The sequence below is a fragment of the Temnothorax curvispinosus genome, unplaced genomic scaffold (assembly GCF_003070985.1).
Source record: "Temnothorax curvispinosus isolate PA1 unplaced genomic scaffold, ASM307098v1 QBEX01011515.1, whole genome shotgun sequence".
Taxonomy (NCBI): domain Eukaryota; kingdom Metazoa; phylum Arthropoda; class Insecta; order Hymenoptera; family Formicidae; genus Temnothorax; species Temnothorax curvispinosus.
The window spans coordinates 725388-797476 of NW_020221295.1; the positions used below are offsets into that span (position 1 = coordinate 725388).

A 72089-nucleotide genomic window follows, 5' to 3' on the forward strand; every position below is an offset into this window, starting at 1 on the left:
TCGTATAACGACGCGAGAGAAACGCACGAGTTCCACTTGCGATAGCGATTTCATTATCATCGGGATCGTGTGTCCGGCGTTGTCGAATCGCGCGGCATAAATGTTAAGCCATTTTAATGCGTCGATGCGTTTAACACGTTCCATGGATTATGCGCGAAATTTGCCACTCCGTTTAACAGTCAGGACCGGATAGGATGTATAATGGATGCGAGGATGCGGACAAAATACTCATGATGGTCCGTTGTAATGTCATAATAATCTGTTAATATATTTTCGCGCGAACGTATGTACAGGCGCAAATAATAATAATAATAATATTAATATTAATAATATTAATAATAATAATGCTTCATTTCTTCTTCATATATTTATATATGTATAATTCCGTATCGATAGTCTTTACGTAAGTCTTTACCTATAATATATGTATATATATATACTATATATATATGTATATTGTATGTATAGTGTACGTACTGTCGTAATATGTTCATATTTATAAGACGGATTATACAAGAATTTCGCTAATCGAGTCTATCTACAAAGAGGAGGGCGAAAGCGTGAGGTTCCTATCGTCTCGCGCTTAAGATCGATTGGCCATACCCGGCCTCGAAGTTCTCTCCTACACTTTTTTCATTCCCAGAATGACGCAGGCCTTCCCCAAAGAGCCAGGCGATTAATGAAATATACAATGTCGCTAGTTTCTACTTAACCTAACGGGGAGGGAATTGGCGGGGGGAGTGTAAATTTGACTCGTTCGGGTATCGCACTCTTTCCTACAGAATAAGTCGTGTTTCTCTCGTTCAGATCCGAGCTGTTTTTGTAGTTTTATCTAGAGTATGAAGCTTTCTTACTCTCCGCATACGAAGGATTACACTGGTAATAGTACAATAGAACACATGTACAATCATACTAATAACATGGACAATCGACATATAAACAATTATGCTACGAATGTAACCGAGGTCCCAAAATTATATTACTAACTCACAAAATAAAAGTCATGAAGAAGAGACAATAGACATATATTTTGGTCTCTTCTGTGGATCAAATAAATAAAAAGAAAAAAATGTGAATCTCATAAGAATTTAGGATTTATGAGTGAGTCAGAGTAATTTTGAAATAACATGCAAAAAGAAATGAAATGATGAAATGTAAATAAAATTCATAAATCAACATGGAAATTATAATTTAACAGAAGAAAGGAGCGTGTGATCATATTCAACTTTGCTTTGAAAAATCTGGAGTTTGCTAAGATATCTGGCGATGTAGTTTTATTAACGACAAAGTAGAGAGCTATTAAGAAAGAAATGAAAATAGGTTTTATTGGTGACCTCAGTAATATGATCATCAACACAATTGTGCGTTTATGTTCGCTTGAAAAAAAAGAGAGAAAGACAAAATGAAGAAAAAGAGCTGCTCTTGAATACTAAAGAATATTTCGTTGCGGCTACGACATTTTCCGATTTCTCAAATATTGATATCGTAACGCAGTGGTTTCCGTGGCTAGATATTGAGGATTCGTGTTATCTGCGGCATCGACCATCAAGTTTCACAATGAAACCACTGCCGTAGCGAGTCCAACTTTGAGTTCTCTCGCATTCTCGTTATGTCATCTTGTATAGGCTGGTTTTGTTACTGTAACGTCCGACGCCGGCAAAATACAGGATTTTTACGTAAAAAAATAAAAAAAGGAATCCAACCAATATACATAGAAAAAAAATAATAGTTTCTTTAAAAAAAGTTTTTTTCACGATTTCGAAATCTTGAGAGTTACATGATTTTCAATCATGTAGTTACTTTTTTAAAACATAATTTCTCTATCAAATAGATTTCTGCATAATCGAAAGTAACTAAAAATAAAAGGTATGTAATTTTGAAAACGTGTACTTTTTCATGAAAATCCTGTACAACCCGCTGTATGATTAATCGATCTCGGAGACTATTCGTGATAGAGAGTATCAACTAGAAAGCGGCACTATTTACAAACTATAAGACTCACTGCATCTGGTTCTTGGATTTTGATGAACGGACGAGTCGGGAACGTCCAACGGAAGTTATGTACACGCCCTGACCGTTCGTTTTTTTTTTTTAATCCGAGAGATTGCACTTATTTAGCGGATTTGCACTCACTTTTCGAAGCGTCTATTCCCGCATTTTATAAGAGCGTCCTATCACACATCACCAAACGAATTCTTCCTAAGATTCATAGCGTAGTAACTTCTCATGTCTTCGAGTAGAATTTTCGACAATGTATCTACGTACTGATATCATTGAGTCATCTTCATATACATTGTTTTAAGCTCCTTAGATCTGTTTTTTTTTTGGTGATGTTAACTGTTGTGGAAGAAAGCCATCTTGCTAGATACTGATTCACATTTTGCATCTATCTTTGAATAATCTCCGTAGTTTTATCGATCCTCATTTGTTTCGTTATAACGGTCCTCATGAAAATGTGAAAAGTTTCCTCAGAATATCGTATCGGATCTGCGATGTCGCGCATACTTATAATTTCCTAGACACAACCGATTCTTCCTCGCATCTCGTAGAACTTGCCGATACATAAAGACCAAATCGTTGTCCACTCCATCGGATCCCCCGCCTTCACAACACCTCGAAGCGCTCGTTCGCGATGTCACCGCATCTATAGCTCTTTTTCGACATCGGACGATCATTTGTGTCGACGGCGTCTTGCGATTCGTCGTCCTTGTCGTATCACGCGGGCGTAAAGGGCCTGTGGATCCGCGGGTTTGGATTCGCCGGCGGTGGCGTGGCGACCCTTATCAGCCCCTGACCTTGGGACTGACCCTGAGGTGTCGGTTGACGCGGGGGTGGGCTGCCTCGTGACGAGGGGGTATGAGGGCTAGGTACTGCCACCCTCAGCGGACCAGTGACCGACAGGTTCGCCGCCATTAGTGGCGGGCTGTGGGCCTCCGATAAGCTGTCCGAAAGACGAGATAACCCGCCGTCGGATAATCGCGACGTTTCAGATATCCTAGATATTCCTTCGGACAGCTGGTGTTGGGGGTGCGGGTGGTGTAGCAGGCCTTCGTGCGGATGGAGTCTCGGCGGTGGCAAACCCAGCGAATCCGGCAGTCTGTAATAGAGTAAAGAGAGAACTGCATTTTCTCTGGAGAAAATACAGTTTAGCGGAAACGCGGTCTATTATGCGACATCTTGTTATTACATGATATGTGTATAATATAATATCAATTCGCATGTAATTTACATTGATTTATAAATTCTTGGGATAGATTGATAGAAATCGAAGAGAATAAGCAACGAAATGTCTCGAAAAGAAGCTCGTGAAAAGAAATCAGCTGCTAAAACTTACCTCGTCGCCGGATCACCCCTGGGCCCTACAGCCTGGAAAGGGCTCGACTCCGCGAACCTGAAAATCCCACCACCCGGCATATTCGAATGGTTAGGTTGCGGACTATGTGGTCCGAATCGGAAGCTCGTCGGTGGAAACTTGAAAGCCGTCTGACTGAATCGAAAGTGCGGCTGCGTAGGATCGAAGCGGAAATTCAAAGAGGGTGGTGGCAAAGGTCCGAGAGATCCAAGGGGTACTGGGGACGGTTGGTGGTTTGGTGGCGGCGAGGAACTTGGCGATGGCGGTGATGTTCCTCCGAGAGAAATGTCAGATTCCTCGCTGCTACTGCCACCGGGCCCCGGGCTCAGAGTACGCCGCGCGTTTCCGTTTCCTTGGCCCGACTGTTGCTGCATTCTGCTGCAAATAACGCGTAATTCGCGGTTATTAACCGATATTATCGATACATTTGAAACAAGGTTTAAGGACCGCGAAATGTTATTCGATGGTCACTGATATCTTAATAAACGAACAAGAGTAATTAAAGAGAAGATAATAAGCACTGTAAAAGTTTAATAATAAATTTTAGTAATATAATTTAGGTTCTCTAAGACTGCATACACAGAAAATATAGAAAAAAATTAACCAATACACATATCACTTAAATAAAGTAATAGACGAGGAAGAGATAAGAAGAAAGAAAGATAGTAAGAAATTATAATTACAATAGATATTTCTAAAAATTCCAAAAATCGCGATATATTATTTGAATCACAATTGCCTAGATCGGTTAGCTTTCTGGCGAGGAAGAAGGCGCGTGTGGTCGCGATGGGAATTTTAATTCGTTCCTGCTTTAGGTGGCACACAGGTTGTGGATGTGGTGCATATGCGCGGTACTGAAAACACTTTGTTTTCAGTCATCGCCGTGCGGAGAGCGCGGCTGTAATTAATGAGCGCGCTCATCCTTCCCAGGTGGAGGCGGCCGAGGATTCACGGGAGAGTAACGACGATCTCCCGACGACGGGGTCTCGCATAAAGGAGGGGATCCACCTCATTACTCGGCAGATCACGTATAGATACGGGAAAACACGGTAAACTTCACACGCGCGCGAAATGACGAATGACCGTGCGTTAGGGTAGCCGAGGAGGTGTTCGGTGTATCGTCGGAACGGAAAAGGCATTATCCGATCTTACGCCACCGCCTAAAAAAACATAGGCGCTTCCCCGAGGGGCAATTAAAGATTGTCGCGATATCTCGGATCGGATTAGAATTAACTCGTTAACAGCCTTGAGCTTCACAAGATCACGCGCGATTACGATCTTGGGAATCGGCTTTATCGAATCGCAGATCGTCCGGTCGATCATGGAATTTCGCGATGGGAACGCGAACGTTGAGGTCGCGCCGGAAGTGGCGGAAAACGGAGATCGACTCGATAAATGTCATCAAGAAAGCCCGTTATTTCGGACGATCGTGTTTATCGCCTATTGACTCGCGATTGCAAGACGAGAGAAAGAGAGAGAGAGAGAGAGAGAAGAAGTAGAAGGAGGAGGAAAACCACCCCCGCTTGGAAATACAAGGATGAAGAGCGCGCGCGACAGTCGTTCGCCATTCTGCTAAAGACAATGAGGCGTCGCGGTCGTCTTAAAAGCCTCTCGGCCGCAGATCGATCCTATAGCAGGGTTTCCGAGATCCTCTCTCGTATTTTCTTTGCTAATCGAGTCTCGAGTCGGACCCGTACTGTTACCACGGTAACGCCTCCTCGAGAGGCGGAAACGTCGGATTGTTCGTCCTCTCTCTCTCTCTCTCTCTCTCTCTCTCTCTCTTTCTCTCTCTCTCTTTCTCGTTCGCGATGAGAGAAAAAACCCGATTGCAAAGAACGGTAACCTCGAGACGAATCATTTGTCTCTGAGGAACGCGTTCGCGATGCAGATCGATCTTCGCAATATCTACAATTTTTAATTCCACCGAGAAAGATAATAAGATTATCGCGGTATTCCTGTTATTGTACGAAAGTTAAGTGTTTTAGTATAATATTTTCATTAAAACTGGTGCTTGTGTGCCCTTTAAAATAAATTCTGCAATTACTGCTCTGCAGAGAAGAGATCTGGGCAGTGGTAAAAAAAGAAATTAATGATATTTTTTATGAGCCTTATCACGTTCGAAATACGCTTTCACCTAAGATTATTTAATTAATATCATGAAAATACGTCTTTCATTTTACGTGAATATTCATGTAAGCTCCCTTTTCATCGCGCCTAATGGTGTACTCAGATAGATTAATATGACACGTCGGCGCAGAGGCGAATCCTTCCAATGGTGTTGAAATAATCTCCGATCATACGTAGCAGGTACCGCGACTGAAGAGCTAAAAAGTACGCGATGTGTTAATCAGATGAAATAGCGTCATGTTCTTGCCAACGCAATCGGGACTTGATCGTGGTTGAATTATACTCGTGAATAATGAAATAACCGACCGTGAATACACGCGCCGTTCGATTTTGATTTTGCGCGAGCACGGTCATGGTACAAAAGACAAGAGCGGCTATTAACACATGATTCAAGATCCGCTATCACAAGCGGGAATCGAGTTCCGTTTTATTACTTGTGCTTTCAATTCTCTGTTCATTTATCTCTCGTTTGTTATCTGATATATCTGTTCTGCGCATACATATATATTATATATAAGCACTTGTATCTTCTGAATTTTCGCTAATCTGCAATTTTTAGCGTAACAGATAACTTAATATTTTTTCCAAACACTTGAATTCATTTAAGTACTGCTTCGTCGACGCATCGACACGAGTACAATTTTTACACTTTTGCAAGTTTTGTTCTTTCTCTTTCGTCTTTCAATCTTTCACCCACGCCATCGCCTTTCTCCTCGTCGCTCGCCCTCATACGTGAGACATCCGACGCGTTTTAATTATGCTCTTGGACCGCTGGCCTTTATCTTCGCCCTTTCACGAGATACCCGCACGAGGCGGTACAACTTATTATGTGCCAGGGCCTTCCGTCCCGTCCCACACGGTATTCCACGGCGATCGTCCCCATTGAGATCATCTTAATGTCGTGGCGGGATTAAAACGCGGGGACTCGGGTGTCAATTTTTCGGCGCGCATAAAAGGGACATTAAAGCTCTGCGGTTTAAATTTCGTTGTACCAGGCAGCGCCGTGGTCGGTGCTAATTGTGTTTCGATAGGCGATAAATCGAATGAGTTTTCAATACCTGTAGCGACAGCAACGTTGTCCACGTCGATGCGACTTCTTTATTTCAATGAACTCTCATGCCAAACTGAAGTAATTCGTAAATTAAAACACCTTTCAATCAAGTAATAAGTATGATATTCTGAGCTTACAAAGAGAGAAAACTATGTAAATTAAAATACTGAATTTCAAACAGCTTGAGGCGTTAAATGAAAGGACGATACTCCTACAGACGATAAATTTCCGTTATAACTCGGAGATATTTTTCCGTTATAACTTGGAATACCATCCTTGACATTTAGCTGGTATTTGATTCTCACTCTTCAATTATAATAGTTGAAGCGATTAAATATTGTATTCAATCATCGCTTAATCCGATCACCTGTGTGCCTTTAATCCATTAAATCAGCATGCTCGTAATTCTTGTCCCACAGAGCTATTACTTATGAATTTACACATCTTTGTAATATCTTTTAAATATTTCTATCAACGCTAATAAGGGATTAAGCGCGGATCCATCGGGGAGCCAGTTATAGAATAATTTACGATCGAATTATGCCAGTCTCCTCTCTTCTCGGCGACCAGCATTAAATTTTCCGCCCATCGATGTTCGGAAAAAGATTAATGAAGCACCATTATAATTACCGACCGGTAAACAGACTTTTTGTACACTGTCTTAGCGTTGATAATCTCGTTTACGAAATAACGTAAAAGTTAAGACAATTCTGATAGACGAGAACAACAAAAATATCTATTTATGCGCATAGATGCATAAAGAAGACTGAAAGAAGATAATACTTGATGTTTCTCTTGTACATCTTTTAACTTCTCAAAAAATATGCTCATAACGGTTAGACTCAGAGGCAAAGTTTCGCTTACACACTTTAGAATAAAGATGCGTAGTACGAACTCGATTCGCTTCTTCGTGTTCTTTCTTCTTCCGCGTGTACTAAAAACGATTTCTTACGCACTTCGTTATGCATTTACGCGTTGCTCGTGCACGCGTGCGCTCGCGCGCGCGAATTCGCGTGGCGAATTGCAGCGCCGAAAGAGCCGCGCGATGGCAAAGGCCAACAGGTGACGTTGTACTTTCGGCGCGAGACGCGGCGGTGATTAAAAAAGAAATTCATCAGCGCGCCGGGGGAAAGTATCAGGTGCAGCGGCGACGGACGAGAGGGGGACGATGCACCGCCGCCGTTAAAGTATTTATGCCGCATGACGAGTCACTTTTGGAATCCCGCCGTATATTATAAAGTATTATGCACGGGGACGATGACCAGGGCTCAAACCGTGACGGAAGCTACTGTAATTACGCGCAAGATGGTCGTGCGTAGCCGGCGTTGGTAGCCTCCATTGATTCCCGATCGAGAAACACGCGGTGAAAGGTGCGCGGCTTTTGTCCCGGGCCTCGGGGAGACAAGTGTCCGGCTTTATTCGAATTATTCAAAATTACGTTGAGAAATTGCATTCCGTAGCCGTCGCCGACGCCGTTCTCGTGATTCTCATTTCAATCGTCGCATACGTAACGCAAATTTAACCCTGACATCCATCTGGGTCGGTGAGTGATTTTCAGAAGATTGAGAATTAGCATGCAAAATAGTACTTCTAACAGATTCTTTGTGAATATATTATTGTATAAGCCTATTATATGTTTCCTTTTGTTTAGTATTAATTATGCTGTAACGTTAATTATTATTGAACTTTGGAGTCGTTCGTGACATAGTAGAAAAACTAGCATGATATAATTAGCTGAACTGATGACTAGCTATGCTGATGTATTATTCGTGTTCAACTCTTCGAGATGGAATCGTGATCCCGCCGAAATAAATCAACCTAATCCTTCACGAACGAGTTTCTACGATTTCGTTTCTTTCTCTCTTTTTTTTAATAGAGCGTAAAAAAGGCGATCGATTTCAAGTCCGATATCGCGAGCGGATCTGTCTTGAGAGTTGCGCGAGACTGACGAGGGATATCATTTTAACAGAATCTACCCCGATGTCAGGCGACACCGTGGATTTTGATGCGTGGTACGAGACCCCCTCCCTCCCCGCTGTCCCCCCTCCGTTCGGACCCCTCGTTCGGACCAACCCCGTGCCAATGCTAAATACCTCGTGCGTACAATGGAGTACATATCGTTCGAGAATCTGAGCCATGCGAAGTCTTCCACAAAAGGTAACTGGATACCGGTACGAGGAAGAGACGGCATGTGAACAGAGGCCCCGCGATTTCAAGGGAGGTTACTGCGTACCCCCCCTCCCCTTGTGTCGTTCTTTCTCTCTCCTTCACTATGCCCCTGCACTTTCCCGCTTTACTCTGCCCTCCCCGCGTCGCCGTTTCACCCTCGATTCTCAACTTCTTTTTTTCGACGCTAGCTCATTTTTAATAGCCGCTAATAGAGACGTTAAAACGATACGGGCCCTCTTGCTCGACTCGGAACCCGATGCTCAATTCTTTTCTCGCTATCGCAAGCCCTCTCGCTTTCGCTCGCTGTCGTTCTGCTCCCCTCGCGTATGTCTCTGGAGAAAAGCGCGATGCGTTCCGGCGCGTTTTACTCAGGATTATGAAGATCGTTTTACAACATAATTTACTCGTAAACAACATAAGCGAAGATACGCTCGTAAAGGAAAATTTTAATTAATTAAAGAATTCTAGGTTTGAGGAAATTACGTAAATCAATGTTCAGCAATACCGTAGTAATTGAAATAAAATAATGCTTAACTCGAAAATAAAATTATAAAATAACTTGGAATGATTCTTTTCTATTTACATCATATCTTTCCTTTTACGTTTTATAAAAAAAAGAGGATAGTTCCATCGAGAGAAAATGACGTCTGAAAAATTTTTGAGAGAAATTTGTTACGCTCGGAAGACGCGTATGACCAGGAAAAAAAAATAAATTCAGAACCCTCATTCTGCGCTATGCAACAAACAGGAACATTATTATCATTGTACGCAACAGAGGTGGATTGGTGGATATAAAGGCAGCGTATCCGCGCATTCACACACATTCCCAACTCTATCGAGGCCCCTCTCACCTCGGAGGTTACATTAGGCGGATAACATACTCGAGACAAAGAAAGGGCCTGCTCGCGCATTACGCCGGAGACGTTCGAGTGGCAGCGTGATGAGCGAGGCGGCATCACGGACAGGTAGCCCATGATTTGCAACATTTTTATCCGGGCCAACATCGGGAGACGTCTCACCGCCGCAACATGGCGACCGGTCATGGAAGAGGAAGAGGAGGTGCATGCGGTTTGCATTTTCTAGCCCGGCCAGGTTGACAGGCCAGATCCTTTCTGTCCTTCTGTGTCGCCCTGTGTCTCGGGAACTCTTAGAGACCGGACAAATGTTTGCCCGCGAACAAAGAGTATCCACTGACGTGGCGACCTCACTTGTTCCGCCGTCGTGCAGCCAGCCCCTGGTACAGGGGCCACGGTATATATTTGTGAAGATTTTTAAGCGCGCAATGCACCGACCGAAAACCGATACCCGCGGGCCGTGTCTCTTCTCGGCTCCCATCGCGATCGGACAGACGGTCGTATTCCCTTCTCAAGCGAATTTCTCGTTCATTTGGAATGGAATGGGAAACCGCGCCGTTTTACCGACCACGCGTTTTCTAGAAAATGAGATTCCAATCTCGTTAGATTGATATATCACTCGATTGTTTGGTGCTTTTCTTTTTTGCGATCGCTACTGTAATTAGTTAGAAAACGCTCGTATCTATGTGACACATTTGTATTCGAAATTATATATCCCACTGTATTGATTGACATTACCTTGACTTACATTGAACTTAATTATCTAGCGTAAGGCAGGCAATATAATTTACGATATGCCATCGTTTGACGTATAATTAATTATATCGACATAATTACTGGCAGTCATGACTTACGTCATTGATTCGTATATCTATACATTGAATTGAATATCACTCAATTACATCTTTTATATGCATGTTCGTGTGCATAGTGATGATAATGATAATTATTAGCATAATAATTATTACATTAATTTAATAAATAGTTAACCATCTGCATATTATACCTAGTAGCACTGATTGATTTCCAGAGTTCCGACATGAGCATTTGAGATTTAATTTCAATCGTAACAGAATATAAATAAAAAAAAATGCAAAATTTTTTAATTAAAAAATATTTAAACTGAACCGATTATTTTGAAGGTACAAATGCAGGTTCACTTACGAAGCGCAGGGAGTTTCAACGAAATGCGGCTTGAATTTCGATTACGTTGTATCGATTTTTAAATTCGCCATTATACGGAGTCTCGCGATGGTAGCCGTGTCGCATTAGTGAAATAGACATCGCTCGTCTTTTTCCCACTCGAAGGACGCGCTCGTTGACTAGAGAGACGACGACAAACATTTTCCTACAGGAGCGTAGACATGTCGAGTGTTTGCCCAAGCATTCGTACGAGGTACCCGGTTCCCCGGGTATTCTTCGTGGGAAAAATCTCCGAAAATTAAATCCTTACACGGGTATTCACCACGAGAACCGTGCACTAATCCCTTTGTCTCAATCCCGTGTATTATATCCATTTTTGGCGGTCGACGGAAAGACACTAGTCCCGGTTCCTTTTGGAAAAATTATCTACACAACGGAAGAGGATCCGCGCCGGGATAAGGTAAATGAAAGGAAAATTTGGAGACGTGTTTCGCTTGGAACATCCGCTGGAATATCATGTTCGAACGATCGCAAATCGACAAGTTAATGATTCGAAAATATCTGATCGATTACCTAGAGCGTTTTTAAAACTGAGAGGGCATGTTTCGTAGACTTTACGTAATTGCGGATCTTGTTTTTGTCCGCTTCCGTGAATCTTACATAATGCGGCGGTGCATCGGGTAATCGTTCCCTCAAGTATTTCACAGTTGATTAAAGAAAACGTAGACGAAGGCATTTAGTGGAGCGTCGAGCAAAAACGAACGGAAGACATTAACAGAGCTACGAAATCTCTATAAGTAGGCAAGAGACTTTTTCCTGCCAGAAAAAAAATGTTATCTCTGGTTAGAGAAATATAATGATTGAAATATAGCTTTGTTCGACCTTCACGTTTTAAAGAAAGGGACCTTCGTCATTTAAAAATGATACATTCTTGGCGATACGTGAGGGAACGTATACAGTACAGGTTTAAAGGCACGGTATATTGTACTTTCTCGGTGACAGGGAGTAATACATTTCGCATACGTTGCATTTTGGTTGAGTTTGCCATTGGAATTAGAGTGCGTCGCGCGTGAATATTCACGGGGACACGGTGCGCGGGAATTCGGCGTTTCATTTAATTTAATGACCCGTTCCAGAGGAGACGGAGGTCGGTACGTACATCAGAAATCGCTCGGTAAATAATTAATATGTAATCAGACTCCGTTTGTATGCGAGAGCGGTAGGGACACGAATGCCTCGTCTCATGAGGTAGGTAGCAGGGGCGCCATCGAGGCAACGCTAGAAACGAAGGGTGTTTGCCGGCAAACACCGTGAAGGGCCTCTTAACGTATCCTAAACGTGTGCGTAGGGTTCTTTTTGTCAGGCGAGGTGACGCGGTAGATGGAATCAGAAAGAGAAAGAGAGAGCGATAAAAGGAAGAAGAGAAAGTAAGAGGAACTTACGATGTTCATCTACTTGCTTTTCACGGCAGATTGACGCGGAAATGGAAGGTTCTTGAAGAAGTGTCGGGAGAAACAATGAAGACGAATACGTTTCCCGTCTAAAATATTCTCTTTGTATCGCGTACTCTTATCTGTCCTCTTAACTTTAACTTAACTTAAGGAGCATCTACCGTGGCGACTTTTAAATTTTTTAAGCAAAGAATCTGTCGAGTTTGGGATACGTGTGGCAGTCTACTATTCGATACAGTCATTTTCCGGAATTTACGTTCATCTGTAGTTTCCAAAGTGGTTGCACCCTGGGAAGGTCTCGAAGGAGCTACTTTGTAGGTGGTCGTCGGCGGAACGAATTCTAACTGTTCGCGAGACTCGGGGAAACAGGACGAGATCGAAAGAGCCGCTACACAATCGATGCCTCTCAATTATCGCATGACGAGAGGAGAGGAGAGGAACCTCAATGGCATCCGATTGAGGCACGCGCCATCGCTTAGAGACTCTCCGAGGTTCGAGGGCCCTCGAATCGATTCGAGTCCCGTGGCACACTTCGGGGCAAATTAAGTTTCGCTCCTGAAATATGCCCTTTCTCTCTCCTTCTTCTCTTTCTTTCTGCAGCTTTCTTCCGTGCTCACCGTGCATTTCGTCTCCGTCAGCGATCTCGTTCAACGGCGGCGTTGCGAATTACCGCGAGACGTTTATTTCGTCCGGCGGAACGAAGACGCGGCGAACGAAAATTCTGCGGCCCGGATGAATAGCCCGTTCTCCTGCGCGATAAAAAGCGGATAGGAAGCCGTAGCGTAAAAAGCAGCTTGCAAGTTGCTAAAGGTGGCGATTTAGGATTGCATTTCTCGATTAGAACTATAGCTATTTAAAAAAGAAAGGAAATATGTTGGCTATATATATTGGCGTTTTCTCATTTTTAAATTCTTAATATAAATTAATAATATAAATAAATGTAACTTTCTTAACATCATTAGCGTATGTGATTCCTCTCCTTTCTCTTCTCTTCCCTCGTATTCATTTTGCAAAATAAGTACTGACTGTGATAATTTATAATTACTGACTCTGGTACACATTATAAATCTCTTTGAGTCATAAGGAATTACGAAGTAATTCGAGAGACAACCTTGAAAGAAAGAAGTGTACAAATAGCAGTCATCATGATCGTCATCTCGACAATAATACGAATATAAAAGATTGATGAAAAGATTCAAGCTCCTCGTCTGGCCGAAAGTTGTTGGCCCAGTTCACAAAGTGCACGTTGCAACTCTTTCATAAATGTACAACGTTGAACGGAAAGAGAGAGAGAAAGGGAGAATAGAGAGATACAGCGGCGAAGGAGATCCGCGGGTGCAAAAAGAGGAAGCAACCTCTCGCTTGCACCACGCCGCGCACGCTCAATTAACCATATTCAGGGAAAAAATTTGCCATCCAAATTCTGTGCGACAGCCCGTGAAGCCCGCGGCTCGTGTTCATCGCAAGCTCTCGATTGAGAATCGGGAAGAGGAGAGGGTGGGGCGTGAAGGGACATTGTCGCGAAGGAGAGCGGTCGAGGGAAAAGAGAAAGAGGCAGAAAGCGCGGGAGGCCTTATTGGGTGTTATCGTTGTGTATCGTTTTTCAAAGAGTTTCAACTCCGTCTTCCTTTTCCGTCTCCTTCGTTCCTCTTCTTTCTATCCGTGACTTCTTCCTTCCCTCTTCTCCATCGTCTATCTCTTCCGCTACCTTTTTGTCTCCTTCGGCACGAAGAACATCGTATATGCCGCGGTCGGGGTATAAGATTTCACGTGTATACGCAGGACGGATCAGATTGGCCTGGCCTTAAGCCGTCGCAAATTACCCCGTAAGCCTTTTAGTCGTCGTGTGTGTTTGGCTGGCTGCGCCCTAGACTCCGTCCTCCCTCCTCCTTTGCCTTCGGCCCTGCATCCGTCCCTTCTGTTGTCCGCCCTCCCCCTCTCCCTCCCGCACACGTTATTATTTTGTTGCTCCGTAATATTCTCGAGACCCCCGTGGGGTTTGCCAAGCCACTCTAAAGGGAATCTAACCGGAGCTTGTGCCTTGGGGTACGTTGCAAAAGTGATTCTAAATGGAGAATTGTTATAGTTCAAGTCAGGGTCTTCCAAGTTTAAATATACCATGTTCTTCTAGCAAATTCTTCGCGATCCGAAAAAGTAATTGTATACGAAAATAATTGGAAACGTTAAGTTTTTACCAACAGTTTATCTGACCTGCTCTATTCTTTAAATAATTCTTAATAAATTAAATAACCATTAGAATTCAATGATAATACTAGTAGAATTCTTCTTCTTACTAGGATATTGTAATATATTTTTAATTGTCAAACGTGCTCATATTTGACTCAGCAAGACACGATTTGTTATGAGAGATTGAGAGATTGATTTAAAAATGTCTCTTGGCACATCTTTTGGATACATCTTCTTTAGCAAGCCGCCAAGGTTCAAAAGACCAAGATGCCAGGCCCCAGGGGCGCGGGAATAAAAATTTAAATTTAACGCAATTCTGGATGATTACCACGGCCCGTTCTCTGATACACCCCCTTATATACCCACCCCTTAATTAGCTTACATTGTCGATGCTTAACTGTTTCATGCACCAGTGACCGACTAGGGGGATATCATTGCGCGCGATAGGGGTAACGCTTTCATGGCCCGAGGCGTGGGTATCGTCATTGTCGAAATTCAAATGTAAAAATTGTAACGCGGACGTCGATAACGCGACACGCCGTCGCGTATTTCGTGGACGAGCTGTGAGCGAAATCGTTTTTCAAATTTCATTCGCGCGAACGAACGTTTTTGCCGGATGGACGATCCGACAAAAGTTTGTAAAGCCCGTTTAATTTAAAAATTCATTATATCAATTTTTACCGTGGTATTACCCGTATTGCGTAATAACTCCGAAATGAGAGACCGATAACGCGTGCATTTTTAAATACAAAATCCAGAAAAAGTATAAATGTTTGAATTACGCGTATAAATTTTTGCGCGTCGGCGAAACCGATTGCTGGCGAATGTGTCCGCCAACTTCTCAATATTGAAATCACTTTGTTCAAGAAATATAATTCAAATTTTGCATTTCTCCTGTTAGACCTTTCTCAGAAAGTAATCCACTTTTGCAGACTTGTAAGTTACGTGTGCGATCATTTGGCGAAAAAAGGGATCGAATATATAATTCTTTGCGCATTATCTCAGAAGTAAGGGATGTCACAGGATCACCCGATCACTTGGCCTAACTATAATACGCGCCTTGTAGGCACATGTGTGCGGTACGCTGTGGATAGTACACATATACGCATCATGTGCAGGACTACGAAGATACCATCTCATTCAAGGATCAGGATCAGGAGGACCCGCGGTGTTGCATTACATCACCGGTTACGGTTATCCCTTGATATACCGGGTGTTCTCTTAACGAGACCACAAACGAGCGTCGTGTTACCGAGGTTGGAGGATCGGTCTTTAGCGCTCGGCTTGGAACAAAAGAAATCCAAAGTTCCGTAGTAAGAAGCGAGTCTGGCCATATCGCGTCACCGAGCAATCTCGTATCTAGTCGACTCGTTTTCCAACGATCGCGACGGAATATCTCTATATGTCATAACGTATATAAAATATGTAATTCTGAAACGAATAAGACATAATCATTATGCTATTAAAATATCAATGCTACTTGATGCATTAATCGTAAATATCCGGAAATGAGATGTGGGCACGAACATACATATTACATACATATGTGTATAATTTAATTGATTTGATATGCGATAATTATCGGTAACGTATTGATTATCTTTGCGATAAGAAATAAGAAGCATTAGACATCTGTGCGTTAGCATGCAGTCCGAGACGATAATTTGATAATTCTTAATAATGTGGTCGATCGAAGGGAAAATGGGCATGTAGATGCGGCACGAGAAGACGGCACAAAGAGGAAGAAGAGCTTCTAATATTGTATCGTATCGCGCGTAAATGCCTGTGTCGTAAGATTTACTACGTCTGATTAAGCAATTAAACGGCACGCCGCAGCATTTCGCGATGTTTTTGCCGTGCACTCAGGATCATCCCGCTTCCTCGTTATATTCTCTACCAGTTTTCGATACGGAGGCCCGTCAGGTCCCCCTACATTCATCCGGTTCTCCCGTCGCCTCTTCTTCACCCCGGTATCCCCCGATCGGACGCGAGAGGAGGGAATGGGGGAAGAATATGTCAGAAATCTCGTCACGGTGTACCCCGCGCTAATTGTCGCTATAATCTACGTGGCGAGACCGAAATTCCAGGTTGTTAGAGGCTAACGATTGCCGGCAACGAGAGAGGGAGAGAGGCAAGAGGAGAAACCGGGAGGACGAGAGGTGGGACGTTAATTATCGCGGCTAATAACGCGACTACGCGCCGTATAGCTGCGAGTCGATCCCCGACTTCCCGACTTATCGTCTCTCTCTCTCTCTCGACTTAGCTATTCATCTCTCTCAATCGCGACATCTATACCTTTGAAATATAATGCGAGATATTTTATGAGTTATATCTATGTAGACACAGGTGAAAAAATTTGTAGTTCTGACAATGAGAAACAAAAAACAGAAAGTTATATTAACCCTAAAATATATACAAAACATTTTTTTTATTTCGTTCGAAATGAAGCAGATAATAATGTATTTTATATTATATTGTTATATATGTATAACACTCTTTTATATATACATAATTATTAATATATATAATACATTTTTATATATACATAAAAATTGAATAATCTGTCGGTGCTTCTGCGCATGAAAATCTTGAATTATGATGAAGGCTTAAGTACTGTCTCAACGCGAAATTAGATTCATCAGGACGAGAAGCGCAGAATCGAGCCGTGGAAATCGAGCGGCTTCGTCGGGTAAAAATCCGTTTAGCTAATTTTTGCCCGGCGACGCGACGCGCGCCCCACGCTGCCGGTTGTTGATTCATTTTATTAATTTTTTTTATTCTTTGCGATAATTTGATCGGAGCAAGCAGGAAGACGCGTTTTCGACGGTCGACGAGTTAAGGACATTACCAGCAGCCACCCCAAAAATCCTACCGTTCCTGAATGAGTTTCTTCGTTTTCCTTTGATCCGCGAGAAAGAATATGTACGGTTTCTGTTCAAATATTCCATTTCTTTATTATAATAACATTGAAGGGTATGTATGTTCATGTTCCTTTTGTGTTCAGTTATAATTTTTTAATGAATAAAACAATAATACACTAAAGAGATTTATCTATAAATTCTGTAATGTAAGGAAATGTGAGAAAAGATTAATTCCAATTGATATCAAGACTCTAGTTTAGTGAATAAAAAGAAATCAAGATATTTTATATTTACACGAAATAAATTACAAGATACGTGACACAAGATCCCAAACCTTAAAAAGTTCTGAAAAAATACGACGGCAAAGAACGCTTTTTTCGTGATAACGACAGGACGAGTCGTTGACCGGTCCGTTGGGAATAAACGCACCCGGGAAGAAAAATTAAACGCATTCGGAATCTCGTAGGGTGGACGGAGGGGAGGGGAAGGCGAATCAATTTCTGACGTGCCGCCCGTGCGCGTGTAAACCAATTTCAGGCAATTTCGCGTCAAGAATAGCCTCTTCAACAATGAATTGACCCACGCGAGGACCTTTCCAATTTTAACCGATCTCGAGAACGCTTCTTCGAGAGCGCTCCGTCCGCCGCCTTCGGCCCGGAAACTCCTTATATCCCTCCGTTAAACGATCATGGAACCACGTCTTGAATTAGATTCGCCTGAATTTCCCTGACCGAAAGATAGAGAGAGAGACTTCGTCTGCGACTATTTTTCCGCGAATCTATCCTTAGATTTTGCCATATGCAATGGTACTTTCTATATTTTGAATAACTGTGTGTGTCAAGAGCGTGCACTCGGAAATCTAAGATTTATGAGGTCTATAAAAATTATTAAAACATTTTAATACTATTGATTTCTATGTGGCATAAAAGAATGAAAAATCTTCTGTACAATTTCTAGTTTCTAATGTTGTGCGTAGATTACTATTATGCTCGCGTATCGTTCTCCGAGGAAATTAGAAGAGATTTGTCGATTGCATCTCTCGGGAATTAACGACGCTTCGGCGATTTTGTGGCGCGAACATTCACGCCGTCACTCGTATGCGTGTGTCCGAAGCGAAATTAACGAATCCCTGGTCCCCGGAGGCAGTGGAATATCCCGCGTCCGCGGGAGCGGTTGCTTCGACTCCGGCGTAATGCTGGATATATATTCTGCCTGATATTGCTCGGCCCCTTTTCAATGTTCTGAGTTCTTGAAGTGTCAAATTTAATAAGCTGCATTGCTCCCTACTGACGAAGATATGTTTCGAGAAGAGGAACTCGAATTTTCTTTGTTGTCTTTAAATCCAGGTGAACGATGGATAACTTGTCATTTTTTTCAAATAATTTTGATACGCTACAATACAACAATTATCTCAAATGCAAATTTTTATTAAAGAAATGAAAATTACTTCCAAATTAGTCGAAATATTTATACGCGAAGGAGAGAGATGCGGAGTTATTTTGTATAAATTAATTCGTAAAGAGACAGATCCATATTCTCGTTGAATTTTTTGAATCAATATCCGGCACGATAATTCGATCAACGCACAGCATAAAATTCGCTTAGGCGCCGTCTGGAAACTTATTACGCACCCCAGGAAGGTGTCGGACTTGCGTTCCAAGAAAAGTCTGTTAAGGGTCGCATAACTTGCTCACAAATTCCATTGGATATTCTGCCTTCTTCATTTTTATTGTATGTTTATAATTCCTGAAGTCCTCTCGTATCGCGTTGTAACGGCACAACGGTGTCATAACGGATCGTCTAGAGCTGCGTACGAAACAGCGCGCAGCTCGTCTATCGATTCCCGACGTGCAGCGGTGTCTAGGAAAGAGCAGGGTGAAAGGAGGCGGCAAGAAGCTGCGATATTGCGTTTAAGGCGAACATGGCGCAAACGACGGGCAACTAATTACAGCTTTGATAATGACCAAGCCCTTGTTAAGGCAACGAGCCGACACTGTTACACGCGCGCGCGGGCGCACGCGATATCGTTAGCTTCAACGAGATCCGCACAGAGTAGCAACGATGTTAGCACTGTCGTGAAGTTTCATACCGCTCGCAGGATGAAGCATGCACAATGCTCATTATAAAGCAGCAAGTTAAACGGTATATAATTAAGAATAATTATCCACTCAATCTAAATAATAAATGATATAATTTAATAATTTAAAATATTATTAAGCGCAGATTATTATTCTACAGGTATTAATACATTCATACATTTATACATATATATTTTTATACGTGCTATCGTGCTAAGCAGATAATAGTATTTTGTTCGTTTCTTTGTTTCCGAATTCTCTGAAACATTCTCTGAAACATAAAAAAAAACAGCTTATCGAGACTCATATCCCGGAAACCGTTTTAATGACGGTGAGTAAAAAGTTTGTGCCCGAGAGGGTTAAGTGATATCCGCGGACGGCGAATAGGTGGAAGTTTCGAAATTAATCTTCGCATCCCATCGCGATCCTCGGGGTACCTGCGAAACGCGGTAGCGGGATTACATGCAGATTTCACGTGCCGCGACGACGCAGCCAGTCGTTGCAGCTTTTTGTACGCGTTTTCGATAGGTGGACGCGCGAATACACGGACGTTGGAGAACGGGCACGCTCGTGCTCACGCAGATGATATCCTCCCTATGTATATGTGTGTGCATGCGCGTGAAAGGAGAGCGTAAACCGCAAGAAAGACACGGCCGCGCAAGAAGAACCGACGGGATACGCATGTTGTATGGTACGTCGGTAGGTAATTAACCCGTTATCTCCGGCATCCGGTCGCGATTAATTTCACGTCTCACCGTGCGGCGCGATATTCTTCACGCGTGTCACGCGTCCGCAACGACATCGAGTGACATTAATCGACCGGCGGCTTTTCAGCCGTGCAAATTAGTGTGCCTGGCATCGATTTTTCGAACTCGACTGCATGCGCGTTTTTTTTTTGTCACAATAATGAAGGCGGATCGGCGACTTAACGAGGTGCTGGATTTTCTTACCGTTATATAGTTCGACTTGGATTATTTTTGCTCCAAGAACTTGAATTATTATTGCTCCATAGATGAATCGATTGAACGTTTCCTCCTAAGTGAGTATTATCTCGACTCTTAAAGACCGGTTAGTGTTTTATAACTTTGTAATATAGCCGGTAGCACAACCGGTTTTCTTGCTTAGAAAGCGATCTCTTTTTTCGATATCACTATGTACTATCGCATATCGATTTGTTGGATGATAAGTACCAGCGGTGTTGTAAACGGCGAAATAATTGTCGAGAAGTGGCGACCGCTAATGCGTTTAATATTTGCCTCGACGTTAAAAAAAAAAATAGGACTTTATCAGAGAGCCATCGGCTTTCGCGAATCGATGACATCTTGACCACGGAAATCGTGCAAGTGCACGTGCGGGATCGATGCTCCGGATATGCGATTTAAAAATAAGATTCTGTTTCAAGGTGACGCGCTCCGATTTCACGGCTGATCTTCGTCGTCGCGTGCAAAACGGTTGGACAAATTCTCCATCAAAATTTTCTATACCATTCTTTTGTTCGCTAATCTTAATGACGCTTACGGCAATATTATGGCAATGCATTGCATCCTGATCATTAATTAAACTCGCGTAACGTCTCAATGTATCCAGCGTAATGATCCCAGCGCTAATTAGCGGGACGGTTACAACAGCGGGACGGTTGTACGAATTTTTGTGCAGCCACGTGAGAAAGGATTCACGACGGCGATTAATTTCAAGGGTAGCCGCGCAATCGCGGGATGATGACATCAGAATTTCTGTGCATTTCTGTACGCAACGAATGCTGCTCACCCGTCGCCATTTGCGTCGATCATTGCGTAACCGCTCGCTCGATCGAGCGCGCGCGCCCGCGGTTCTTTGTACGGCGGCCAGGCAGTGTTTCGATATCGTCGGGATATTTGTTACTTTTCCATTTCCGCTTGTAATTAGAGCGGTGGCCGTGTATGCGCGAACAAGGCAAGCCGAGCCCGCCTACGCGTCCCCATCACGTTGTGCTATATACGAAGAAAATATATTGTAGAAAAAATGAGAGAGACATTTGTCTATCTTGGCATATATACTGACATTATTTTTATTAGAAAATATTATATATAATTTATATTTTGCAAAAGAAATGTAACCATAAATATTCTAATAAAATGCACATATAATTGATTGTTAAGTTTCGTAATAACACGTAATAAATAGTGCGTTATGTTCCAGTTTTACAATAAAATGTTGCAAAAAAATAGATTTTAGTTTATATTTTCTTCGTCTATGCGCGAGGAATTAGCCGCGTGATTTTCGCGATTTTGAAATCGCGAAACGCTATTGCTTCTTTTTTCACTCCTCTACCTTCCGTCGACACGACAATAGTATATTGTGTGACAAGTGCTGTAAGATGGAAATTGGACGTGCGGAGTGGACGCACGAGCCGGAGGCGAGTGCGATCACCCGCACGTCCAATTTTCAACTTAACACACGTGTTACACATTCTATTTTATGTTGCAAGTGCGTGGAAAGTGGTCTATCACGCACGCGTCGCGTGCGTAATAGGCCACTTTCCATGTACGTGTGACATAAAATAATTTTTTTGTGGTAGAACCCGAGCATGGAAACCGGCTCAGAGAATCGCGATCGTGCGCAATTATCAGAATCAAGATTAACAGAATTGCTTATTCGCGCATAGAACTACTTTTTATTTCGAAATTGCTGTAATGCTAGAAAGATAGTTGCAACCGCGGATTCTAATCACACCTGTCGAGATTTCATAAATCTTCATATTGAGTTTGCATTGGTTTTCGTTTTGGAAATCGAGTAGAAATTTCTTCGCTTCGGAAAAGACTACTGGCGAGATAAAAGGGTTCGATGATTTATTCGCCCCATGCTGTTTAACGTCATTTAAGTCTCGTCTTCGATTCTAACGCGTCTCGTCGTGCCGAATCCATCGAATTACGAAGACAGGCGACGATGACGGCCAGGTGGCCGGGGCATTTCTATTTAGACGCTCGGCGATAGGAAAACGTCCATTCGACAAAACTACGGGAACCGGTTTCGAACGATCCTGTTGATCGATTAATAGGGACTTTTTCTTCGTCGGGCAGCGGGGTCGGCATCGGGCGATTTATACGGCGCGCTCGTGTTGCTGGTAGTCTTAAAGCCGTCACGTTACCGGACACCTCCGCTATTCTTCTACACGGATGGTTGAGCGCGACGAATCGCGATTAGGCGTGCGGGAGCTGCGCCACGCGCAACGCGAAATCCGATAATCGAGAATTTTTGCAGCGACGAGCTCAGGACAAGTGACAAACGACAATTGCCAGAACCGCTATACATTTTCATGATTTTAATTTTTATAGCACCTTTTATCTCGAATTTGCATTATCTCGCGTATGGCTCGATATAACGTTATGCGCGAGAACGTCCGTATTGATGCTACATCGCGAGACGCGAACACGCTAAACGACGCGGAAAGACGGAAACTTCCACGGTCCGAGCGCGGCTCGGGCAAGCGAGAGGCTTACCGTGATACGACGAGGTAAAACCGTAAAAAGTATACCGCGTATAATAAGGTATCCGACGGTAATATAATATACGTGTTCGCGCTATCTTCTAATTTGCTATAAGTACATAAGAAAGCCTCGAGAATTAAACGATAAAAATAAGACCATATTTTTATCTCTCACGCGCGCTAGAACACAATATTTAATTTCACATTAGCTTAATGCCGCTCTATGATAAGCACATGAACCACTCATTAACGCGTAATTAATGTAATTACTAATTACAATACGGTAATTCGGACCGTCAAAGAATTGCAAACTTGCAAATCGTATAATAAAAAATTTTTTTCTATTTAATGCAAGACTTGGGTTTTTTTTTACAAGTTTCACGACAAATATTAAATAAGAGTACGGGCTTCATGGTCGATTAAAAAATGCTCAACGGGGCAAAATGACCGTTAAAAGGGACGGTTTCGAATACCGGGGAAATATCAAATCTCATTATAACAACATTTTCCAGTTGACCGTAAAATTTAGTTTAGCATGTTATTCTGTCGGACCCTCCAATTACACCGTATGGTAACTCGCGAATGGACAAAGACAAAGTACAAACATGCGCGGTGCATTTTTCAGTTGCGTAGCACTATGAGCTACCGTATTTTTGTGCTGCGACCAAGCGGGAGAGGGCTTGTATCGCGGCCTCGGATCTTCACCGGTAAAAAGCCCGCTTTTCTTCGTAAATTAAAGGCCTGCGGCTATTTTCGGTGACGGATGTGACGTTGCAACCTTCGGAAGTGGCCCTTTTTGTCGAAGCCACAGTTCGGACCCGCGGTCGGCCACTTAATGACCAGTGTTCCTCGTTCGTGTATTCAAGGGATGAGTTCAAGAACGTGTGAAATGTATCATTCTAAATAATATTATTGCTTTCTTAGAAAGTATTAAAATTTGAACATTGATCATTGCTTCGAGTATTGCTTCACGCTATCGCTTCGCAGAAAGTTTACTTTACAAGGAGACAAGGATACATGACTCTCGATAGTACATTATTTCATTGACAAAATACACATCATCAATTTTCTCATCTAAATTTATAAAAGAAGGAAGTGATATTAGAGTTGAATGGAGCGTTGCACGTGACACAATTACTCTACATCTACTGGAAGGATCGATGACAAAAAGCCATCCGAGTAATAACCTTCTCTTTGCACGATAATGATCCCCCCGATAATTCGGAACATATGTAAGAAGAAGCGACCCGTTGGAAAGGTTATAATGATGGTGTAACGAAACGCGGATCCCGAGAAGCGTGTTTCGCCCGTTCTCCCTTCCACCGTTCGTTCTTCATGTGCACCTTGAAAGAGAACGAATGAGACGGCGGTTTCTTCGCGGTCTCGAGTTTTAACAGGCGTGCAGCCCCATTCGTGAAAACGACGGCGCGGCGACGCTAACGGGGATTGTTGGGTTCTCGTTAAATGCCAAATATATGTAAGAAATCGCGACGCGGAATTGGACAGCTTGAATCTGCATACAAAATCGCAAATTGTGGGATATTGTATAAATTTATGACGATGGGGATTATAAATTAAGAATTTAACGCGTGAAGCGCCACTCAGCTTTTTTCTCGGTCTTCTTTATTTAAACGCGAGTTTAATATTTGAGTCATTCTCGATCGTCTCTTATAAGAGAATACACGCTCTTCATGAGACATTCCGTTCGTATACGAACAAGTACCGTTAGTTCTTTCGAATACTTCCTTGAAATCGATTTTAGCTTGATTCTTCGAGGGCTTTCATCGCCCGGCGAATTTCACCGCGAAGAAAACACGTCGTTCTCCGGCGATCTCCCGCGATGAGAAGCAGGAAACTCCAAGCCGAAGCCAACTGTCGTTTGCCGGTGGTTACGTCGCATAGCTTTCCGCTTTGATGTCGCGTATCATTCGCGATTCCGCGCGGAATTCCGCGTATATACCTGGGTTCGCGTAATCCGAAAGAAGTATCGGGACACGCATAATACGCGGAATGACGAGGAAATGTCCGCAGCCGTGTAATTCATCAAGTTGCCCGGTTGTCGATGGTGACAACTCTATTCAGCTAGAGTCTAGACATATGGCGCGATCGTTATAATATGTATTTAGAGAAGTGAAAGAGTTGTAGGGCTGGTGCAACGATGAAGTAGAAAAATGATATAAGAGTAATTACGTGATACATGTAATATTATCGATTGATCTCGGTTTTCATCATTGCTCCCGAATTCCCGTTATGACATTGTTCGCTGACATCCGGTAACAGATACACCGAGCTGCGTAGTATTATGCTCTCACAATCAGTCAATTCGTTCTTGCTTTAGAAAGTTCTTCCGACAGAGAACGCATTGTTCCCGGATATACCATTACGGCCAATCGCAATCTCACGCTGCCATCGAGCCAGCCACTTCCTCAGTATTCGATACAGTACTTTATTAACCCTAGAATCCATGATACATTTTTTTGACCTTCTAATCCATGACTGGGGGCAATATCGACCCCACGCTTTATTTGATCGTAAAACCGGTCCTACAGAAATAAAGGGCCTTTAAACCTACATGAATTTCTTCGTTTTTTAATAACGAAGAGAATGGTATACGGTAAATTTAATTTTACTCAAGTTTAGTTAGTGAAAAATCCATTTAAAGACTGAAAAACGCAGAAAATCAGCAAAAACCTCTTTTTTTAAACAAAAATTTGTATCTTTTTTTGTAATCAACCGATTTTAAAATTTCAAACGGGGTTTTAAAGAGGACACATTAGACTATTAGAAAAAAATTGTCATCGCTATGTTCTGTTCAAAAAGTATATTTATTTGGGACTATAAAGATGAAGAAATTCGCAAAGTTGAAATACGGAAAAAGTCGATGAAAAAACCATAAAAAATTGTATTTTAAGTATTATTTCATTTTTATTTGATACAAAATAGTAAAAAATATGAAAAAAATGAAACATTATATCGCCCAGCCATTTTCTGCGAAATGTCAATCTTCTTAGGCAACGGGATTTTTACCGACTAAATTGTGTGATATTTCGTCTTAAATAATATTTATGACTATTTATGCTCAGATTACGTAATAATACATGATATATATTGATTCTAGCGAAAAAATAAAATTAGCTTACCGTGACGAAACTCAAACGGCAAGTCACGACTGGGGTCGATATCGACCCCACGCCCGCTTTACGACTGTGCTACTTCACTGCTAGCGAACAACTAACGCTGCGCCCGACATAACCCTACTTTTAGAAAGTTGAAATGAATTATGGTTCAGGTCCTGAGTCGATAATGTCACTCGCTAGCTCAGGAGCGTAGTTCAAAGTTCGCCTGGGGTCGAAATCGACCCCAGTCATGGATTCTAGGGTTAAATTTGATTACGGTCATCATCGCCGTCTTATAGCCGGGCCATTAGCGGTCGGGGCTTGTCGCCTAATATGCCACTCGGCATAGCACGAAGATTTATTTACGCCCAGCGCGACGTATATAATAATTAGGATTCGCGAGAAGAAAGAGAGAAAGAGAGGAACGAGCAATTGACTGTTCTCTTACGCGTTTTACCGCGCGTGATGGCAGGAAAGGTTGGCAACGTGGGTCGACTTTTGCGGCCATGCAGTTAATTATGCCTTACTAACCAGCCGGAGGTGAAACCCCCATCTGGGTCCTGGGGCAGAGGCCCCAAAGGCAACCACGGGCACGATGGCACGACGATAATCGCAAATTGGATTATAATTTGCGGGAGATAAGTCACGCTCGTCACCTCGACTGCGAAATGGCCGAGGGTGTCGTGTAGGGGGGAGAGGGGGAGACCCGTAGAAAGAAACCGCCAGTCTTCTCGAGAATCGCAGCGGTTCACTCTCCTTCTATCCCCCTGCCCCCCCTTCTTGTCTCCGCGGTGTTCGCCACCCTCTTCGTCAATTATTTAGTAATTGAATGCGAAGAAGCCGAGAGTCATCGTTTAAATTATCATTCCTGGCGAGCCACCGGCGGGCTTATTGTTTATCGCCATAGTGGGGACGTTGGAATGAGGAAAGGAAGGGCCTCGGAGATCATCCCCTGCTTCCCCCTCTTGCTTCCCTGTCTCGTTTGTCAACTGTCCACCGCGATGTGTTCCAATTGTTTTTTTTCCCTTTTGTTTTTTTCTACGAGGGTAGGCGCGCTTTGCGGAAGACCGGAGTCCCCGCGATACCCTGGCCGGAAATTCTGATTAAACAGCACGATGGAATTACGGTTTCATCAGCGTCACACTGATGTTGTGCCGTCGTACTTTGCATAGAAATTTTCGAGAGCGGTGACAACATATGCATAAAATATTAGTATGAAGACGAACGACGTCGATTATGCAGTTACAAATTTCCGACTATATAGTCGAGACGGAACGAGCGTAAGTTTATTTCGCCCTCGTCAATTTATACCACGGCGTTAATATATCGATCAAGATATTGGGGATACACCGTCGGGGTGGCGGCTCGGTCGTCTCACCTTGACGGCGGGAAGAACCACGTCGTCACCGCGAATCGAAACCGAAGAGCACAACTCGCTGCGCGCGGCCGATTCTTATCCGGCTAATAAATAGCCCGGGACGTGACTACAATGTTTCGTGACAAGTTAATCACGTGGCGAAGAACCGATCCACGCGAAAGGGAGAGAGAGAGAGAGAGAGGGAATGAGAGTGACCGCGGGGGCGCGATGGATGAATCCACAGAAACCGCACATATTTATGTAAATGCGCGCGAACCGTCTGTTCGGTGTGTCTGTACACCTCTTCTAACGCTCTTTGTTTTACAAATACGGCACTCACCCGACGCCGTACGTCGTCCACCGCGGCCATCTTTGTTTGTGATGACTCGGCGACTAGCTGCGCCGGCAACCGCGTCGATCATCGGCCCCTGATTGGCATACGATTAACATTAATCATGTGGGCCGTGCCCCGATTCGATACGGAATAACTTTCAGCCGGTGTTACCGTTAATATATTTAAAGTGCACGGGATTACAATATCTCCGGCAATTAGCGCACACGTGAGCAATCTGCATCTCGTTGACAGACGAGGGGATGATGAGAGTATTTACGATCGAAGACATCCGAATCAGAACGAGTTTTCTCAAAACTAAGTATATTTGTTGTTATAAAAATACATAATGTATATAAATTGTTAGATGTGTAAAATGTGTCAACTATATATAATTCGATAATTCCTATAACTTATACAATGAAAAAAGAAACGTGTGATTAGAAAACAATCGCCTGGATCGAATCTATATTCCCCACGCGTTTACATTTCATTCAGCAACATCTCTGTTTTTATACTTGTCTGCTGTGTGTTTATCAATTAGCTAGCGTTACCCATAAGACCGCTTTTTATTAGTCGGAGTCGCGAGCGGGTGACGAGGTCGCTCCGGCGCTTAAAGCTTAAAACTATCCTCTTACTCGATCACACACCCCACCCACGCTGTGCCCCACGTAGATCCCAGGTTATATTTGTATTTCTTGATGCTTCAGCCACACGGCGCGGGGTTGGATTAGCGCAAATGGTAATCCCGTACGCAAAGCGCGGCATTACACGCGGTAGCGATGGTGTGTTTTTACAACGGGGACACGTTAACGCCCCGCGTCACTTGTTTCGTGTTTGCTCGCTCGTTTGATCTTTAAGCGCGCTTCATTTGACGCTTATTTGCCTTGCGAGAGCGGCGCGTGTGCCCCATCTCGCGCGTCTACGTCCGCGAGTCGCAACACGCTGGCCTCTGAGATTTCTCAGCTCGTCTCGTTTGCGAGGGAAAGGGAGCAGCGAAAGAGGAAAAGTCGGAGGGACCGACTTCGATTATTAACGACTACGACCTGCTCTCTGTGCTCCGCAAGTCGAGCGTGTTCGACTTTGACGTGTTTCAACATTTTATTCTTCTAATGCGCACTTGAAGATATTAAACAAAAGTTTAATTCTATATACGAAAGAATTCGCGAAAGTCTGTAGAATGACTTACGAACTGTAGAAATCGAGGCGTATATAGTGCAGTGTGCAACATTTCATATGCGTCCCGATATTTCTCGCACCACCATATGGCCTCGTTGAATAAGCTCCCTTTAATTTGATGAAGTGCTAAGATGTTCGGCACTGCGCACCGCTGCCATTCTCGTCGATCCAGCTATCGAGAGATTACCGTGTTTCCTTGCGCCACGTAATGCTCGAAGTGCGCCATTCAATTTTTGGCGAGACACCTGGTCGCGAAGGAAACTGGTGCCATAGTCATCTCAAGTCTATGTATATGTGTACATTTGTTGTACGTTCACGCGCGTGTGCGCGCGCGCGTGAGTGACGATTAATTCTTCCGTAACTCGCCGCCGTCAGGACGCGTGGATGTGAAAAATTTCGGACGGCCGGTAATGAGGCGCGTTCACAAAAGGGCCGCGTTCACGTCGGACGGCCACTGTCATTTGTTCTTGGATCCACGGTCATTTATCTGAACGCGGGCCCTGGGCTCAGCTTTTGTTGCACATCGTCAAAACAGCATCGCCCAGCATTAACGACTCTCGTCCCTCGTGCGCCACCCTCTATATGGACAGGGTGGTGGCTCGGCATCACCGCGTCGACTTCTAATGATATGTTCTTTGACAAATTTGGAGCTGATAGACAGCCACGTTGCGTGATTCCCGCAATAATAGTCGTTCGCTTATCGAAATTGTCTTGGGAACGACGCGTCGATGTATCAGTGAAGGATTATCGTAACAGGAACATCGGTGGGCTTATCGTTTATTCAGCTGATTATCTATCGACCTTATCCTGAAAAAAACGTTACGAAAATGAACAATACGTAATCTCTGTAGTCATCATAGCCGACTCATGTTTTGACACGTCGATCGAAAATGATCGAGGTGCGTTACTCCGAGCGAAATCGCGAGATATTCGGGAAATGTTAGCGCTTAAAGGCCATCGAGATAGGTTAACATATGTAGCTTTGTGTAATCTATTAAGTGTTACGTGCGTATTGATTGCACATATTAGCGGCATGTTATCGATAACATTGTTACGTGTCATTAAAAATTTACACAGTCAACATGCGTGTGCGCATGTGTGTTACGTACACGTGTCTGCCTTCGGTTATCTAGAATTAACAGTCCGCGCAAATAGGAATATATTAATCGCGCTTATTTATTAATATGGAATTACGCGAAATTATATCGTCGTAACTCATTCCGCGTAGTGATTTGTGTAGTATCTAATGCATGATAATTATCGACCGTAGTTCTCCGCGCAATAAAAAATACACTGTGAGAGTCGTTAAGAATTCAGATTATGTATCGCGACTTCTGATCACCGTTTACAGGTATCCATGACAGTCGGTATATTAATCAAACTATTTTTCTATTAAAAGAGAGAGCAGGATATATATCGGGGCTCAGCTCGCTGTTACACTTCCCGATGTTTTGAACGGGATACGGACTATGGCTGATTATTATCTGCGTAACTAGATTTTAAACCAGTTTGCCATTAGCGACGATCATCTGTCCCGGCAGCCTTGAATACACATATTTCTCAGTATTTATAAGGACTGAAATAGATAAGCTGTCAATTACAAAGTCTAGCGATCGTATACTGAATACTTCATTTCATCGCGTGGCAATTTAATCGAACAGTGTTTTATATTTAAAATCGTTCTAATTAGTTATATAATACCTTTAATTAATAGTACATAAATAACGTACGGAATTATAAGAAAAATGGTCGTGAGCTGATAAATGTGAGAAATTAAGAAATAAATTAGGTAATTTTTCTTATCAAAAAAGATAAAAATAAATTTTTTTTCTTGCGTTAACACATTTTTACATCTAACAATAAGTATGAATAATAAGAGAAATAGGATCGTAACGATATACAATCAATTAGAATCAAAAGCCATCCGATCCAAGCTTAGGTCTTTGACAGCCTTATATTAGTTACTGGTATACATATATGTCTATATATATATACATGTAATTTTTCCAACATATAATTTTCCATTTTAATAAGTATGAAATATATAAAATGTACACTTTTTTTTACAATGATGCTGAATTGTAAGATCCAACTGAATTGAGAATCCCTGAATATATCGCGTCGGGATATTCAAGTATAATCGATGATTTTCGGTTGACAATCGCAGTGGCACCACCCACCGAGATTGCCGCGGGTACTATTAGCATCTCAAGACAATTGACCGCCGCGGGTCACGACAGTGCGAGAAACCCGCTGAATTTATCGTAATTTTATGTATGGCACAATCAGCGGGCTCGGTGGCGGATAAAAAGGAAGGCGAAGCGGCAATGATTTACTGCCCTTTAAGAACGCTACCATAGAGGCGATACTGGACCACAGCGGTGGAGGTTACGCATTTTCGACGCAGCGCATTGAAAGCGATACCTCGGGATGCATTCTTAAAACAGACATCAGAGGCGCGGTGGAAAGGCTTACGAAACCGGTTTTGTATTTAGTCCAGCGATGCGTTTTTGATGACTCATATTAATTTGTTATTTATAACAGCACGAAGTATGATTATCATGGCGGTATACGTCGATAGAGTCTAAACTTTATAATCGCACGCGGAGCAAGTGCGAGACCCTATATTCCTCAATTTCCGAGTCGACCACGTAATAATTGCCGTTTTAGTCGCGAACTGATAAAGTTAATAAGCGACGACACCGCACAGCGGCGCGTTGGTATGATTAACCGTTGTTATCCGCGCGAGATGTGTGTACTTTGGAGCAAATGGAAACTCGACGGGTGTTATTAAGACATTGATCGTCGGAACGATTATAGCTACCTAACTTTCACACGTACTCTCGACAGCCCGCGGCGAGCGAGCGCGACGCGACGCCGCGACCGCGATGAGCGAATTAGGTGCCTTAAAGAGCGCTGATTGCCTCACCGTGAGATCGATGCGAGATTTTCTAAGACCATTACTGCAGCGCGCGGTGTACATCACGGTACGGCGTCGAAGGCTTTGTTTTTGTGGGGGCAAGCAAGATGAATGACGAGAGGATTAATCGCCCCGACCGAGGCGGGGACGGCAGAAACCGCCGCGGCTCTAAAACCGTAAGCGTTGCCTCGCGAGCATGTAACCGGTAATCGGTTGCGCACGTAGTTAAGTAATTTATGCGTCATGCAATCACGGATCTGCTACGGATTGAGTACGGCGGCGGTGAAAAAAAAAACGCGGAGCTTGATCTACGAGATTTACTGCCTCTCGTGCTCGGTTTGGTGCTGAAGAGATGAAAGCTCTCTCTCGCTCTCTCTTTCTCTTTCTCTCTCGACGAACACAGAAGCGAGTGGGCACTCTTGCTAGCCTCGAAAACTATTTTCTCGTTATATGTAGAACAGAAGAACGTGTCCACATTCCAATCGCGTTAAAATTTAAATAAAATGTATCGACAAGTTCTCTAGGTGATCCATAGTCAATTTAAAAAAAAATTAAATTACGGAAAGGACTTGGTGAACTCTGAATTGAAGGTAATGGCGAGTTGGGGACGTGAGGTGTAGACAATGCGAAAGACTTCATATGCATATATCCGTCCCTGAACGGGGATCAGCTGGTGACTTTACCTAACGATCGGAAACGATCTCGCGGCTCTTATGACTCGACTCGACGGCTGGTTGGTGTGCGCGGTGCAAAGACCCGGCATACTTTGTAACCTCATATACCGTGGCTAATTGACACGCGAGGCGTAGGGTATCGCGTCGTGCAGGCGACGATAATCTGGGAAACACTCACAGTCCCCGCATTATACTTTATAATGGTGCCGGTGGTCGGGCGAAAAAAAAAACTCGAATGAGGAATCGACGCCGACATTCAATTTTCTTGCTGGATTGATGGCGCGGTCGACGAGGAGGAGGTGAGAGACGAAGGCACCGCGGAGGGAGGCGAGGGAGAGACGCCGCGCCGTCGACCGGCGGAAAAAGTCGTCCTGGTGGGTTGTAACCACCTTCCCTCGGAACTCTTTTATGCCACGCGAGCTGAACGATCGGCTCTTAATGAAGACGTATTATGTTGTTGTCGAGGACGTATCATTTAATGCACAAGCTGTTAATTCGCTATTTTGCAACCCGTTTTGCCGTATGCTACACTCCGAGCATTTTTTATTCCAATAATGTGCGCGCGTGATCGCGAATGAATTGTTTTTGCACTTGCAGAAGTTGGTTACGATCAGTGTCAATGTTAAACGTACAATAATATTATACGCGAAAGAATCATCGCGTTACGCAAAGTCGCACGCTGAATTATCGAATCATCGAGTATATTACCGAGTAATATTTTTTTCTTCCTCGCGATTGTCGTGGACGGAATTCCCATCTCGGGAATTTCTTCGCGCGTCATTCGTCACGTTGGCGATAACGCGGTTTCTCGTAAAAATTCTTAAATCGTGTTCGGAGTTCGGGAAACAACTGTCATGAGTTATATCACGCGAGCGTCAAGAATTTCAGAGTTGATACGTCGTTTTTAGCAGATGGGAGAGAGAGAGAGAAAGAGAGAGCGAGAGGTCCCCAAGGCGGGACGAATGAGATATGTGGTAGGCGGGAAAAAAACAAAGCGCTCTTGGAGGACCACCGTGGAATCGAGTGTTACTTGTCTTCGCCGCCGCATCGAGCGTCCCCGCGGGCGCACTTGGAGCGCGCCGGCCGAGGGGGGGCGAAACGGTCAAATCGATACAGTGTTTTGTTTTAAGTGACGCTAAAAGGGTCTGACGAGACAAAACATCGGGGACACCCCCGTCGCGTCGACGGTGAAATTTCCGTGGCGCGCCATCTTGCCGTTTGCCCGCTATCTCCGCGGGGTGTTTGCGCTTAGACAAATTGCATTGAACCCTCGTTTCTTGCGTCAGCGGAAACGCAACACTAAACGTAAACGCGTGTTTCCCGAAAGAGACAATTATGACTGCGATTATCGTTCGAGAATTTGTATTAGATTAATGAAATTAATGAAATTAATGAAATTTACGTGGGATTTTGCAAACATACGAGAACGAGCCCGTAACAGGCGATATAAAAGACCAATTAAAATCAACAGCATTTATGTAACGGTTACAATTTTCACGAAGGAAAGAAAAAAAACGAGTCGCAACCACGCTTGAACGTCGTACAATATTTTCCAAACGAGCGGCCGTCATTTGGAAAACACAAAGTACCAACAGCGGTCTCTCTGTTAATAAATATGCGCGGTTTTGCGAAGCGCTCACCGCGGAGACTCGTATACGGCGTGTCACTCCGCGCCGCTCCGCGTTTCCTCCCCGGGCAACCGAGCGGACGCATTACATCGTTGATAAGTTTTTTCAATTCGCGAACGTTAAAAAACAAACGCGTTGCCTTCGGTGCCGGTTGGTCGCGCGCGCGGTCGATCAAAGCGCCTGCATTGTGACGAGAAACACGAATTCCTGGTCTGGAAACGAGTGTTTTAACAACGCCAACTCCCCCTCTGTCTCCCTGCACCCCACCGTCCGTGTCGCTCACCCCCCTCGGTGCCCGGGCACGGCTCTCAAAATCTATTTTCATCGGCGGACAGATGTAACTTCGCTCTCTCGTGGCAGCGACGCGTACATCGATCGTCAGATGTCTCTCGCCCACCTCCCCTGCATACGCTCTCTCTTCAATCTGCAGTCAATTGTTTCCAGCTAAACTGTTTGCCTTTCAGTCGGCACCCTTTTGCCGCGCAGCACCGTCTATTTGCCCCGTTAAATGCGGCGCGCTTTCGAGACGCACCGAATTTTCGACGCGAGATGTCGAGACGTCGTGCCGTCGGTGGAGACGTGGCGGAGAAGGGGGTGAAAAGGGTGGCGAAGGAGCCCCACTCGGCTCGGGCACGATGTAACGATCCGATTATTGATATCGCGATTAGGTATCGGATAGTAGAAACGCTTAGTTTCCGGCGCAGCATCCGCGTGACTGAATAACGACAGTCTATATTTCATGTAATATTACCATTTGTAGGAGAGCAACGTGGACCGTTTGCAATACGGGTAGACGTAATATTCTCAATCAGCAAGATGATTCGTCTCTCTAATATTAAAAAACTGCCTATCCTTTCGGCCTCGGCCGTCGCCAAGACGATTAGGTTGTCGCGCGGGATTCGATTACGACCGGATCTCGTTCCGGCGAGTTTACTTTTATTTTTGCGCCATCGAGTACGCGCCTCTCTCTCTCTTTCTTTGGTCGCAATCACGGACACGATGAAATTAAGACGCCACCGCGTCTTATAGGTTTTCAATTCGAAAACAATTAATCACCACCGCCTCCCGCGCGCCCGTGCCTTATCCGGTAACGGCTTAATTATAAAACAATCATACTCGGTCGGGGTACCGGTACGCGTAAAAGGCGATCGAGCGCCCTCCGTGGAATATGTGCTAAATCATCTGCAGGTCGTTTGTTAGCAGGTATCGGGCCCTTTTTCCTGGTATAACTACCCGCCGTGAGTGCACAAAATGAGAGACGATACCTTCGACGATACACCGGTAATCTGCCCTCGTCTTTCTTCCGATCCATTTCAACGATCCTATAAAGTCACCAGACGTGTTTTCTAAGTGAATAAATCGCGAGAATTTTATCGATTTTTGATTGTTATAGGATTTTTTATCTTAAATACATAAAATACATGTCATAAAGAATTTCATGGCAGCGATAGTTCTATCTACGATAGGATTAATATTATAATATTATTTGTTGCTAAAATTATTTTAGATATCTAAAGTCTATTATAAGATATCGAGATTAGAACGTGTGTCATAGATGCAGAATTATTTCAGGCTTTATTGCTGCTCCCTGATGTTCTCGTGAAAGCGATTTATTTTATGTTCTCGTACAATGACTCTTTCAATCGGCTTAAAAAGTGGCGATCCTGCACGAAAGTGAACGAAAGGCGGGACGCAGTTTGTCGGGGAGCATCGAAAAATATCGGCCGATCCGGTGATGCGTTCTTCCCAAAGGTGGCCCGATGATCAGGACGATCGATATCTCCTGTCAATCTCCTTCTTTCATTTCTTTTACCCCAAAAACCTCCTCCCTCCCCCGTTCGTCGCGCCCGCTTCGTCGTGGCTTCATTCATGCTCGAGGAATTCCTTCTGTTTACGAGTTCCCGAAGATCGCGGGCCTCCCTGGCCGCTAACCGTCTCGTGGTCAGATTGTCAGTCGCTTAATTAACCGTGAAACGAGCGTGGGGTAGCCGGACACCATAGACGGGACCGCAGGATGGTAGGACATTCGATACACCCTCCGAACTCTCGCGCAAGAGCAACCTTGCTGGAAGAACGTTGGGCGAGAGAGAAAGAGAGGCGGAATAAGAGGGAATGAGTGAGAGTGAAGCAGGGTCGTTGGTTCTCTATGAAGTAGTCCTTGGAAAACATGGTAGGTAGATACGTACCTGGCTTTAACTAGGTAACCGGACACCCCGATCGCAGGCCGATGGAATTCTATATCGCACAGGTGGTAGTGGCTACGCACGAAAGTGCCTCCAGTGACAAAACGAATGTTCTCCTATCTTACCGCTGGAACGAATCACGCGGGAACGACATACTTCTGCGCGCGTATATACCGGAACATTGTTCGATTAATTATTTCTAGAACCAGATCCATCCCTCCCGGCAAAGGAAACACTCGATTTATATGTGCGTTAATTTAAGATCTCTATCTCGCGTATTACTAATACGTATCGATGCTTTATCCAGTTAAAATGTTATATGTTCGGTATAAAACTGAACGAAGTAATTAACTGGTATCGGTCACGTTTAACCAGTGCAATTATCTCTTCGACGTCGCGAGATATCCCTTGAAAGTTACGAGTGGTAACTCACGAACGGTCACTAAAAATCCGCATTGTGCGAGAATAGCGGTTATATCAACGACTATTAATTGAACCGTAATTCCATTTGATGCATATCGACAATTCGCGCATTCGATTTGTGCATTTTGCGTTACGCGCGCTCGTCGTAGCGGCGCCGATCCTCATGTGCGTTTATTAGATTATTAAGGATCGAGCAGGTGGCGCGTAAAGGAGACGAATCGTGGCGCGAATCAGGCTCGCGTAGATCAATCTCGGATGTTGAAGTCTGCGGGTGATAAATCTCGTGGAGGTCGATACGTGCGCGCGCGCGCGCACGCGTGTGTATCTCGATATCGTTAATTATCCGTCAGGGCCGCGTTGTTACGGGACGCGTGTAATGAGCGGTGTCAGGTGATCGAGGCTTCGTTTGAGAGCGTATCGGTTGGCGCCGAGGTCACGCCAGCGTGAGCCATCTTCGCGCGTCGACACCTTCCTGAGAACGCGCATCGCGGGCATTGTAATCACCGCGTGTGATGTATCACGCTACATTAGACGTCCGCGCCGACGGTATCGTGGTTCTTTTTCTCGTGGTCCATGCCGCGAGCATGTACCGAGGGTACTCTAGATCGACAGCCGACAGTGAAATATGCGCGACGGCCGAGATGAAATTTTCACGACAGACTCCATTTCGTCTCGCACGCAAAACGCATTCTCATTCGCGTTATCGAGTTTCTTTTTCGCACAGCGACACAATGAATCTTTATTGTCGTTGCGCGATTGAAACTCGATCGAACGGACGTTACTCTTGCGGGATTTTAATTCGGAGTTTAATTAGATCGGAAACGTTTAATGCGAGTTTGATCTCGATTCAGATCAAATCTAACGGTAGCACGCGTAATAATAGCCAACATCGTTGTGAGAGAAGCTGCAGATGCGGCGCGATGTTTAGCGCCTGTGAATCGGAAAGACACGCAACCGCGCATTAACTCGGCACCGCGAGAAGGAAAGGGCGCTCACGATGGCATCTCATTGCTATATTTCATTGCCGGGTCCGGGAACAAAGCGTGGCAAGAGGGGTATCGGTTACCTCATGAGCCCCTATGAAAAGAGTACTCCACGAGTACTCTTTTCAACGCCTTCAACAATCCCTCCTCCCTGACGGAAACCCCCTTTTCTTTCTTTTCTCTTTCTCTTTCTCTCTCTTTCTCTCGCATCTTCGGCCGCACCACCTCCTTCTCGTTCCTCCCTCTTTCCTCCTGAGTTCCTCGCCCCGGCAGTCCGCCTTGGCGCGATCCTTCTTTTCAGCGCGCATAATACGCTCCTTTAGCCCCCTAATGAGCGGCAATTACTGTGTCTCTACGACTAACGATCAGTGACGATCGATGATCCCTCTCTCGCGCGGAGGGCCCCCGCGTGCACGCCCTCCGTGAACCGGCGACCATTTGTTCGGGAACGAAACAAAGCCGGGCCGGTAACGCGAGATAACACTTCGTCGGTGGAGGGATCGATGAAGTTGCAGCGCAGCACCTCTCTCTCTCTCCCTCCTTCCTCCCTCCCTCCCCGTCCCTCTTTCTCTCTGCTGCTCGCACGCGTGTTCCATGCGTGGAAAGTCGTTCCTGTGTGTTCGTTGAAGAGGCGCTCCAAGCCAGCAGAATATTAATGAAATGACGATTGATGCCAGCTAACCTCTATGTGTCTGCAATTACTCGTTAAATAGGAGGATGATTATTAGTAGGTAAGTCTTAAGACGTCTGACACTTAACGGCTGTACTTATTGGTACTCGTGGTATACGGACAGTGGGCTGGCTTCGACCGAACACGTCGTACGAGTGTACTATCAAGTTTTATAAATATGGCATGATCCATGAGAAAAACGGCTCTTTGTATCGCACATCTGTCCGCGTGACATAGAATATTTCTACTCGATCTTATTGTTCTATCCAATCCTCTCATTAAAAGACAACGTGTACGCTTCTTCGTGTTGTAATTCACGATCGTTAGGCCGAGGGATTGCGACGCCGAGAACATATTGCTACACTCGACCGTAATTATGGCAAACTCATTTTGCCAGCCGAAGCATGAATGAGCATTCTCGATGAATGATCTCGCATTTACACGTTCAAGGCTGATCGAATTGTACCAACGAGACAATGGCTGGTTTCCGATTCATCCGAATGCAAATAATAATGTTTTGTTCGAATTCGAAATTCGCTTTCGTTCGTATACTGTCCGATCAGCCACGCGAGCGTGATAAATCTCGATCGCTGGTCCAGAATTACAGCGCTCGCGTTTACGAGAGCGTCGATCGATCGTGTCCCCCCCTCGCCTCCCGAACGTTCAGATTAACAGCCGTGGTGAAACGACAAAAATCTCGCGACGAAAACAAAATTTCATCGGAAATCGTCGGGCGAATCCGACGATTCTATTCGCGTATAATGTTATTTTCGTGTTTTCGTCGAATGATCGTATTCCTCAAATATAGATCTGCGTCACGTGAGCGGGCGTGATGAGAACGCCGCGTGTCACGCCGTTGCCAATCTCGCTCTCGCTGGAAGCGAACAAAAGATCGGTCGGCAACCGGGAGCCTTGACTGCCGAGTCGTGGCGAGGATACGGGGATCGGGCACACCAAAACGTAGGTGTGTCTGTGCGAACTGCGGAAAGACGTGCCGGACGCACGTCACCGGACGATTCCACGTACAAATCGATATCATCGTACGAATTAGTAGCTTGCGGTCCAATATCTCGCCCTAATATTTCGCCCCTAACTCCCCCGTCGGGCCACGTACACACTACACACACATTTCCGTAGCGAGTAGGTGCCCCCCTTTCTCCGCACTCGCACGTTCCGGGGGAACCCCCACGGTGACGGCGTGAAAACAGGCATCCGCACGCTGCCGGGCCCACTCACGGGCTCGTGAAACAAAAAGCGATCCCGGCGGAAACAAGTGACAGCTGGCCCGCGCACGTCAATTACCTATTTGTAACCTCTCGCCCCTTGCCATTTCGTTTTCCTAGGAGCCGCGTCTTGCGAACGCGTCTAATTATTTGCCGATGGACAGCCCGGGCGAGGCTGGTTCCTTTGAGAACTCGTCAGACTTCGGGACGGAAACGTTCGTCGCAGGCGAGCCTTTATTAGCGAAATATAGATTAGTCGTGCCGCGCATTAAAGCGGATTGATAACAACTTAAATTAACTAACGCCGAATTGAACGCGCGGCATTTTGAATTTGGAACGCGGCGCGTGCCAGTAAACACGTTACGAGTATAAGCGTGACGTCTATTATGCATATCTCCGTCCTTCGAATTAATCAGCGTCGAGTTCTAGACCTGCGGTCTTCGCTCCGTGCGCGCGCGAGAACTCGGAGTGTACGCCGAGCAATTTTACCGAGCACTTAATTACGCCCCGACACTCTCCGTGTCCTTATTAAATCCGCGTTTCCTCTCCCCCCCGTCCCCTCTTCCTCCTCTTTCACCTCGCACTTTTCTGCGATCGTATTCGCGAGATCGCGAACGCGGAATGCCCCGGTGCCGTCGCGCCCGGCCGCCAGCCGCCATCAATCACGTTACCTCGTAACAACCCCTTGACAAAAAGCTGCCACGCGAATTGCGCGGCCACCCCGAGGGGCGATACGTGGTAGTAATACCCGAGTTCTTTTTCATCGCTTCCTGAATATCGCTCAGAATGTCGAAATACGGAATCATTAGTAACCGCCGATCCTGTGCCGCGATTCCGCTCGCCGCGCCGCCGTCTCGCTCCTCGCCACCATTCCTCCTCGAGCCGGCCCCGCTCTCTGCCCCAGCAATCTATCACGAAGGGCTCGTGCGAGCAGGTGTCATGGCAGTCTGGCCGCTAATGATCCTGGACATCCAACGTGGAATTAATCATTGCCTTTGTCTCTACTGCTTTTTGCCCGCTACGCGGCCCGCTTGCCGCGGCTTTTTGGCGGTTCTCTCTCTCGACGAATCGCGTGCTCGCCGCTCTTCGGTCATTATCGTCGTTAATTCGCCAACCAATGCTCCTCGGCTCCGACGTTTCTCAATGACGAACGTTGCTTTTCGGGAGGATCGTCATCGATTCGATCGCTAACGACACCCACAGAGCGACCGCGCCGTCAGGATAATTAATTGATTACACGAAATCATTTTTTAATGTTCGTCCGCCCCCGTAACGCGGCTCGCACTCTGACGCGTGTTAATTCTTTAATACGTTCCGTATCCACTCCGCGTCGAATCGTGGTAATATTAAATTTATGCGTAACGTAACTTCGAAACTGACAGCGACCTAATAGACAGTGTTGGTGGCCTTAATGTTCCCCGTCTGAGATCCAAAGGTTAAGTTGATTTAATAAGAGTCTCGAATGGCGGAGGCAGCATTATTTATAGGTTCGCCTTTTGCCGCAGCGACCACGGGAAGTCGAACGGTCCGCGAGAGGCGACCGCGCGCGCTTGTGAGTTGTGTGGGGGGATTACAATTTTTCTCTCCCGCGAAAATATTCCGCGCTGCAATTTTCTCACGCCGCGCCGGCGCTTCCCGAAACGGGAGTTCCGCCTGATTCGTCGTCGTACATCTGTCGTCCATCTGCGGGCGGACATTCCCGAAGACCCGCGCGGCCGCGGGACATTTTTCGCGGTGGAAGATTGCGCAACGCGATGACATCCGCGTCTTCCTCCATATTCCTTTCTCGTTTAAGGTCATCAAGATAACGGCGGTACCGTCACTGAGTGACACTTGACCGTGACTCGAAGAAGAAGGTACCGGAAGGCATGTAGTAATGATTCGAAAGGACGTGCATCTCGCATACTGGGGAGACTTCACGCGACCATAAATCCTGCCGCCATCTTTTCTGGACGCTGATTTAAGTTTTATGCAAAAATCCTCGCTCTTCCTCCATCAGGTGCCTACAAGAAATTATTTCCCGAGGCGACACGTTGTTTAACCAAACATAAATCCCCATGATAGAACGAATGGATAAATCTTTACGGTAATATTTTCTTTCTCTCTCTCTCTCTCTCTCTCTCGAGAGAGAGAGAGAGATGCATACTTAATTTTCCGAGCTCTCTGAAAGAAGGATATGCGTAGATGTAAATAATATTTTATTTTAAAAGTGAATCGTGCAAGCAGCAAGAGAAAGCGAATAATGATGTGATTCATGGCATCGCATCGCTACAGAGTAGAAATCTCGTTAAACAAAAGAACGCGCGTGTATGGAAGCGTATCCCTTCCACCGTTCGTAGTCATTCGAATAAAAAAGAACAAAAAAAAAAGAGCGCAGTCGGGGTCTCGCTGTTCACAAAGGAAGGAAGTAACCGGCATCGCGAATCCTGATGGAAGAGAACAGGTCCAGAGGGGTTGGGGTGGAGGGAGGGAGGGAGTGATAGTGGTGTAGCGACGGGAGGTGGCAACGCAGACGGGATTCTGCGTGGAAACGCAAACAGCGCGGGTCTCTAATACACCGGGGACTTTATCAAAATCTGATAACTTCAGAGGCGAAGGCAACGGCGAAAGAGAAGAGCCGGGAACACGCTCGAGCTAAGCCACCCCCGAAAAGCCGGCAACGCGGAGGGTTGCCGAGGTGGTTATATTCCTTCGCTCTCCCCTCTCGTACCCCGCCTGGCCGTAGACGCCCCTTAGGAAGCCTCGAGTTTCGCGCTCAGGCTGCGCTCCGAGTTCCCTTGGACGTAACGCGAACCGGTACGTCTGTATTCGCGCGAGGATTTCTGCGCGTATGCGAATTCCCGATTTCGAACGTGTTTACAAGTTCCTGCGTAAATCCCCGCGTTTACATAATTAATAGCAACGCGGTTCTACCGCGAATGTACCGAAATGGATAATGAGATTTGCAACGTGAGCCTGATAAAGGATAGCTGAACAATTGAAAGAGTCACACTTCCAAGACGTTGACGCGAAAACGCATCCTTCAAACGGCGATTATTCCTCAATCAGCGTCAGTTGGGTAATTGATTGTACCGGATGTGTCGCTGTCTCCTCCGACCTCTACCTTCACTATCCGTGTTTTACCGCAAAACGCGACGAACGTGCTCACCCCGCCGCGCCGGGTGGAGCGGCACCAGCGGGAACGTACCCGTTCCATTCTCTCTCTCTCTCTCTCTCTCTCTCTCTCTCTCTCTCGTCCCCGTAATATATAGCTCTTACATACACCCACACACGAATACTTTCACACACGTAATCGTGCCGGCCTGGCATCCACACAGACGCCCGAGTAGCTACGTGCGAGCGCGGAGATTGCTCCGGGGCTTTCGGGGTTGAGCATATTGAATAACTCGCTCGCTGGACCGCGAAAATATACCGCGAGGCTGGCAGTATGCGGATCGACGTTTCTGAAAGGACCTTCCAGGATCCTCGGGGCGGGCACCGTATCCTGTCTACGTGTCTACCTAACCCACCCCAGGTCAGGACGACAACGACGACAACGACGACGGCGACGACGATGACGACAAATACGCGGCATAGTAGATTCGCCCCGGCTTTACCCTCATGTGTCAGAACTGAAAATGCACCACGGAGGGAATTTCGTTATGACGGGAGCTGCTACGTTCTTCGCGGGCGCCGACACGTGACGAAAATGAAACATTTGGGACGCGCATCTTGAGGACGCCCTTGCATCTCGCTCTCTCGCCCCGACACGCGGCACAAATGACTTGGATGGTAATAATCCCGGAAGCGCGTCTAAATTGCCGATTACTTTGACGTAAATTGACGTAAGGTAAAACGCTGAAACGATCGGAAATATTTTATATACCAATTTTTGTTTTGCCATATATGCCAATTGAAATATAAAAACGGCATGGAAATTGCGTGAAATTTTTAGTATGGAATGTACTTATTTACTGGGATTTTACAGTCTGATCGTTGGCGGATTTTATCAATCGGGAATTAAGCTCTTTACAATGCGCGCAGGATGCCTTCCTCTCGTCGATGTTGTTCAGAATTCATAATTCGCGAATAAAAAGGGAATTGCCTAAAAGAGTGGAAAGTACGGCTGATAGATGGAAAAATGATAAAAAAAGCCACTATTTTTTTGTGGATTACATTATTCAGCGTTTCGGAACTAACAACGATTGTAACAAACTGCGTTATCCAGTGATGCAAAATATCTCTTATGAATTTTTTAATGGTATGCTTTTTTTCCGCGTCGCGGCTAATGAACGCTACCTGTACTCGGTGACCGAGTTATTAAATATTGGAAGCACGTAACAAAAAGGGCAAAAAGCCATTTTCGATATAAATATGAATTGGACGCGGAGAAAAATTACGGGGAAAAGTCCTCCATATAATGCCGGATATAATTGAATAAAGCGTATAAATTTGTCGAAAAATTATCCAAAATAAAAATTATCACAGTTCGGTTTTCGCGCGTCTGCGCGCGGACACGATATTAATTCTGCATAATAGAAATATTATAAATAAGTAATTATGCTATATTTGCGTAATTACCTATTTACGATATTTCTCCATGATATGGTTAGTAATTAGTAATTGTAAATACGGTATTGTCTGCAGTAACAAATAATGGTATAAATGCGAACCAAGAATAATGCGACGTTTCGAGCAAAGTGACACCAGTGTTATAACAATGATAATCTCCATTTCTCAAATATTGTGAAACAATGGCATATTCCGCGCATATAGGCGGATTCCGCGTCGAATTCCGCACGCAGGTCGATGTTTCTGAAAGGAGATGCGGGATCCCTCGAAAGGCTTTCTATCTCCCTATGTCTATCTAGATGTACACAACCGAGGACTCTCCGTCCCGAGATTCGATGGATTACGTGCAGGAAAATGTGGCTCGGGGCCAGACGCGGAATGTCATTACGTCGGGTAACGATAGGTACGTCGCAGCCATTGTTGGATAGCTTCAGTGGAATATAGAGCCGCGAGATCGTGAGACTGACATAAGCGATTTTTTCCTGTTTTTCTTTTTTTTTTAACCTCTTTGTATTGTTTAAGTAACGACGGTAGAATAGCACGCTGAATATTGCCGTCACGTAAAGTTCAGCTTCCTTGAGCAAAACGCCTTTTGCTTCGTTGTTCTAACGATACTTAATAATTTTCTGAGTATTCGAACATCGTTCCTTTGGTTGATCGAATCAAATTAACATCCCTATGACGTTTTCAAGAAAATTGTTGTTTACATTTCGTAATCGCTTGATGTACACGTAAATGTTCTCGGGAATTATTTCACAAATTTGCGTAAAATAACGTTGCCTTTCGATCACGCTATGTATATATGTGTGAAATATGCGTATAGCAGCATTTCTAGCGACGCGATTCATCATCACGCACAAAGAAATTCTGGCACAGTTTTCATTCGATCTTATCGCGTTGCATAATTTGAAAGAATTATGCAATATTATGTTCCGCTTAATAAATCTTGTGTTACGCATATTTTCTCGCGACGGCAAAGCAACAACCGAACACGAGAACACGATCTGTTTTACCGTCAATGACGCAACATGCGGCTGTATACGGCGATTATGTGGCAGAGTTATATAAACATTTTTCTTGTATTTTTTATGAACGCGTGATCGCTGTACGACGATTTAGAGACAATACACGCTCCAAACGTATAATCTTACCCGCTGCGCGAGCTCATCAAGATCAATTAGAGCAGTATGGTCGAGCCATCGTCGACCGTTAACGATATATCAATTACAGCGTTAGACGTAGATAATGACTATTAATGACTTCATTCAGAGCGCAATAATTATACGATATACCGTACGCATGGGGACAGATCTAGGTCGACGCTATTTTCCACGGGAGAATGGCAGTTTTATCATGCTTGGGTTATATATGTATAGCGAAACATTCATCCTGATTTACGATTGAAATAACGCACCAGCGCGAAATGAATTAGCACTTTAATCCGCCAGAATGTTGCGTGTCACTTGCAGGACCGTGCTCCGTTATCGATATGAGGGACTCGATGCGTACTTAACGCGTCAAACACGATTCTTCACTGCTGAGCAGTCGAAGGATACAAATTGATTCTTGTGTAACAAAAAAGTATCAAGAGTGGCGGCTTTAATTATTTTTAGTTATGGATATATCGAGAATTTTTAAATCATTTCGTTCGTTACATATATCTAAATGCTTTTTGCATATTACATCGGTTCTTAATTCCATATAGAAAGGCACAGGTGTTTTGCTTCTTTGACCTAAAAGCCATCTAATCAACTTTCAGCGTCATTTAGATGCGGTACATTAGATAAATACCTTTTTCCCGAGGTAGAATCAAAGGTGCGATGTGCGTTCGGTAACGTCGCGCATGCAAGGTCGCGTGTTCGAGATGTGGAAAGTTGCCCGGGATTCCCGGGAAGCAATAGCGAAAATGTTCGGGTAGGTCTACCCAGAACTCATAAATCACATTGGGAGTAACATCCGGTTCACGCGTCGAGACCACTTGAGGTTTCCTAACGAGAGGGAAGGAAGAGGAGCAAGCTCATGGCATAGAAAACCCACCTCGAGTTTCCCTTTTATAGGCAAATAATGGCGGCGTTGGGCGATAAATAGCCGAACAATACGGCCGGCAGACCGTTACCTGCCCGCGACGGAGCCGCTCGTGTCGAATCGAATTGAAATGACAGGTGGTAATTCCCAACGAAAACTCTACTTCCGTTTTTCTTCCCGTCTGCATTTTGTCGATGATCCCCTAATAACGACTCAGCCGTGATTCGACGGTGAAGGAATTCATTCCTTTCATAACCCTTATATTATTCGAACGCATCATTTTTTCTATTTTGTGACATTAACGACATTTTGTAACACGATCCGTCGGGCGTTAAATGTCCTCATTAAACATCATCTTTCACCATAGAATTGAAATCGATCGCAGAATCGAAGAAAAAATACCCGAATATAGAAAATAAATCAGAATATATAGCCAGATTTTTAACAGGTCAATAACCAAATTCCTGACCAGTTGTTGGCCAGAGTTACTCGCTACATTTTGGTTTATTTCTACTCGGGTATTTAGATTAGAATAGATATTACTACGTACACAATATATAAGCCTAGTAACGATCACATAAATTGTTTCGAGATTTATTTTAGAAATATAATTAATCAAAGAATACGGTATTCGATAACAAGAGACAAAAATATATATACATATATCCATATGATATCCCCTTCATTTTCCTGCATAAAGACGGAGAGAGCAAGAATCTGAGACAGATTCAAATGTTATTTTAAAGCTATCCTGGACTTCGAGTATATCACTGTATAGAGAGATAGAAAGAGAGAGGGGGAGGGGAAGAGAGAAAACGAGAGCGAGAGAGCGAGAGCGAGAGCGCTATGTCAAAACACAATTTGAAAGACGTAATTCGAAAATCGTCGTTCGCCCGACGGCAGCGACCCTCCGTCGGACGTCAAAATGAAATTATGCGACCCTCCACAACGGGGACCTTGGGGCAGGCACAAAGGCTCGTTTGCCGAGGACACAGTACAACAATCTGTCTAAAGGGACCTAAACCACTAATCGTTTCGCGATTAACTTCCATTAAACGCTACTTAATGAACAAAACTTTCCTTCTATGTCGTGACCAACCGCAGACGCTCTTCAAGATGTTCTTATGTGTGAATCAAATTCTTCGTTTTCATCTTACGGTATTCTGTTCATCTTAGTATTCTGTTCGAGTGACATTTTGCAAAACATTGCTGATCGCTTCGATAAGAAGAATTACGATAATCGACAAATTGTTTTTACAGTCTAACGTAATCAATTATTAGTATTACATAATTCTAGAAGTATTGTGTTGCGAAACGAATGGTGTAGAGTACACAAACGATTTTCCGGTAAATTATATTCGAAACATGTCTCCCATATGGATTCATCGTTTAGCCACGTGTTAATGAAACGGAGGATATGTCTTTTCTTTCAGAAGAATTTTTAAGTCCATATTTTTTAAAGATTAACTGCAACCGATGGTCTTTGTTCGTATCATTCAAGAATTCACACGTGCATATATCTTTAACATTAAATGGTTATCATATATCACCGTAATGATTATCTAGCACTTTCGGTATCGTGAACTCAATAATTTACGCTGTTATTAATGAATCGGCGCTCTCGTAAGAGTACGCGTGTATGTACAACCATTCGCGAGAACTGTTTGTTGATTTAGTGGATATTTAACGACATTGAAGGAGATTTCAACGTGGGCGAATACCAGACATTGAGCAGCGTATACGAAATATTTCATTGTCTCGAAAAGTAAATATATTCTACTGGCCCATTAAAGACTGGATAAATACGTATAACATTCCACTATTTATATAAAGTGTACTTCGTTAGAATCGTGTATATGTGTCGATCTATTTATTTTCGCGAAAAGAGGATATCGCGATTTGAACGAGTTTAACCATTCGGAATTTGACAAGTTGCTTGATAGAATTGCAACGGAAGCGTGATTTTTGTCGTTCGGGCGTTTATCAATTTTCTCAGAAGTTTGACCTTTCCGGCTAAGGAAGAGGACGGGGGAAAATGGGCTTAGATTTACGACACACCTGTTTTTCGCTGCAGCAGCGCGATCCCTTTGCCTTCTATTCTTGAACCAATTTCCAACTTGCGTCGGCGTGAGTCCCGTCGCTGCGGCCAGCTCTCTCTTCTTTCCTGGATTTGGATAAGGGTCCTGGAGGTACCATTCTCGGAGCAGCGATCTCGTTCTCTCTTTGAAGCAATGCGTCTTCTGCTCGCCATCCCAGATTGTCCGTGGTAATGGAAATTTCTTCCTTACGCGATACTTATCCACCGGACCCAGCGGTCGGCCGCGGAGTTTCTCGGCCTCCTGATAATGTGCCTCCAGCCACATCGCCTGTAGTTTACCGTGAGAGTCCTTGGTGAACTTATGCCTCTCCAGTATAGCGTAGAGCTCCCGATAATGTCCCGAGTGGAACGCCACGATGGCACGCGCTCTAAGAACAGCCTCGCTTTGATTCAATTCCTGAATGTTGGGATGAGCGACCGGAAGGCTCCATAGGAACCTGGCCAGCCTCTCGATGTCGCCGCTCTCTTCTAGGGTCTCGCAGACCGTTGCCACCTGACTGACGGAGAAAGATAAGGTTGGCAGGGCAAGGTACGGACAAGGTACAAGCGGACCGTTCGCGTTTGGCGGTGTGGTCCCAGCGGCGGACATCTTCCCGAAACGGTGATCCTCTCGCGATACACCAATTTTGGCTCTGCCTGTCTTCTTGGAGTATCGATGTCACCCGGTCTTGTCGCGGTTCAGGAAGCACGCCGCTCCGATTTATGCTTGCTCTTAGACCTTCTCATGATTCGTTGGAGTCACGCGCGGTACGCTCGCTCATTACAAACGTACGTGACGGTCACTGGATGATTATCCACTTCACTATTGACACCACAGAATTCTAAAGTTCAAAAGTACAAACGGATCAGGTGTTATGACATTTGAAGAGAGACGCGACAAGTTGTAATCTCTTACGAGATGAGAGAATTGCCCGAAAAAAATCGCCTCTGTTTCCGCAGGTACTAAATTCTGAAAGCCTACATTAGCGATTCTCTCCCTCCCTTCCTTTTTGTTTCTCTCTCGCGCGCGTCGCGACACGTCACTAATTAATTTTGAAACAATCCCCGAAAGGCGGCACGTGGCAACGTCTGAATTGGAGCAGGAACGCGTTGTGAAGAGCTCCGATACCCATTGAAGATCGCTGTCAGGTGGGTTCGCGCAACCGTTCTCCAGGTCGCTCAGGTAACACCCACTAGGCCAGGCGCGCTGACGCTCTTCCACGTCGTGGGGATATCACGCGAGGCCGCTGTTGCCTGGATCGTATCGGATAGCAAACTGGTTTCGTTTACAAGCCGGCATCTCGGCACCGGCCCTACCCAGCATGATACGTTTGTACGCGCCCGTTGCAACCGGGCTGTCTCGCTGGCGCTCTAGACCTACCTCTACCTCTCTGTCTCGCTACTTCTACCACTGTCCAATCTTCGTGTAGGGGAATGGGCGAGGAAAAGAGACGGCGATAGACGGCATCGGGGGGTCCAATGCACAGACCACGCCTACGAGGTACACCGGGATTGGCCGGATCCTATCCATGTAGCCATGGTAACCTTTCTTCGTCCTTCCGTTAGGCAGCATAGGGAGCTACAGTTGTGTCGGTTAATTATCCCTTCCACGTATAGCCGGGCCGGTTATGCGATCCCCACTGCGAACGTTCTTCCACCACCATCGGCGCCCGCGGCACCTCTCACGCCTCCCCTCACTGACAGGCGGAAAGGAAGCGAGACGAGGAGAGAGAGAGCGATCGATGTATCCTGCAGAATGTGGGACGGAGAGGTTGCTAGCTGTTCGCGTAGAGGGGTAGAACGACATGATCCCATGAGTTGCTGCTGTTCCTGCCGCCGTGACGCCACTGCTGCTGTTGCTTCTGTTGCTGTGATCTTGCGACGAACTGTTTTCGACGTTGGACTCGGTACCCGAGTGATAGCTGGATAAGATTGATAGGCTGCCAGCCATCCACTCTCAGGCTAGGACGTTTACGTATTTCACTTACTTTTAGTTCATTCTTCTGTCGCGGGAAAATTTCTCAATGTTTCGTTCACTGATTTCGTTCGCTGATTTTGCTTCTTTATTACACTTACTCGGTTGGCAGATATTTTATCTAATATCGTTATTCTTTGTACGACGATTTATTTCACGGAGGATATTTCATTAAACTAACAAATTCAATTATAAGGAACAATCACTTGTTAGGTATATTTTTATTATTTCAGAAATTAGAGTTTAGCGTTTTTGCTAGTATTGATCAGCGAGAATATTCAACCCTATTAAAAAGCGTCAAGATTGTCATTGCTATAAAATATAACATTCAACTTCCGTATGGAGAAGCCTTATATATTTATAATCGAGTAACTCTCATACCTCAGACAGAGCGGCGACAGAAGTTAGCGTATTGAAGAATCGAGGGCGCGCGACGGCGCCGAAGACGTCTCCGTTTTATCGAACGCGCAGCCACCGTAGAAGCTTTAGTCTCGCGGTAGATATTCTGATTTTACTCTACTTTGGTCGTCTCAATGTAGCCCAGCAAATTTCATTTTAAACTTGCAACCTATACACGAATCCTAATAATTTGTTACATATACGAACTCGCGTGTATAAGAGGATCCAACTGTCACAAATGAGAAGATCATCCGAAAGTAGTTTAAAGGTTCGCTCGAAAACTCTTTTGCAAAAAGTTTGAATTTTAGAAGCGCAACTGAACGTAATGACTTCATTCATGTTAAAATTACTAGTTGTAAATCTATACAGATATAAACCTGTATTTTCATGATTCTGTTGTACGTGCGAATAATCACTCCGGGTAAGCAACGAGCGCGACCGTTAAATCTTTTGATCGATTCGCAGTAATGAAAAAGTAAACGTGGTTTCACCGTGGTGGATGACTCCTTCCGATTGCTCTCGTTTACGTTACCTCGACGGTCGTTCCGTTACACGACCGGCAACCGACAGCGGCTGCGATTGGTCAGGGTTAAATCGGATTACGGAGCGAGCGGGATTACCTCGAGTTTTTCGAAAGACACCATCCTATACCAGCGACTATGGTAGTTCATGGGATGCGCTCCTATTTTTTCTCCTGATGCGATCCGTCATTCATCCGTCTACGTGACATCCGACATATGTTGTTTCTATACCTGGTAGTGTTGTACCCCAAAAATTAATATTTTGATAGTTACAGTAAAACATTCCGCTATGATCTATTCTACCTGCCATGAATATTCATTGAGTTCACAGATAATACCGTACCTGTGTCTATATATAGTCGATAGATTTGTTTTATTTTTTGTTATATATATTTTTTGTTTTATTTTTGCACGCTTGACGAAAAGGTTTATTACCTTTTATTGTAAATTAATATTCTGAATAGACAAAATATTATTTTTCCTACTTTAACATACCTCTATTGCAAACACGGATGTGATAGAAAATATTTTATTACGTGTGTCAACCACGCGGCTTTTTTTTAACCCACGTGTTACACTTATTCTATATTTAGAGAGTGCAGTTTATTTGCACGGTCATAACTACATATTGGTGGATCTATATCGCGAGTCATCAGTACGGTGTCGCGTTTCAGTAGAGATTTATCAACAATATTCGAAGTGTCGAAAATTGCAACGCTGCGAAGGATCAGATATGACATTTCGAGCAATCCTGAACCAAAGCGGATGTAGAACTTAATCCGGAAATGTTGCTATATTGTTCGATGTCCACAATTTAAATCAGTATTTTTTTTATATGTATACATTTTCTTTCTAATATAATTGCTGTAAAAAGTGACGCGTTTAATGGATGAAAATTAAATATAAATAAAAATTTTGAAAATTTGAAATTGCTTAAAAGTTGCACAAAAGTTACGATTCACTGCTCACGAATCTGTGTTACTTTCGTTACTTTTGTCCATCTCGAAATTTATTATTAAAAAAGGCTGCTATCGATGTTCATATTGCTAAGGAAGAGTATAGTATCTGTAAAAATCTCAAACTGAGAAAAACACCTTTAATGCAGCCGTCATAATCTATGTCTATTTTATCAATTGTTTAACTTTTTCTGAAGTAAATTACCTCTAGAAATCATTTTGTAAAACTAAGCATTTTGTGATACTAAAATTACAATATTGATATTGTAAAATATAAGAAAAGCAAATACTGCGTTTTTGCTTAGATATATACTTGTGTGTACTCATCATAGAACTGCCGTATCTGCAGTTATATGATAGTGGTTTTACGGCAAGTAATACTTTTTTTCTGAATAACGGTGCAGATACAGGTTTTTTGGTGTTAGGTGCCATATGCTTTATTTGCTTAGTTATTATGTCGTCCCTGTTAACCCAAAAATATTGGGAAAGAATATCTGCTGGAATATCTGCTACGTGAGTGAAAAGAAAAAGAGAACGAAGATAATCCAGTCAAAAATTTTCCAGTCAAATAGTGTGAAGATAATCCAGTCAAAATATTTTCGAAGAATATTATAAATAGGCACAATAAAAAAGCATAGGAAATGGCAAGTTATATAGCAGATTATCGTGACGAGTAATCGTACCGATAAAATGGAACATTGTGGGTAGCTATTATCCGTCAACTGATGGTTTCGTTCTATATATCTGCATATTATTGCACAGACAATTGACACCTGAAATTTCTTCCATTTATCTCTCGCAACCTTTTGCATTTTTATCTCAGAGTTCTCAGACGAAAGTGCAGCGCAGACAAAAGTATGACGTTTTACAATATTGTTTCTAACAATATATAATTAATTTTGTATTAGTATTAGTTGTGAATAGCGCCAGAGAGATAGGATCTATATAAAAATCCGTGTGCAATTGCCAGATGTCAAGGCCCGTGAAACGATGCATAATGCATAAATGCGATCGTGAAAGTGGCCGAGCTGCAACAGCAGCAGCAGTAAGCAGCAACGGCAGCAGCAGCGACGGACAACTCCGGCGCTTTAATGGTGTCACACCGTCGAGTCTTTAATGATCTCTCGGCGCTCGCGCCCGGTGCGATTAATAAACGCGCAATGGACAGATACCGAAGGTCGTGGCGTGCACATGCCTACGGGATACGGACTCTCGTCGATAATGGATTACGGTCTCGCGCGGGATATAATAGAATATCGGGCGCGGAATAGCTCACAGATAAATGTCGCGATAACGACAGGTAGGCCGCGGGTATTACACCGCTCCATCATCCATCCCACCCTCGATTACGCGGATCGATCTATCGCGTGCAGGGGTCGTTTGTTTGCCGACCTCGCGGAGGTCTTCTCCCCAAAACAAATGATTCCGTCGCATGGCAGCCATTTTACTTTCTCGCCGCGTTCTTTCGTTCATTCTACCTTGCCTTCCCTTCCTCCATCGTACTCGCGACCGTTTTTCCTCTTCGCCGGTAGCATCGTAGCACCACCGATTTTCACATGGCGCATGGGGTTCGCCAGTGGTTCTAAGCGGAAACATTTGTCGGCCTTACGGGATGCGAGAGAGGAAGAGAGAGACGGGGTACCGTGGGTGGGTATTGTGGCGAGACCGGGCGAGGTTGTGCCTTCCATTGAATTCCTCATCTGGCGGCGGCTATTACTTTCCGCGATGAGAACTGTCAAGAGGGAATCGTTACACGCCGGTAGATTAATCGCCGCCGGGAAACCGAGGAGAGGCGGTCGCGAACCCTTGTTCCTGCTCGTTCCATGGCGCGCTTGGGTTCGTGAACGCGCGTTTTACATGGCTTCGCGCTATCGTCGCTGAACGTTATCGCCGCTGTCATCCAGCCGATTACGTCGGATCGACTGCACGGCGGAATGCAACTGCGCATTCTTGACTCTCCCGGCGGATTAGAAGCGCGATTCGCCGCATGAAAGCGATGAATGTCTCTAAATAACGCAACCAATCCACACCGCGACTGCGACTTTACGTAGCGAACCGTGCGGTAATTGCGCGTCGAGTTATTCAAAAGTTAAAAAGAAGCATATAATTGCTCGTCACACGCGCACTTAACGGCTAAGCAGGATGAAGGAATTTGTGTAAATACCTTGTAAATTGTGATCAAGTTTGACGTGGAAAGCGCGGGGTCATTCATCGAAATCTTTCAAAATAATAATAGTGTAAATATAATGGATTCATATACGCTAAGCGTCGATCTTATCGCGAAAGAAACTAACACTCGTATATTGCTCTAGCTTGCCGCACTTCACAATTTATTTCAACATTTTCGTTTTTTCTTTATTATTCAATTTCTCATGCTATTGAAGCTCGAACCGTCGTTTATTGCCGCTTTGTGCTTTTACATATTCATGTTAACTTATTTGTCGCATTAATAAAATGTTTTAATATAATATTTTTATTTAGTTATGCACTACTACCGTTTTATGTTAAATTTTTATGTTAAATTGTTATCCATTTTTTTATTCGATTTTTTAATTTCTGGATCGGTTAGTCGGATGTTGCCGTTGCTCTCCGAAGAGGTGGACCTTCAATTATTCTGCAAGTTGTATATATATTTCTTCTTCTTTCGAAAAGACTAAAATTCTACACTGAGAAAAAAATGTCGTTAATTTGACTAAACTCGTTTAGTTGTAGTGATTTGTTTAATGCAAATATTAATATATTTAAATCAAATATACGTGAGTAATATTAAGAAATTCTGAATTTATTTCAATATAATATTTTTTGAATTAACAAATGTTAGCTTGACAGACCGTGACCGCTGCATTTAGTTAAATCAAATAATATTTCTTTGAATCAACGATTTTTTTTTCTCAGTGTACTAAATGTTTGAAATTTTCTTCTGACTCTATTGTCTTCTCTTATGTTAGCACTAGTATCTGAAATCTAAGATCCTTATGTATAATTTACGCTCGAAAAATAAGTGTCCCACTACCTCTGCTATTTGGAGCAGTGGGTCTCCTCTCGACATTTGCCAATAGATTTATTATACTATTATATATAACCCGGTTTTGCGTGTCGCAGATTCAAGTATTAAGATCATTCTCGCTTAAGTATACCATTCTCTCTCGGTGTACAATCGTCGATATATACGTCAATTTCTTCGTGACGTTCCGATCTCGTCGAACAGCCGTGTACATACGTGTCGTCGATTATCAATTGATACCGTCGATATTGTGATCGCGAACGAACACGCGGACGGGTTGCGACGGAATTATTTATCGGTCTCCGCGGGTAAACGGCTTACGGGTCGTAAAAATCGCCGAGCTCTGGCGCCGAGAGTGCAAATTGGCGGTGCAAGCAGGTCGATTTTATCGAACGTAAGCTCGCCATTGTGTAATACGTGCGCGCGTGCAAGCCTCTCGTTCGTGCCATCCCGAGTACCGAGAGCTCGCAGCGCTCATACGAGGCCCGTTGCAACGGGAACGTTGCTGGCAGAAGGGGGAAGGAACGAGACGTATCGTTGTGGGATAATCCTCCTCTGCTCGGTGCGGACTACGGGTTGCCCGCGCCTAATATGGCGGCTTTATTATTTAACGTGCGTCTAATGGGGAGTTTCTTGTCCCGCAGCCTCGTTGCGACGTATCACGCATTGTACGGGCTCGTGGTGGTCGCAGTTGGGTTCGCAGTTGAGCGAGACCGAGCCGGCTCTTTATGCTTCGTCGTGTTTTCTTTCTTATTTCCTTTTTCTTTCGTTCTCTTTTTTTGCTTTATTCGAGTCGACAGGTTCTCTTTCGCGACATGTAACTGTACGCGCTTATAATTACTCTATGATACATTTCCACGTGTGTCATTTTGGTTATCGATTATTGTAATAGAAATTTTCTGTTACACAATTCGTAATTGTAATACCACACGCTAGCTATCTAATTTAAATGTACATATTGTCACTTTATAAATACGAAATTATACGCGTGATTGCAATTGTATTAAAGAGAATAGGGTGACCAGAAACTTTTCAGCTAATTTCATAAAGTCGCTACGGGCAATCTATTTTTTTTTTTCAATATTTTTAGTATGAATTCTTGGCGTTAGATGTACGGCGCTAAAGACAGAATCACCTGTCTAGTTAGAGATTGAGAAGTTACATTCAACACATTCACGTCGCGCCTCGCTGCTTCGTCGAGAGGCATCCGGACATCACACTGCGGAACAGTTGTCCTATTATTTTCCTGACGGTCCTTCGCGCAAGTTGCCTCTTATCGTCAGCGATCTGCCAACGGTATATAGTGACGTTCTCTTGGAACAGAGCCGGCTGGCGTTCGACAGGAAGTTGCCGTAGATCCGACAATCAACCGAAATTCACCAGTCAAAAAATCAATTTTCGGAAAGCCGCAGATCGCTTGTCACACACAGCGACCGGCGCCAGCGGGGAAGCTCCCTCCTCGGGGTGTGTGTTTACAGAGGATCCACTCGGTGTGTAGTCTCGAGGATGAAATTTAAGGTTCCGAAAGAAGGATGAGGAAGAGGAAGATTGTAGGGTTTTCGGGGGAGGGAGGGGTGCAGAAAAACCTGACTGAAAGAGATTGGGGGAGGCGGCGACGGACCCGCTGGATGACAGGACTCATCTGCGCGATGGCGCCATGGCCATTTGTTTGTTTTACTTTTCTGGGCCAGACCCGGCTTCTATAACCCGACCGATCCTCCTCCTCCTCCTCCTTCTCTTCCTATGGACGTAACCGTGGGTTAATGAGGTCGTTAACAAGGGTCCCACTAATTCCGCTATATCCTTAGTCGGAGGCTGCGTCTTCTCCCCTCTGAGATAATATCGCGCCTCATTGCGGCCGCTAGTGATTTCGGAGCACTTTATAGACACCACCATGAATATCGAGAGTGCGGCTAATGTTGCCGACTGCGTGATTGTTTTATGCGTGTGTGCGTTGGATTTGTTTCGCCAATATTTGCCTTACGATAGTAGCAATGTGCACGTGCCGACATCGTATAATTCAATAAAGCAACGAATTCTCGGCGTCATCGTGCGTGTGAAAGATCAAGCGATTGAAAATCAAGTGACTTAGTGATTAATTTCGTGTCGATGTCGAAATCGCTTTTCGTCGAGAGCTCTCTAATGGGATTAATTTCATTTGATTCACCGAGACGAAAGCGCCACAGAGATTACACCGTCAACTTTCATCGCGCCCTTAAAAAATTCGATTGCGCGTCGATCCGCCGTGGAAAAATCTTTCGTCGCGGGCGCTCGTCAGAACGTTAAACGAGCTGACAGAGAAAATATAGTTCGCGCAAAGCGAATTTATTAAAAAATTTTTTCCCCGCCGCGCGCACGCCATGGCCCGTCCGTACGTTCGTCTACCACGCACATTTTTACCGCGGCGGGAAAAATCTCATCGCCCACTTTATATTCAAAATAGAAGAGATTCACGCCGACAGGCTTTTCCAATGCTTTTCTTTCAGCTGGATATTCCTCGGGAGAGCCTGCTACACGTCGATTAAACGTTTCGCACATTTTCCGCTGCGATCTCCCTCCGCCTCTCTTTCTCTTCCTCTCCTTTGTCTTCTTCTTCCGTTTCTTCGCCCTTGATATTCTTCCCCTGTCGCTTTCCTATGCACTTCGCACTTCGCTCTTTTTGACGCGTACATTTTTCTCTCGTTTCCTACCCCGTCTTCCTCGTTTTTTTCCGTCTTTCGTGACACTTTTGATCTCTGTTGCCTGTCGCTTTACTTCTCTCTCCTTCTCCCGGTTGCCTCTTCACTCTCCGCATCCGATTTTCTGCCATCCGCTCCGCAGTTCTCCCTTGTTCTCCGTCGACATCTCATTATTATTTTTCGCACAGTTTGCCACGCATGCCGTCGCTCGACCGGCCGATAAAATTTCTCGCGATATTGTGTTTGGCATTATCGCAATCATGAACGTGCGCGAACGCCGCCCTCTCGTAACCCCCTCCGTCCTCCCCGTGCGTTTCCGGGAGCGCGTACGCGCTATTCCGAATTTATATCGCGCTTTTAACAGCCGACGCCTCCGCCGTAATTTTGTACTCGCGCGCAAAGCCGGTCGACCAAAACGCCGCGGCAAAACGGCCGCGACATATGTATGTAATGTTGAATTTCGCCCGAAATGCGCGAGAAGAATGCACCGTAATGCGGCGATAATTCCATGAACCGTTGGCGATTTTGCGAGGTGGGGAATTTGCAGCCGCAACCGACCCGTTCGTGCATAAGATACGTAATCACGGGGAGCAAATAGGCGTGAGATGTATCGATGATTTTACTGATTTTAGTATATAATGAATTTAACCGCAGCGAGAATTCTTCCGAGTTTGTTATGAAAAATTATAGTGGGAAATCACATCGGCGATCACGTAGGGAGAAAATCGCCACAAATGCGAATTCAGAGTTACAATATATGTGGTATAACGCAGAAGTATCGTTTGTATTTTACACGATGGATATTTAGTTTCTCTCTCTTGTCACGGTAGTAGATTGAATCCGTATGAATTTGGATATTGTAATTTTTGGAAGTGCATTAATCGCCGTGTAAAATGGAGCGTCATCTGCACATTCTGTACGCGATCACGCTGTACGATAAATATTTTTAATTTGACACTTGTGACGTATGAATTGTGGGACTACGAACCCCCTTCACGTTTACCCATGAATGAAGTCTATTGTCGCGCGCGATGTATTTTCGTGCGCTATCTGCGGGGCGCGGGCGGCGCGAAAAAAAAAGTCACGCTCGCGACTAAATGCACTCCGTGACCGTTCTATTCCTGCTGTCTTCGGGGGTGGCGCTCGTCAATCTGTGGGACGTCAAGTTGCCGACTGCAACGGCGCCACGAAGAAGAAAACGATGATGAAGAAGCGCAGGAAGTGCCCGGGAACTCGATATCGCCCCGGGGCAAATACGTTTCCTCCGGGCTGTTTGTTATGTTACATCTTAGCCCGGCGAATGGGTGGCCTTTTAAAACGCATCGTTGTCACTTTCGAGCACTGCAGAATGCCTTTTTTTTCACTCTCGTAGGTAGGGAGCACCGATCTCACGAAAATTTGCGCGCGTCTCTGCGCGCCCGGATTCCGACTCGCGAAATGATTTTCACCGGATGTAGCTTATAAAATGTCTTTTTTCGTTTTTCGAACTTTTAACGAAGTTTTCTTCAAGATCTACCGATTTCACGATCTACCAATCGATTTCTATCTAGCTCATAAAATTTATTTTTTTATTTATTCGAATTGTTAATAAAGTTATTTTCAAAATTTTGTGAGAAATAAAACGTATTAAATATGATGTGCAGATAACTGCTTAGTCTTCTTATTTTTTACGACAATTCATTGTATCTACGGAAAAAAGGTAAAAAAAATAAAATCTATTACCATGAAATATTATCCTATTTTACTTTAACTGCGGGTATACGAGTTTGAAAAGCTATCAGTATACCTCTCGATTTCACCAAATGATCTTTAACATGTGCGGTTTGTGTAAAACTGTGCGAGGACAGGTCTCTCTGTTGCATCTCAGGTCGAGAACTTAGACAACAGACAAAAGAACAATAAATTATAAGACGGGAAGGGCATCGCTTGCAGACTTCTTCCGGTAACGACATTTGAAAGTAATTACGGATCATGGTTTGGGTCGCAACGTAAAGTTGAAAAGAAGCGAACGTGACTAACGCCACATTCCAGGATTAGCGATTCTGGTCCTTCGCATTTTCTTTCGCTCTTATGAAATAGGCAAAGACTATATTATTTTGCCGTTTTATTTTTGAGATTTAGGATAACATTTTTATTTTTTCTAACTGACTATTCTTAAGGTATGTGTCAGGTTAAACAATAACTTGTAAACTGCTGTTTCGTGTACAACCTCCATAGATTTTCGCTTTCTGGAAGAAGAATTTGAAAAAATTTTTTCTCTCAAAAGTAATTTTTTATTTGCCTGAAATCTTTAGATTTTCGGGATAAAAATCGAGAGTCGAGAGAGTTTGCAATAGGACAATAGGCAATATGAGTATTTGTTTATCTAATGTCTTGGATAATCATGAATTATACAGTCAGATTTAGATCTTCAGTCCGTTTCAAAAGTTAGAAAAGTAACCGGTCAGTATTTTTACATTCGAAAAGCGTATTTTGTCCATTCTCTATTGTGAATAGACGTGGCGAATAGACGTTCTCTCACGGGACGAGATCGAAAGATCGAGGTATTGATCGTAAGCGGCTTGGTTTTTGGGGGCTCTCCTTTTGTGTGCACGATCGGCTATTGGCTACGCTCGTAAGTTCACACCTTGGCATAATCGGTATGTTCCGACGAGCGGGACACATTTGGCAACTATTACGGCCGTGACACTTACACCCCACAGCACGGTCTTTCTTTCGAAAGACGAAAGACGACCATTCAAAAATACCTATACACCCCATCAGAGTTGCGAATGCATGTGAACAGAGCGCCCTGCGAGCCTGGATCATTGTCGTATCTCACCTTGTTTCTCACTATACACCACGTCTTATTTTGCCTTGTTAATATGACAAGACAACGAAAATAAATAAAGGGAATAGGATTATTATTAGTATCGCTTTACCATAGATAGTAGAGCTTGGACTCGGAGCTACTTTAATTTAATCATTTAATTTGGCGGTACAGTACGTGAGCAAAGTTTTTCGTGCTCTTTACATATTTATAAATATTAAATTTTCCTTTTAACAACAAATCGCTACGTTATATGTAAATGTGAAACGGGAAGGGTCCTCCTGATTTGCCATTTAAATCCTTATCCCGCGAGAAACTTGTCGAACTCTTACGTGCGAAAAGCCTTCTGCTTTTCGTTAGCTGTACGCACGCACGCACTCACGCATTCACTCTCTCACTTTCTCATTCACGCACTAACACGCGCGCGTTAACGCGCGTGTGGTGTGCAGCTCGTGTATACGGGGGTTCCATAATATAAGTTCATCGCGGGCGCGCTGATGCGTACGTAATCCCGTGGTGCTTACCGATAGCATCACCAGGGTTTTATTTTCATTATTCATTTGTTCGGCCTCTCCCCATAGACGGACCCGGAAAGCTTACACGTATAACCCCATGTTTCTACGTCGGTTTAATCAGATAAAACCCTGCCGGCGAAAATCGGCGGGCGCTCCGCGGCATGCGGCGGCCGTTTTCGGTCGACGCGACGCGCAAAACGTGCGTTTGGACGCGGGCGCTCGTAAAGCGCAATACGGTTTAACGTGTAACGAAGACAGATGTCCGTTACGTATATTGATATGGTAAGACCATGTCGCGTATCATCGATGAGTTGCTGAAGTGGGTTGTCAATTATTTGGCGACCAATGCTGATTGAGCGAGATCCAGTTCCTGAACAAATTGAAAATTTCTCATCAAGTTCAATGTAATCAAATTTATCTCACCTCACGTGTCTACTGCATCGTATAATATCCTATTATCGAACGTGCGAAATAAAGCTCTTTCTCGCGATCGATAATTATTCTTTGTCTTACGTTAATTGAAACAGTGTGATATTAAGCGCGATATTTATGCGGTGACTTGAAAGTAATTGTTGTTGTATATCATGCTGTATAACGTGTGCGAAAGTTACCTGTTTACAGGTGTACGCTCGCAGCGGCGTGGTTTTTTTCCGCGTGTACACACCGCGAGACTTCATCAAATTCTTTAATTACCGAGTGAAGGATGATGTAGGAAGCGTGAGAGTCGCCGCCGGAAGGGCGGGAGAGAAGAAGCGAGGAGAAATAAGAGGAACGTAATTAAGGGATTAGCTTAGTTAATGCAGACGCTGGCTTAACGAATCGTAATGTAGAGGGCTGTTACAAAAATATGTTTCGCCGAGCGCCAAGTCAGCCCGCGCTTGATTAACGAAGTGCATGTCTCGGGAAATTTTCCTGTTGTTCAGAAAAACTTACGTTCATGTGTAAGTGGAAAAAAAAAGTAAAACCGCATGCGTGCACAGCACTTATATCGGATGTACGGTATGGAACGCTTTAATAAATGGTGATTAGATTAGAAAACATGAGATATTTTTTATACATTGAAATATTTCATTAATAATATAATTGATATTTTTTTGATATCCGTTACAATTTAGTGGGATGAAAATTTAATTTAACACACAGTCTGTTAGAGCGGGATCTACTCGACAAAATGCTTATACAATCCGTTTAGTTCTCAAGCGCAGAGGGATATTGGTTGTCCCAAGGTGTCGATATATATCGTTTGGCTAAATACTCGGGAGCAAGTATCTCCGGGCCGTCATCGGGTACGGGCAATATCGCCCACGCTGTTTTTCCAACAAAACGCCACCGCACGGTTATCCGGGCGTCTTAAGACTCGGGGATAGGATCTTCTTCACTGGCGAAGAAACACGATATTCCCCGACATGGTCTGCCCACGTGTTTCGCATTGACCGTTAAAATTCGCCTCCGCACGCTCTCGTCGCGATCTGTCTCGTGTGCTGGTAGGCGGTGTATTATTTTTCCACCGGCTCTCGCCAAATTGGCTTGCACGGAATCTCAAATTACGAACATTCGACACCGCCGCGCGAGGAAGGTAGAATCTCTATCGTTCATTTCTTCTCCTCCTCCTCCTCCTCCTACTATCGAAACCTACCCCTCGTTCCCTGTGGTTTATGCCTGCTCTCTGGTAGGGTGGAAAAAATATTCCACAATGTTCAATCGCTTTGCTCGTACTCGATGTTCCAATGTATTAAAAGATATACGCGTTTGAAAAGCGGCGATGTTTTTCTTGTTAATAGAGATTGAATTAAATCCGAGACAAATACGATTTTTCAGATAAACTGAGCTAATACGTAAATAGTGGTGCAAACGTATAAATAACAATTTTTTTAAATTTAAACTCTTATATGTGTATAAGAATTTTGACATAACTCAAAATTATATTACGCTTTATAAAGGGTAATTAAACTTGCTCTTTTGTAAATTCTTTTACAGTAAAAAGATAATAAAAAGATAACTCTTGTACAATAAAAAAGTATAAAAGAAAATAAGTAAATTAATAGCGATAAAGTGATATCAGAGAGAAACAGGCAGATATTCTATACCTGTCGTTCACATATACCGGAAAAAGGCGTGTCGTTATGAAATTAAGAGCAGAACTACATACTTGCAGGCATGTAAACCCAACATGCAGAGTTATTGTAATCGGGGGCTTCCGTTCGACGGAAGGCGCGGCGCATCTCTTCCTCAGTGATTTCTTGCACTCCTCTCTTTGCATGTTGTGACTCCCCCGGTAATACGACATCCTCGCTCATAGGGAGGGGGGGAGGGGGGCTCTCTCTCTTTCTGCTCGGGCGTAACCCAATAGGTTCTCCCATAGGAAGATCATACTTCGATACAAAGGCTGATCGCTACATCGCACGCGATCACGGTGCACGTCACGTAAACTGACGATCTTCATAGCACCATTTGCTGGCTCATCGCATAACACGCCAATATTGCGCCCCTTCTTGGAACGGAACGCGTAACGCCCTACACTTTAACGTTTCATCAACGACCGGTATATAGGCGAGTGCATACGAAAGTGCCTGATGGGAATCGCGAGCACGACGGTCGTCATTGTGACGCAAGAACGGATCGTTATGTTGAAATAAGCATTTAATGTAGACCGCGAGCGTGATTAAAAAAATATTTCTTTCTGATGCACTGTACAATATACATATAGGCCATCGATAAACCCACAAAGCATAATTTCCTTCTTACGTTTTGCGGTAGACTTGAGAGGTTTTAGACTTCGATCATTAATAAAATCTGTTCTTCAGAGCGAACGATACTCGAGAAATATCTTTTATTATTTTCTAAAGATGGTAACGTCGGAACAAAACGCATTCAGGGTTGACTTCGATTGTGAAAAAGGCTCTCTTTGCCCGTCAATCGGAAGGTTACCGGGAGCGGAACCCGTTCTGGTAGAATCTCGTAGCATTTCAATTAGTTGCGTGCGCGTTTCTCAAGATGCCACGCACGATAATTCGTGCGTACGGCCACGCGTTGCCGCGTCGTTACGCGGAAGAGAGGATCTTGCCGTCATTCAGGGCAAATGAGCCATTGCGTTCTTTGTATCTGCTTTTCTTTTGTGCCACGGCAACGGACGCGCCGCGCGCCGTGTGGAACAAAGGTAAAGGGGTTTTCAAAATGCGCCGATTCTTACCGGCAGAAAAAAAAGAGGCACGGATGTTTTTATTCGACCACAGAAGTTTCAGTTTTTATTGTCGGACACTGGGGAATGCCGTTCAAATACTCGAATACTCGATCATTCGTGTTTACGAGGCATGAGAGACTTTTTTTCGTTCGATCATAATTCACTTTGATATACTTGGATAACGTGACAATTTGTCATAGGAAACTCTGAAACTGATTATTGCAACTTTCGAATATTTTTAACCTTATCATTAAAATGTTTGTAACGATAAGATTAAGCGGTTTAAAAAAAACCTGATATCCACATCATTTACTTAAATCAACGTTTGTTCTTATTTACATCTTGCAAATCGACATATTCCGCTAATATGAAAAAGAAAATAATAGGGCAATCTTTTAGGACGACTTCGTCGTGTGGTCATCGCAATTACACTATATATTATTACAAAGTAATCGTTACAACAAAGCTTTTCGAAAAAAGACTCGCTGAAATGTCTGCTGTTAGTCCGACGATTTTTCCGCCCAGTCGTCTGTGTTGTTCTTTCTTTTTCCAATTTCAATTTGGCTTCATTCTTCGTTGCGTTCGTGCGTCTCGGACACCGCCAGTATTCGGACCAGATCATTGTTCGACTCGACGACGTTCTTGTACGTGACGGTATCCCCGTTCCTTCCCTTGAAGCTCCATTGGCTTATTGGCCGTTTGAAGAGAACCAAGACCGCGGCGATGATCACGGTAACGATCAATATCGAGAGGCCCGTCCATAGGATCGGATAGATGACCGACGAGTCGTATTCGCATTGCAGCTCGTGGCTCGGTATTTCAGCCAGAAGCTTGGCGTGGTGCCGATCCGGTGCGTGGCATCTGTCATACAAGTTTAACAAAGTGGTCGATTATATATCTCTGTATTCGCGATATCTTTCAGCGATAAAATATAGTTAAAAATGCCCTGTGGCAGCAGTTGCAATATTTACATTTTGTTTTACATCACGCTGAGATAAGGAACTTTATAAAACGATCGAATTTATTATTAACCAAGTGTGATCCGTGATAATAGAAAACGAATTTCTCTTCATAGAAATTCTCGAGACATCTGAAGAAATAAAGCTGAAGCTTGACGAACAGTGCGTGATGCGATATTGCCGTCATGTCATTTTACAACATATTTTTATCGAGATGTAAAAGAGATATTTATGATATTTATTAAAGGAATATTATAAATAATCGAAATAAATTCAAGAAAGTGGATATTAAAAACTCTAATTTGTTTTGCCTTTAATCGATATCGGTAGCAACTCGTACCAACTGAGAGTAACGTCTTCGTCGATATTTTACCTGATGTTCCGACTAAGATTCTTAGTCGAATTCAACAGGCCAATCCATTCCAACTTGCAGTCGCACTTCCAAGGATTGTTTCCCAATTCGATAACGGGTGTCCGTTGCACCAAGGGACGCAGATCGATACCCAGAGTTTCGAGACCGCACTCTTTTATCGAAAGGCGTTGCAACCGTGGCAACACGAGGCCGATCTGCGACCAAAGCTTAAGCTCGACTAGCCGTTTGCAACCGATCAACGATAACGTCTCCAGGCTGGCCAGGTTCTCAAGATCGTTCAGCGCCAGTGATGTCAAGTTTGGCATGTGGTTTAGCCGCAACTCTCGTAACTGCGGTAGATACAAGTTTTCGAGGCTTATCACTTGCGTGCCGGATAAATCCAACTCCTGTAAACTTATCGGTAACAGAGGTATCACGCTGATTGGATTCCAGGATAGGTCTAAGGTCGACAAGTTCGTCAAGGTTTTGAAGAAGTCCGACGAGAAGTACGGCGCGGATATGTTTCTCAAGTCGAGGTGTTTCAACGCCCTTAAATTCCAAAATGCGCTTTCGTGTATCCCATCCCCTATGGGATTATGGGATAAAGATAAATACTCGAGAACCTGAAAAAAAAAATTGCCGAATTGTGTGATGTAGCGACGGATGTGTGCGAAGCGGCAAAAAACCGATAATTCGTTCCTTCACGGATAGTTTCCGTGAAAAAATTCCAAGTGTTTAGGAGAAGATTGGAAAATTCCATAAAATTACCGTTAGGTGTTGTAACATGGTCTCGTTGACGACGGTGAGCTTGTTGAAAGAAAGATCTAGTATCTTCAGTTTCGGTATTCGGTCATTGAGAGCATTATCGTCGATGTATTCTAGTTTATTGCGGCTCACGTTTAACGTTTGCAGATTATATTCTTCCTTGCATAGGAAAAAAAATCGCTGAAGGTGATTCTGAGACAAGTCCAGCGTTCTCAGTGTTCCTAGATTGGTAGAGCAGTCCAGAAAACTGTCAAATTCGTTTCCTCTTAGATTGAGGTCTGTCACTTCCTGTAGATTGATCTGGGTCTGCACTCTCACGAAGAAATCTTCCTTTTTCAATTTCCGAAATGAGAGGTCAATCTGCAACGCAAATCCCTTTTTTCATATTTTACAGTTATTCGAACACGTGCGCGATCAAGCGAGGATTGACAATATTGAAACATATCGTTAATTTAATAGCGTTTCGCATATATTTATGTCGAAAATAAAAGAGATAGAATTTTCGCGAAATATAATTTTAGAGTGCGAGTTTAGTGCGTTTAAATCACGGAAAGCGATTGTTTCCGACAAGAAAATGACAAAATTTAAGAAAGCGATAAGCTGATATTCGACCGGAAACTGATATTCGCGACATAAATGACGAAAGTGTCACGAATGTCCCGGAAAATCATGAAATATTCACGCGCAACCGATCTGATTAGAAGAACCGAAAGGAACTACCGCGAAATTAAAAACCAACCCACCGTTATTGATGAGACGAACGAAACGACGATGACGAAAAATGCGAGCGATCCGATCCACATCATGATAGGTGGTAGTTATTTGACTAGTCAATTTTTGAAGCGTTTAGATCTCCGATCCACTCGATCGACCAACGATCGTCCGATCGCAGGTCCACGTAGCGCGAACTATGCTTCCCGCACCGCGATCCGATGGAATGGCAACGAATTCATCCGACACTCTCACAGAAGATTGTAGTGCCGAATTAAGAGGGGGGTAGAAGAGTTAATTGCATTATAATGCACTCCGCACTTCGATTAGCAACGCACATACGCCTCTGGTTAATCCATGTTGTTCCAAATCGCGATTTTTCATTTCATCCCGAGAGACGAGAATTTTCCTCGTTGTCTAATCTTGAAATTATATCATCACATTAATATAATGTTGATAGAGATGTTTTCGCTTCGCATTCGTGTACAAATCGATAACGAGATTCTGTATGAAACTCGGTATGAAATTATAATTCAGTTAGCAGATAATGTTTAGCTACTTATACCTTTGTATGCAGGTAAAAATCAATAAGATTTGTACGTAATGGAATTCACATATTGGCTATGATCCCGTTGACAAATTATATATACATATATTTTATTTTTTATAAAATGAGGCAGTCGGCGCCGCGAGACTCGCGGCGGTAATTTAATCCGCGTCCGGTCAGAAGTTCAGAATCGTCGAGGCTAACGCACCGCTCTCTGATAAACTAGCGATTACGCGAGTCGCGCCCATCGTAAATTCGTCCCGGCCCCCGGTCAGCGATTGTCTTTCCACCACAATTAATCGCGAATATTTTTTCAATTATTAAGCGACGTTCGAGCAATATCTCCGTATTCGTGAGATTTATGGAGCGTTAGAATGTGACGAGTTAGCGTTACTTTTTGCGACAAGACTCGCGTCCGAAAGACGTTAACATATCTGCTCTGCCATGCTTCGGAAAATAAAAATACGGACTAAGAGCGATAAACCTCGCTCTCTGTCACCGCGCGTCTAACGGCGATAATGTTGCTCATGCGTCTCGTCGTCATTAACGTCGTAATTATCGGTGGATCGTACGTAAAATTATGCGTTATTTTTGAAGTTTTATAATCTTGAAGATTATAATACTAAAGATTAAAATTTGCATCATATAAAATTATGCACCATTTTTGGAGCTATATTTTTAGAGATTATAATTAATTACGTAATTATTAGACTATCATTAATAGAATAGTGCAGTTTTAGGAAATTAATTTAGGTGAAGAAATAAAATGCACATTAATATTTTATTACTAACATTAAAAAAAGAGAAATGCAACATTGAATAAATCACAGGATATGTGATGGAAAAGTTGTTTAACATTGCGAATATCGGTCCAACTCGGTGGGAAATCAGTCGCGTGAAAATAATATAAACAAAAAACTCATTAAAAGTCGAGCATTTATTCACAGAGTCGTATCTTATTTCGCACCCGCGGCAATTAATTACAGCTGCATAGGCGCGATACATAACAATAAATATAGCAGCATCTCGAATATACGTTACGATAACAGAGTCAAGTGAAATCGTTCACTTTTTCGGCGTTTGCGGAGTGCTGGTGGCCTTGAAAACTAGCGGGTTCGACACTCGAAATATGCTAGGCAACATTGTGGCTAACGTTCCAAACACCTCCTCCGACATTCCCTGTAAGCGATAGCAACGATATCGGCATGAGCACAATCTTTTTCCTTCTTCGTCTAATCTCGGTGGATTAAGCTTTATCGCTCGACTTACTTTCGGCACGAGAAACTGCAGATTCTTCAACTCGGCTCCACCCCAAGAGGCCATTTCGATCATGAAGCCTTTCACGCACTTGAAGACTAGCTCGGCTCGTTTCGTGCACCAAGCGACCGTCATATCCTACAGTAGCACGTCGATGTAGATTATTTGTATTTTTACCTAATTATCTAAGAATTATCTAAGCGATAGATTACCTCTGACATTTCATGAACGAGCAGCACGGGTATTGTCAGCGTTGTCACATCGTTGCAACACGCCGTTTTTAAAATGTTTCGCAGTCCCAAAATAGCGGGATGTCTCGAGTTGATATCGCCTAAAATTAATATCGTGCATTAAACTTCGTAATCCATGACTTATGTAGGAAATTTATAATTGCTAATTATTTACCGGATCTCAGGGAATCGTTTACCACCATGTGGAACACTACGTGAACTTGCGCCAGATTGGAATGCCTCGTGATAAAAACGTCGCCTGTTTGCAGACTTTTGCTCGTCGTGGATTTTTTCGCCTGTAAACAACACATTTGCATATCGATATATTGCTAATAATCGCGTAAATGAAACTTTTAATACTACATTGCCTACATGGTGATCGCTCCCTTCCCTGTAGTGCGCCTGCCTCCAAGCAACGGCGTCCTTCACGTCTTCCCGAATTTTTTCCAATTGCTCATCGATAGGTGGAAAATGGAATTCCGTGGTTAATTGACATATCGAGCATAATTCTGAAACGATATAGGATATAGTACATAAATTTATAAGAAACACATAACAAATTAAATATAAAATAATTTAAAAATTATTGACGTAATTTATATTAGAATTAAAAAGCACCTTTTGTTATTCCAGAATAACTGCCTAAATGATTATCGCTTAGGAGGACTAATCCACAGAGATCGTTCGAGTATAGTCCTAATGCTGTTTGCAATCTTTGCGGCGTTGGATCCATCCTAAATTTAACATATTTTCTGTTACAATCAATTAAAATGTAAATCGGAAAAAATGTACATTGTCCGAGATATTAAAGAATTGGTTCTACACTTCGATAAAAATTATCAGACGTACCCGGACTCGCTATTTTTCGTACGACAAAAATCAAGTACGTCTCCGGTCAATATACGTATGTTGTGCATTTGTTTCATCTGAGATCCCAAATGTATGGTGAAGCTTTCTTCTAGTAGGGGATAATCTGTCGTTTGCTTCTCCTCGCTATGAACGAATTTGTCTAAAGCCGGACGCAACGGCGGCAGCGGTACCATAGGCGAACCCCTATCTCGTGAGAACGTACGATATATTTTCCTTTTGTCTCGATAAGATTGTTCTTTAATTTACTTGCTGTAAATTAATTTTCGGAACGCGAAAGAGAAAACCTACATTGGCGTGGATACCATACTGGTCTGTTGCTCTTCGAGCAGCCTCATGATCCAATTTCGGTACTGCCGTCGTTGATCTAATCTTAATGCGTCGATTCTGGATCCCCAGTAACCCTGCAATAGACTTTGCTCCTCGAAGTGACGACCAGCCATGTCGTTTATGGATTTTTCGGTAGATCCCGCTTCGAGGGCCTCGACAGCAACGCGCATTTCGTCGGTTTGCCTGAAATTTACGTATGATTTTTTTTTCCAAAACTTGTCATTTTAAGATAATTAACAAATAAACAGACTGTCAAAGAAGTTTTTGAGCGAGATTTATATTTCTGTATAATTTAATATCTTTTATGTATATGTATATGTAAAAATATGTGAGAAATGAAAAGGAGAATTGTAAGATGTCACTAACTTTTGCGTAAGATGTTCATAGTCAGTATCCCTCATTTGAATTACTTCAGTAACATCCCGTCCAAATTTGTGTTCTGCCTGTAAAATTGGTTCTAAGGACGGAGAATGCACTAATCTGTGATATGCCGCAGCAAACAATTCCTCATCTGTGGTCCCAATAGGATCAGAATATTCTACTGTCTTCTGCTTATATATTTTCTCCCAATTCTTAATTATGTCTTCTAAATCCAAACTGCCTGCTTTGGCAGCTTCGATAAGTTTCTCCGCCTTTTCATCGTGAAACTGCAGCGTAAGCTCCTTGATATTACGCTGCAGGGCATCCAATAAATCCGATTCCACATAACAAGGTAGTTTGAACGATGACATTATACGATGCATTAACTCTTTTATAGAACCGTGATACGGAATTTTCAAGGGAATTTCCAGTTTGTATTCTTGATTCGTGGTACATGTTGGAAACTTGTAGATGAATGTTCTCTCAACGTATTCCTCTTCTGCTTTATTCATCGCCTTTAATAATTTGTATATTTGTCATGTGAATTTTGTAATGAATTAATATTTATGAGAAGTAGATATGTAAAATGATACATTCTAAGTGGTATAGTGAAGCAATATGGTTAATAACCGCGATTAGAGTAATAAATTCCACATAATTAGTTCTTATCAGCATGTACACAGATATTATGACTTGAAAAGAGTGGTACACTTATCCCGCCAAGGTCAGCTTTCACAACATTCGGGTTAAGAGGGCAAAGATAATTCTCAGTAGCAGTTTTTGATGTTTTTATGTTTATTGTCTATATTTATTTCAAGACGATAGCGAACAGTCAATTATAAATTAACTTTAATTAATTACAAATTTGAAATTTGATTGTCCGCAAATATATAAATCCATCAAATACTATCTAAATCAAATCAACGTGATAATATATTTATGTGAAAAAATTTGTAAAATATCAGCAAAAGTGAGTACTTTTGTTATTCGAAATGATAAATAATTTTTCTGCTTAAAATAATTCTTTTTTTTTTTTATTTGCATTTAAACACGTATATTGTTGACACATTGAACGTGAGTTTTCAATTATAGTTTAAATAACCGACAAAATAGAGCTTTTTTTTTAGGTATTTGATTGCCCCTGCTTTATCGATTTACGGGGGCGCTAGTACAAGCTGTGGTATAAACATGATAAACAAAATATTGACCACCGCACAGTAAATAAGCCCGTGATTTAGTTTGTATTGTAGGATAATTCAGAAGAATACAACCACAATTCATTGAAGCACTAATATATCAAAATCTATATTGTCGAATCAGAAAATTACTTCTTTAAATATACATAGATTTTCTTATGTGTATAATAAGGAAAATTAAAATAAAAAAATTTTGACGCGAACGTCCGAGAGTTAATGGACATAAATTCACGTACTGACACTCATTATTCTATACTGACATGATATGTGTTATTCGATTATTGTATGCTTCGGTTTTATGATTAACCTGTCAACTTGTTAATGAATATAACCTCGGTAACTCGCACACACAGAGATTGCTCGTATTGTCATTGGACAGACGATGCAATTTCACGATT

General features: G+C 43.6%; 3 protein-coding genes across 7 annotated transcripts in view; all 3 read right to left on the minus strand.

The window, feature by feature from the left end:
• Window positions 1-2316: 2316 nt before the first annotated feature.
• LOC112461585 (homeobox protein SIX3) lies at window positions 2317-49443 on the minus strand. 4 transcript variants are annotated; one of them, XM_025026885.1, is made up of 3 exons: window positions 48061-49443; window positions 3335-3727; window positions 2317-3097 (listed from the first exon to the last, which is right to left on the minus strand). In XM_025026885.1, exons 1-3 carry the CDS (start codon window positions 48687-48689, stop codon window positions 2716-2718), a joined length of 1404 nt encoding a protein of 467 aa, XP_024882653.1. In that variant the 5' UTR covers window positions 48690-49443; the 3' UTR covers window positions 2317-2715. The 4 variants fall into 4 exon arrangements, with proteins under 4 accessions (XP_024882653.1, XP_024882650.1, XP_024882651.1 ...); XM_025026882.1 differs by having other exon boundaries at window positions 2317-3130; XM_025026883.1 differs by having other exon boundaries at window positions 3335-3730.
• A 14709-nt stretch (window positions 49444-64152) lies between these two features.
• LOC112461557 (leucine-rich repeat-containing protein 4-like) lies at window positions 64153-67888 on the minus strand. Its single transcript, XM_025026843.1, has 5 exons — window positions 67470-67888; window positions 66937-67326; window positions 66197-66553; window positions 65450-66051; window positions 64153-64978 (listed from the first exon to the last, which is right to left on the minus strand). Exons 2-5 carry the CDS (start codon window positions 66997-66999, stop codon window positions 64684-64686), a joined length of 1317 nt encoding a protein of 438 aa, XP_024882611.1. The 5' UTR covers window positions 67000-67326; window positions 67470-67888; the 3' UTR covers window positions 64153-64683.
• A 325-nt stretch (window positions 67889-68213) lies between these two features.
• Window positions 68214-72089, minus strand: part of LOC112461556 (protein C12orf4 homolog) — a 4008-nt gene continuing 132 nt past the window's right edge. Inside the window, exons 2-10 of one of the 2 annotated variants that reach the window (XM_025026841.1) lie at window positions 70502-71010; window positions 70097-70318; window positions 69788-69991; window positions 69557-69672; window positions 69302-69447; window positions 69114-69234; window positions 68921-69039; window positions 68721-68846; window positions 68214-68630 (exon numbers count right to left, since the gene is read on the minus strand). In XM_025026841.1, the coding sequence (XP_024882609.1) occupies window positions 68517-68630; window positions 68721-68846; window positions 68921-69039; window positions 69114-69234; window positions 69302-69447; window positions 69557-69672; window positions 69788-69991; window positions 70097-70318; window positions 70502-71007 (1674 nt within the window). In that variant the 5' untranslated portion in view covers window positions 71008-71010 and the 3' untranslated portion in view covers window positions 68214-68516. Of the gene's footprint in view, window positions 68631-68720; window positions 68847-68920; window positions 69040-69113; window positions 69235-69301; window positions 69448-69556; window positions 69673-69787; window positions 69992-70096; window positions 70319-70501; window positions 71011-72089 lie in introns of those variants that run through there. The other variant, XM_025026842.1, reaches the window with a different exon arrangement.

Excerpts from the sequence above, each read along its gene's own strand:
- LOC112461585 (XM_025026881.1), bottom strand. The coding sequence starts at position 48,689 with ATGTCCGCCGCTGGGACCACACCGCCAAACGCGAACGGTCCGCTTGTA. Across the intron at positions 3,731-48,060 it reads GCTGCTGCAGCGAAAAACAG|CAGAATGCAGCAACAGTCGG; the intron begins GTGTGTCGTAAA and ends CGTTATTTGCAG. Across the intron at positions 3,131-3,334 it reads AGGGGTGATCCGGCGACGAG|AGAAAATGCAGTTCTCTCTT; the intron begins GTAAGTTTTAGC and ends TATTTTCTCCAG.
- LOC112461557 (XM_025026843.1), bottom strand. The coding sequence starts at position 66,999 with ATGATGTGGATCGGATCGCTCGCATTTTTCGTCATCGTCGTTTCGTTC. Across the intron at positions 66,554-66,936 it reads CGTTCGTCTCATCAATAACG|ATTGACCTCTCATTTCGGAA; the intron begins GTGGGTTGGTTT and ends TTTGCGTTGCAG. Across the intron at positions 66,052-66,196 it reads CCATGTTACAACACCTAACG|GTTCTCGAGTATTTATCTTT; the intron begins GTAATTTTATGG and ends TTTTTTTTTCAG.